The sequence below is a fragment of the Magnolia sinica genome, chromosome 14, assembly GCF_029962835.1.
Source record: "Magnolia sinica isolate HGM2019 chromosome 14, MsV1, whole genome shotgun sequence".
In the NCBI taxonomy this organism is placed as follows: Eukaryota; Viridiplantae; Streptophyta; class Magnoliopsida; order Magnoliales; family Magnoliaceae; genus Magnolia; species Magnolia sinica.
This window is the reverse complement of record NC_080586.1, coordinates 29,970,869-30,042,957: the sequence shown is the minus strand read 5'-3', so window position 1 is coordinate 30,042,957 and position 72,089 is coordinate 29,970,869. Positions and strand designations below refer to the sequence as shown.

At 38.1% G+C, this 72,089-nt stretch overlaps 2 protein-coding genes and 1 non-coding gene across 4 annotated transcripts; all 3 read right to left on the bottom strand.

Annotated features, from left to right (window-relative positions):
- Window positions 1–9,244: 9,244 nt before the first annotated feature.
- LOC131226516 (small nucleolar RNA R71) lies at window positions 9,245–9,350 on the bottom strand. The gene has a single exon (XR_009161892.1). It is a non-coding gene; the product is annotated as a small nucleolar RNA R71 (small nucleolar RNA).
- Window positions 9,351–13,945: 4,595 nt separating this feature from the next.
- LOC131224930 (uncharacterized) lies at window positions 13,946–14,344 on the bottom strand. The gene has a single exon (XM_058220368.1). The coding sequence runs from the start codon at window positions 14,342–14,344 to the stop codon at window positions 13,946–13,948; it is 399 nt and encodes a 132-aa protein (XP_058076351.1).
- Window positions 14,345–16,793: 2,449 nt separating this feature from the next.
- On the bottom strand, window positions 16,794–61,405 carry LOC131224793 (RNA-binding protein BRN1). 2 transcript variants are annotated; one of them, XR_009161181.1, is made up of 12 exons: window positions 61,068–61,405; window positions 60,860–60,942; window positions 42,562–42,613; window positions 42,200–42,325; window positions 41,938–42,017; window positions 39,335–39,517; window positions 37,948–38,293; window positions 37,701–37,844; window positions 37,322–37,609; window positions 36,406–36,457; window positions 35,836–35,903; window positions 16,794–17,757 (listed from the first exon to the last, which is right to left on the bottom strand). XR_009161181.1 is itself a non-coding variant. In XM_058220181.1 (9 exons), exons 1-9 carry the CDS (start codon window positions 61,252–61,254, stop codon window positions 37,482–37,484), a joined length of 1,329 nt encoding a protein of 442 aa, XP_058076164.1. In that variant the 5' UTR covers window positions 61,255–61,405; the 3' UTR covers window positions 37,179–37,481. The 2 variants fall into 2 exon arrangements, 1 of the variants encoding a protein (XP_058076164.1); XM_058220181.1 differs by lacking the exons at window positions 16,794–17,757; window positions 35,836–35,903; window positions 36,406–36,457 and having other exon boundaries at window positions 37,179–37,609.
- Between the last annotated feature and the right edge of the window lie 10,684 nt (window positions 61,406–72,089).

Genomic DNA, 72,089 nt, shown 5'->3' with positions numbered 1-72,089 from the left:
TAGGACCGCTTCTTCCTTGGGCCTTTATGACCCTCTTAGCTTGTGGGTTACCCTAAAGTATTGGGCCCCCACTAGAGGACTTCTCCTTAGAGTACATGTCTATGTATCTAGACCTTATCCCTCTTTGGGAAGGAGGAATATGTTCTACGTCATCATCGCCGAATAGCGCACTCACACCATTATGACCCATGTGCATCATCTGCATGAATGGATTGCATTGTATGTAGTCATTGAGTTGATATGATAGAGGGATGGAGTTTCTCCTCTTGTGCACATCGAGTGCTTGAAGATAGTGCATGATCTGTATGCGTGACTCATGCATTTGGCATCGCATTTCATGATGATACCGCCCTTGCTTCATCAGGGCCTTGCCTCCACAGGGACATTCATGGATAGCCGTATGTGGACACCGAAAATGTTACTTGAGCATATAGGGCGCATAGGATGCCCATGGGTGAAATTCTTAAAACTTCCATGGTACCAAGGATTTGCCCTAATACCGTAACCGAGTGGAAACTATGAGCGCACGAGGGCCTTATACCGTTAGGCCGTGACTCCCACTGTCGTGTAGTCAGTTGGGTAGGGGTGTAGCCTTACCCGCCTGGTGTGAGAAGGTATTGCTAGGCTGAGTTTGACCAGCTCGTAAATGGGTTCACTGCCGTCGAGCCTTGTTGGTGATTGACTGTCCACAGGCAGGTAGTGAGGTCTCTTACTCTCATTTAACTGTGCGGGTCTGAAGACCGGCAGTCATCCAGCAGTGTACTTGACCCCGGTGATTTCCTTATAATGGAAATATATTTGATATGCGGATTAGACATGAGGACTGGCATCACTTCACATCATATTCACATCAGCTATATAAGCCCCTTTATGCATCACCTTGGTATGGTGCCCAGTACTCATTACATTGTATTCATGACAAGCCTCGGTAAGGCTAGTGATATTGTCATTAATCATGTTTCCCCTCTTGTATCTCTTATTATTCTTCTATGCATCATTGTCACATACTTTCATCACCCTTTAAGCTTCTATAAGCTTATGCACGATCGATGCGTGCAGGAGATCCTAGGTCGGCGTCGTAGTAGCTGAGCTTGGATAGGTGTTGAGCCGAGGACCCCAGTGTTGCAGATCTTCTTCCTTCTTTTTTCATTATCAAATGTATTTCTTTTCAGCTATGTACTTGTAAAAGTTTAAATTTATAGTGGATTTTGTAATGTGTCCCTTTGTTATTTTCGAGATTTACTTGTTGTGATCTTGGGTATGCTCGTACTTGGAATGAATATACAGTTATGAAAATCCTCCTTGTAGGATCCCAGGATCGAAACCTGCCTCAGGAGCCGAGAATGGGGTACTACGGAGGCTGTTGCGGCCAGAACCGTCTATCGGGTTCCATGTGAGTCCGGTTATTGAGTCTGGGGCATGACACCTTATCACCTGTCATGTGTCTCGAACATCCACTATCTAGGTACCATATTGAATGGCTACTTACTTTGAAAGCTGAGTGGATAATAAGACACTTAACCTTTGGAACCCATTTCATTACAGTTATAGGTTTATTAGAGTCTCTTACTTTTCAATGTGTTTGAGAGTAAGGGTTTCTCATGTTTTTATATACTCCATCCTTACCAGAGTTGGATTTCAATAGCTCTTTAAGAAAGTCCACAATTTTATCAGCTAAAGGAGGATTTCTATTATTAATCCTCTGAAATTTATGGTAGTTGGCACTATTTTTTATATTAGAGACTTGAAAGGGTTTTGAATTTTTGAAGTTATTATATATATATATATATATATAAAATTTAACTCTTTTAAAGTTTCTGCTTTAGAGTTCTGAGGACTCTCCTTTTACAGAAGTAGGAACAAAATCCTTCAACTTCAAAGAGTTATTTTTAATATATCCCAGTCTAGACTTGTCACCACATTGCCGAGATGAGGTTAATAGTTTTTCAAGTTTCTGGTCACCTTAAGTATATTTTCAAGTGTCTTTTGAACTCTAAAGGGAGGAAACTTCAAGTTTTAATTTCTTATTTTCAGATTTAAGCTTTTGTAATTTAGAAAGTTTTAAACTTAAATCTAACTTACTTTTTTCAAAACAATCTGCAAATGAGATTTTTCTAAAACAACCTTTTCAAGTTTAAATTGAAGTTTAGCGTAATTCTCCTTTTGAATTTTCAATTTAGCCGCAATCTTACAACTTTTTATGTATAGGGCATCATATGCATCTTGAAGATCTTCTTCGTTTTCAGAGCTACTTCTTCAAGTTTCATAATCACACATTTTATAGTCATCTGAAGAAGTGCTTTTGGCTATAGTCATAAAGGCTTTTAATTCCATTTGCATTTTCCTGATCTGATTCATCAATTTCTGAATTAGTTTCAAATTCTGATGATTCATCCCAAGTAGCTATCATGCCTTTTCTTTTAGATTTATCCTTTTTATGACATTTAGAAGCAAGATACCCATATTCAGAATACTTGAAGCATTGGGTATCTTTTATTTTAGTTTTTCAATAGATTGAATTTCCTTTTCTTTTATCAAACAGTTTTTAAAAATCTATTATTTACTTATTTTTGAAAATTCTATAGAATTTCTTTGCTAACATATCCATATCATCTTCATTTTCTTCAATATTAGAATTTACATTAGAATCATTTAAATTAGATTTAGAAGATTTAAGAGCAACGGACTTAATCTTAGGATCGTTGAAATTCAACTCGTATGTTTGAAGAGAACCAACTAACTCCTCAACCTTTATAGTGACGGTGTCCCTCAATTCCTATATAACAGTAACTTTCAAATTAAACCTTTCAGGAAGTGATCGCAATAGTTTTGCACAAACCTTGCTTTCAAGGATTCTATCTCCAAGACCCCACATTGAATTAACTATGTCATTCAGTTTCGTATGGAAGTCCATAAAAGACTCACTTTCTTCCATACAAATTTCCTCAAATTTGGTTGCGAGGATTTGGATCTTAGATTTTTTTGACAATGTTAATTCCTTAATGTGTCATTTCAAGAATATCTCATGCTTATTTATCTGTATCACACGAAATGATTCTTTTTAATTCATCTAGCGATAGAGCACAAGTTATTACATTTAAGGCCTTTCCAATAGCACTGCTTTCACTTTTCTTAACAGTTGTCCAGAAAGTATATGCGGTTTATTTCATGGATGTGAATCCATCTTCAGCTACTACTTCCATCATAGGAGGGATCCACTTATTCACAGTGGCTTGTCACACACTTTCATCAATAAATTTGAGGAAGATCCTCATCCTAGCTTTCCAATATGACTTGTTTGAACCATCAAAGGGAGGTGGCCTGGTAATGGATAAACTTTTGAAATTTGGTATCTTATAGCTTTGGATCTATATCTAGGAGGTAAATCCCAAAAAAAAAAAAAAAAATAGAGCAACCTCGCTCTGATACCACTTGAAAAGTCAAGCAATTAATGTCCTAGAAGGGGGGTGAATAGGACAATGTCAAATAATCGAAATAAAAGTGAAATATATAATGAATACAAAATCTCAATCGCTTAAGTATTGAAAACTTGATTCCAAAGAATTCGTAAGACAACCTTCACCTAAAATATTAGGCAAGACAACATTATTTCACGAATGTCTTTAAAATCAATCTTTTAAACTAGCAAGAGAAGAAAAAATAATTACAACATTCACCACAAAAATTAAATAAATAACATTCACCACTAAAAAGAATAAAACATTCACCACAAGGCTCAAGGGATTATAGTGGTTCGATGCTTTAAAAAACCTTACCTACTTCACTCCCAAAATTACTACCCTCATAATTTTAGCTTTCACTATAACAAGGTTTTCACAAGTTCACCTTAACAATCTTATACAGTTCTTTGTAATTTTCATGGGCTTACCACAATAAAATCCCTTTTGTGATTTTCACGGGCTATCACAAACAAAAACCCACTTTGTGATTTTCACGGTTGTCACAAATCAACCCACAGAGATTTTCACATGCTATCTCAGAAAAAACCCAAAATGAAATGAAATAAATGATGTACTTATCTTCGAACATAGATTCGAAGATGCGGTAGAAGCTTGTAGTAGAGATCTTCTTTCTTGAATATAGATAATGTAGTATTCGCTCAACAGAAAGAGTATAGGGTTCTAAAGTATTTTAGGCAAAAAAAAAAACTTAAATGTTATTGATTCAATTCTCTTAGATCTCAAGAGGAGTATAGATTACTCTTTAAAATAAGATTGAAATGATCTTGAGAAAGGGAATTGAATAAGCTTAAAAGGAATTATAAATACCACACAATTAGCTTATCGAGGACCTGAGCTTCTCTCTCACTTGCAGAAGGTTTAAAGTGAATTTTTGTTATTAATTAGAATGAGAGAAGGCCTCTATTTATAGTCAAATATATTGGAAATTTGGCTAGCTTAAGAATAGGTTTGGCTGGCCGAATTCCACGGAATTCGTTCCAACGGCTATTGGATTGCGCGGGATAAGATTTATCCAAAATTTAGTTGGCCTGAGATAAAATTCAACTGTTCGAATTTCACAATTCGGCTGGCTAAATTTTCCAATTGGCTTACCGAATTCTTGCAATTTCCAAAGGAATGCATTGCTGGAATTTAACCCGAACTTCACTCTGGCTGGCCGAATTTCAAGCTTAGGCTGGCCGAACCAAAAGTTAGGATAGCCGAACTCCAGAACAAATACACTATGGATAACCCAAAATGAATGAATTTTTGAAAGAGCCTAGCTTAAGGTCTTTCTAGGGTTATCCACCTGTTGTTTAGCAAATACATAGTTCAACTAAACTTGAAACCGAGCGTCGTCTTCTTGAGATGATAAGCCGATCATGAGCTGATCTTCAAACGTGTAGAGTAGTTGCAATCTAGCAATTCTTGCGATCTGTCTGGTATCACTTTTGTCTTACGACATTGACAACTTTAAGTGTTTTAAACATATAAGCACTTACAATTTTATGCGATATCAATTTGCAATGGTTAGTTAACGACTCTGTCGATATGATCAGTATGGCCTTCAATGGGATCGAAAGTCCTTCGATAGGATTGAACCCTCTGTCGATCCCATTGAGAAATTTCAGATATATCTTTATTGGTTATTGACTCATTATTCGACATATCGAGTAGACCTTCGATTGGATCGAGTCCCATCGATAGCCTGTCAATAGGATCGATGTCCACTTGAAAATTGTTGTTTTAGGCATATAATTTCACAACAACTTAGCACCTCCACAAGCCTTATTATATTCCAATTAAGCTTACAAGGTTAAGGGATGATCAACAATGTTTTCCTATAAGGTTAGGATCATTTAGAGGTTCAATAGGTTGTTTTGGGTCAAGAGAAGGGTCACCAAGGCACCTCACTTACCTATTCTTTACTCATTGATGCTCATATCCACTTGTGTCTTCGATCTTCAGCTTCCAATGGCTCAACCAATTACATGACACACGAACTCACATGATTGACAAATAAGGTGCATAAATCAGTACATTGAGAATCTCCCCTTTTGTTAATTATGTGACAAAACCCTAACCTAAACAATGTCATGGTCCATGTGTTGAGAGTAAAATACTGTATATTTCTCCCTTATTATGCTTTAGTTTTATGAACATGGATGTAATTAATTTATCTAATTATACATGTTTTCTCTAACGAGGTGATTTTAAGAGCTAAGGAGGAAAATGATGCTTAAAGTATGGATTTAATGCTCAAAGAATTACCAAGTGAAGGATTGGACCTATGAAAGTCAAGATTGAAGAATTCAAGAGTCGAAGATCTAAGAAAACTAAGTAAGGAAGGAAGAAAATTGAGGAGTTAAAGTGCAGAAAATCGGAAGTGCAGAAATTGGCTTTTCGATGACACCTTTGATGTTATCGAAGTATCGATGCCATCGAAGCCACTTCGATCTCATCACTAAAATTCAGAAAATCCAATTTTGTTGTTGGACATATTTGTGCATTCTTCAATGCCATCGAAGCCAAATTCAATCCCATCGAAGGAAGTTCGATGTCATTGAGAAAATACGCAATTTTAAAAGTACATGATGGACAATTTCCTGATTTCACTCAGACTCTTTGATGGGAGCTCAATGCCATTAAAGGTGCCATTGAAGCTGCGATAGCTGCGTAAAATCAAGTCGATTATAAAGTCAGTGCGAATCAAGCCTATATAAAGAGATGTTGTAGGAGTTTCTAAACACGAATTAGGGTAAGAGTAGAGCAAGGAGTTATGGAGCTTCAAGGAGTCCTCCCCCCTCTTCAATCCTTCCATTCTAATTAGTTTTTATATTTTTCTATTTGAGTTTTAGTTCAATCATGTCTATGGTTGGCTAATCTCTTAGATAGAGTTAAGAAGTGAAGGTTGTAGTTCTTTTTAATGTTTATTTTACTTTGATTCAAGTTATTTAGTTTTCATATTAAACAATTCATTGATTTTTTGTATGAATGAAGAAGTATTTTCAGTTTACGTTGATCCCTTGTCGACTCTAGGCACATTGGTTGCTTAGGAAGACTATAAATATTCTCTTACATGTTTTGCAATCATTTGGTCTGTAAAATTCATTGATTTATCATTAACTCTGGGCATGATAGATGTTTTAAATTCCTTACGATCAATACGTTGATGCTTTATGAGGGAACCAATTTAGTGAAAGTTCAAATCTGTTTTGAAGTATATGAATAATTATTTAATTACTCCATTATCCGGCTGGATAAGATAGGACTTCGATTCCAGTTGTGTTGAATGAAGTAAATTAACAATAAGGAAGATATAAGTGGATTCTTGGCACTCTAGTATTATATTCCTGATTTTTTTCTTCCACAATCATTCTTTTTTACCAGAATTTTTTAGTTAGTTTTGATTCTAGTTCTAATTTTAATGTACTCTAGAAATTGCAGAATAGCAAGTCCATGTGGGTACGACTTCAGTCTCATCGAGTTATTACTACATCATGTTGAAAGTGAAATATTGTATATTTTCCTCTTAATATACATTAGTTTTATGAACATGGACGTACTTAATTGAACTAATTACATGTTTTCTCTTACAAAGTGATTTTAAGAGCTAAGGAGAAAAGTATGCTTAAAGCATGGATTTAATACTCAAAGAATTACCAAATGAAGGATTGAATCTATGGATGTCAAGATTGAAGAATTCAAGAGTCCAAGATCCAAGGAAACTAAGCGAGGAATGAAGAAAATTGAGGAATTAAAATGCAGAAAATTGGAAATGCAAAAATCGACAATTCGATGCCATCGATGACACCTTCGACAATGTTATAGTAAGTGTCGATGTCATCGAAGTCACTTTGATCTTATCGTAAAAATCATGAAAATTTTGATTTTCTTACTAGACATATTGGAGCATTCTTTGATGCCATCGAGGACATGTTTGATGTTATCGAAACCAAGTTCGATCCCATCGAAGGAGGTTCAATGACATCGAGAAAATAAGTAATTTCGAAAGTTTGTTGTTAGATAGTTTTCTAATTTCACTCGAACTCCTCGATAGGAGCTCGATGCCATCGAAGCTGCAATAGGAGCGTAAAATTAAGTCAATTTTGAAATCGGTGCAAATCAAGTCTATATAAATGGATGTTTTGGGAGTTTCTAATGACGAGTTAGGGTAGAAAGAGTAGATCAAGGAGTTGTGGTGCTTCAAGGAGTCCTTCCCCCTCTTCAATCCTTCGGTTCTAGTTAGTTTTTATATTTTTCTTTGAAAGTTTTAGTTCAATCATGTTTATGGTTGGTCAATCTCTTAGCTAGAGTTAAGAGGTGCAGCTTGTAGTTCTTCTTAATATTTATTTTACTCTGATTCAAGTTATTTGGTTTTCATGTTGAACAATTCATTAATTTTTTGTTTGAATGCAGTAGTATTTTCAGTTTACTTTGATTCATTGTAGACTCTGGACACTTTAGATGCTTAGGAACACTATTGTTATTCTCTTACATATTTTGCGATCATTTAGTGTGTAAAATTCATTGATTTATCATTGACTGCGGGTATGATAGATGCTTTGAATTCCCTGCGATCAATACTTTGATGCTTTATGAGGGAACTAATTTAATGAAAGTTCAAATCTTTTTTTAAATTTATGAATGATGGTTTAATTGCTCCATTATATGACTGGATAGGATATGACTTCGATTCCAATTATATGATCCAATTGAATCAAGTAAAGTAACATTAAAGAAGCTATAAGTGGATCATTAACACTCTAGTATTTCATCTCTAATAGTTTCTTTCACAATTACTCTTTTAATCCAGATTCTTGTAGTTAGTTTAGATTCTAGTTCTAGTTCTAGTTTTAACATATTCTATAAATCGCACAAAAACAAATCCCTGTGGGTACGACCTCGGTCTCACCGAGTTATTAGTACATCACAGCCCTGCTTGGGGTTGTCATAACAAGTTTTTTGTGCCATTGCTAGAGACTTCAGTTGTGTTTCTCTGAAATATATTAATATTATAATTAGGTTAAGATTAGGTTTAATTTTTCTATATTTTCTAGATTAGGCTTTTTTAATTTACTAGATACTCACCTTGTTTTCTTTTTATAGAAACTGAAATATAATCATCGATTCGATAATATCCTTCCAACTCTTCCTACTGTAGTGATTTCAAATTTCTAATTTTTTTTTGTAATTTTCTTTTTAGGTTTTAGTTTAGACTTAGGGATTGAGAGTGTCTCATACCCAAGTGGGTACGTGACAACACTCTATGTCTCTTAAGTAAATGACTAGTCGAAGGTTTTCCTATCCATCACCGAATTAGACACACCTTGATATCCTCTTAGTTAGTAGAAAACATAGCTACAAATCAACCCTACCATCCCACTGAAGAGCAACAAAATGAGAGCAATGTGCAAATCATTCCTCCGCCTAGAACACTGCGTGATCACTTACAACCAACAAGGGCGAATACTCCTTCATGCATGGTGTTTCCACAATGCAGGAAACGTGGATTTCAAGTCGGTAGTGATCCAACTACTTCCGAATTTTCATAGACTTAACTCTGAAAGTCCATATTTACATCTGAAAGAATTCGATGAGATTGTAACAACCCTACAATTTAATAACGTCTCTGATGACACTTTAAGTCTGAAATATTTCCTTTCTCTTTGAAAGAGAAGGTCAAGTCTTGGCTTCATTCCTTGAGACCAATATCTATCGAGACATGTGCTAAGATGACTTGGGAGTTCTTTAAAAAGTTCTTTCCTGTTCATAAGACAAATACCCTAAGGAGGGCAATCATGAATTTCTCTCAAAAAGAGGAAGAGACATTCTTCTAATGTTGGGAGAGATTCAAGGATCTATTGAATTCTTGTCCACATCATGGCTATGAAACTTGGCGGGTAATAAGTTTTTTCTACGATGGATTAACTTCGCCCATGCGCTAATTCACCCATGTGCAATGGGATCCCGATGACGCATGGGATTATTTCGATGTACTTGCTGAAAAAGCGCAATCATGGGATACCTATTGTAAGCCCACTAATTTTAGGCCAACTCAATCTAGGGAAAAGGGATGAATGTATGTCTTAAGAGAGGAAGATGATGTGAATACTATGGTTGCTAATCTCACAAGAAAAGTTGAGGCCATGAAACTTAAAATAGTAGAAATGGTCAAACCCAATGAGACCGCTGAAATTGTTTGTGATATAAGTGCTAGTAACATATACTTGACACATGATTGCCCCACGATTCCTGCGTTCCAAGAGTTGTTACACAAGTAATCAAAAGGTTCAAGTATTCTAGGTTTGGATTAGTTAGGAATTAGGTTAAGGCTTTGGGATTGGGGATTTATGAACTTGGGGTTAAAAGTTAAGAAAAGAAGAGAAAAGAGGAATGGAAGTGAGAAGACCACTCTTCACGACATTATTCACAGGCGAGAGAAAAAGGTGTTGGTTTAGGTTAGGGTTTGATGTGGTCTGGATTGGGTTTTAATGTGATTTGGATTGGATTTTGATAAAGATGAGAGTTGTGAATGAATATTATGAAAATTAATTAAGAAAAGTGAAAAATATAAGGGAAAATTGAAAGAAATAGAGATAGAGAACAAAACTTATCTGAATTAAGATTAATTGCTTCACACCATTCCAATCACAGGAAATTGTAACGAGAAAATCATAGTAGAGAAATCTCATTTATAATAATCATAGCCTCTTCAAATTAAGGTTCTCATAACCCTTAAATAGTCTCAACTTGGGGCTTTTGCGGACAGACGCCTCTCAGTAAGGAAAAGTCCTAAGTGCCTTGTACTTTTAAGCCAAAATAAGACATAATCTCTAACTCTCTAACAAATATAAAATAACCCCTAGTTAAGGAGAAAAACGTGTCTCAACATGTAAAATGTTTCTCCATGTTCCCAATAAGCAGTCTACATCATATCCCCAATGTAGGGTCTTCAATGATGCACCAAATATGCATGTGGAGTCTTCCACATACTTGCGATCTAGACTCAGGCCCCACGTAAAGATCATCTAGCCATAGAGAAACTGGGGCATGGGCCACAGCTCGGTCTCCTCCTCTGATATACTCGATATGGAGCTTGGATACCCTCATCATCATGCCTAATAACCTTCTTGCTGTGAACGAATAGTTGTTCGCAATTATCATCTCGCTAGAAATAAAATGACGTTAGTCATCCTTTTTATGTTTATATTTTTTATCATTTACTTTTCTAATTGACTATAGCTAAATCTTTTTTATTTATTTGATTGGCTTCGATTTAGTTTTATTATTTTAATATTGAGCAGTGTAAACTATCACACGCTAGATTAAAAGTCCTTTCTCCATTTTATTTGAAGGACGAACCTTTCCATTCGCAAATTGCTTGATTTGGTACAATTATGATAGGATAGTCAATCAATCTTTTCAGATCCGGTCTTAATCTGTCTATTTTGATGCCTGGTTCACAGAGCGTCACCCGACACATGTACATATTAGACATATAACCCAATTCAACACAAAGAATAAGTATATTTAATTTACTACTTACTACTAAATAACTGGAGCTCTTCCACTGATCCATCCTTGCGGAGACATGACACTTTGGTGCCTCTAAGTCGGGTACCAAACATCTGGCATATGTGCATTGATGATTTGAACCAACCATCACGTACTGGACTCTCTTGTTGATTGGTTGCAACCAAATTTCACTTTTGTTAGGCTTATCCATATAATAAATAGACCCTTTTTTTAAGAACAACGAGTAAATACAATGACCACCCTTAAGCACTAGATTGCTGGAGGCTATATGATTTTTCCCACAAACCGTAAATCAGAACCCCTTTCGAATCTTTAATGTATTTGTTGCTTGGTTTTTGTGAGTTTGTGCAATTTTCACCTCCATGGCAGCCTAACATATAGAGCTATGGCAGCAAAGGTCGTTTAGGATTTTGCCCATTGCCGTTTGGAGAAACCTTCAAATGTGGTGACACACAACCGGATATCTCTCTCTCTCTCTCTCTCGTTACAAGCAGAGGACTCCAAAAGGACCATGTGCCTACACATGTATAATCAATTTTATCAGAAACTTGTTAACTGCTGACTGCTGAGCACTTTTATCTGTGGGGCATTCATACTACACTGAAAAAAACTTAATTTTTGTTGGATTTATCAAACAATCGAAATGGGGGAAAATCACTAAATATGGTCCATTTCAATTATAAGTGCTAAAAATAAGTTTTGCCAAACAGGCCCTAAGTAGAGAATATTACGACTCTTATAGAGTGAGTACCTAATGAGATATCTGCTATTTATGGGCGTAGGAAATCTTTATTCTTTATAATCATACATTAATGGCTTGATGGTGCCATGTGGAATTCATCCAGTACTCAGGGATCTTTTAAAAATACTTTTAGACAAGCTTCACAAGTGTGGCTACAAGACTCACCCAAAGGCCCGTTTGGACACCGCCAAATAAGTTACTTTTTCTACTTATAGCAGTAAATAAGTAACTTATTCGAGATCAGCAAGTTTGGTTTAAGATCAATTCTACGTAAGGTTTTTACTTAAAAGTACATGATTACTTCAGCTTAATACGTAAAAACCAAGTTAAGCTATTTAAGGCATAAGTAACGTACGATCCAAACGCTCCCAAGAGACTCTAAAACATTTCGAGATCTTTATACAACCCTGCATGACTCTAGCTAATTTTAGATGTTACTATGCACTAAGTACGGCATCATATGTTTAATGTGAGTAAAAAACATGACTAATTATATGGAAGAGCTTCCAGACCAATATCAAATTGCAGTCATTTTTTAGTTTCTCAGGAGGCACAACTTTTGGGTTCCCAGTGGTATTTGGATGGTAAGTTTCTTAAGCTACTTATGCCTTAAGTAGCTTATCTTGATTTCTATTTATTAAACTGAGGTGATTAAGTAACTTTAAATAAATAAATAAATAAACTACTTATAATTGATCATAAACCAAACTTACTTATCTCAAAAAAGTTACATGTTATAAGTAGAAAAAGTAACCATTCAAGCATATATGGACAAGATAAGGAACCATTCATTTGGTATTTTCTACATTTAACAATGTGTGGACCATCCTAACCATTTAATTAGTGCCATAAAGATAAAAATAAAAAGATAAGGATTAGAAATTTTTGGTTAGGATCAATCCTTATTTTTAGTTCCTCTAAGAATGAAGTGGGCCTCCATGGGCCCATCAATTTGAATGGGTAGAGCCCTTGCTCGCGAGAAATGTGGGACAAAGTATTAGGAAGACAACAATGAGAGGACAACCAACATTTCTTGGAATGATCAAGACCATCGATGGGTAGGGCTGTGGCTAGGCAAAATCAAACTTTTGAATGGGGGCGGTTAGACACGCCCATCTCGATGAGGGATCCACTAGCTGCATGAGCCAATTAGAGAGGATGTGGTGACACAAGTATCAATATAACCCACATGTATCCTAGTTTTTGACCGTCCAATTTCAAAAAATGTAAAGCGATTTCCAAGCCTGAGAAATGTGAAGTGCACTCACGTCAGATGTGAAAATAACGGACATGCATGAGTGTGAAAGATCGGAGCCGCTGATCAACTGTAGATTCCATGTCCAAAAACTGAGACGGATCCGATTATTAAGTGGGCCACAAATGGATATAGGATTTGAATCTCTGGTCCATTTCTCTTAACCATTCATTTATTTTACACATTAAGGGCCGCACTATAATCGTATGAGAGTTGTACACGAGTCAAACCGAGTCGAGCTTGGCATAGCTCGGCTCAGCTCGGCTAGTAGCTAACCCCAGCTGATCTCGGCTCAGATCAATCCTCGAGCTTGTCTGGCCAGCTCAGCTTGGTTTGGTCAGCAGATCAGGCCAGATCGAGCCGAGTTCGAGCCTTTGTAGCATTTTCTCAAACACATTGAATGCTTCTTCAATTTCTCAAAGAATGCAAAACAGTAGTAACATTTTTACAGGTATTTCATCAAACACCTGGAGAGTAGCATCAAAATCAAACACCCCGGGTATCCATTCCTTCCTTACTAACACTTTGTTGAGTCATTTCATCAAACACTAGGCGAGCAGCATCCGTATCAAAATAACCGAGTCACCGAGTTGATTCGATCTGAGTCGGTTCGAGTTGAGGTTCAATCGGAATCGAGTCGAGCTTGGGCAAGATCAAATGCTCGAAAACTTTTCGAGTTCCAAAAACGACCTCGGAATCGGAATCGAGTCGAGCTTGGGCAAGAGCTCTCTCTCTCTCTCTCTCTCTCTCTCTCTCTCTCTCTCTCTCTCTCTCTCTCTCTCTCTCTCTCTCTCTCTCTCTCTCTCTCTCTCTCTCTCTCTCTCTGTTATCATACCTTGTAAGAAGACAATGAAAGAAGTAAGAAGTAGTGATAGTATCACATACAATTATTTCAAATGCAATCTGTTGCAGCTGAAGGTGTTAATGAGAAAAGGCTGAAAGGAGTGATCATGGATATCCCATTGCCAAACATGCCTCCCAAAACAGCTTATCCTCCATTTCATTCAGTGGGACCCTTCTCCCACTATCAACCACACCTTCCTCTTCTTGACCCACCTCCACAGCCCCACCTCCGAAACCCATTTCCCGATTAGTCCACTGATCATCACCACCATCGTAATCATCATCACCTTCATGATCACCTTCATCACCGTTGCCGTCGTCATTGACTTGGTACTCGCAGATATCCGATGAGTCACTAGTGCATGACTCAGCATCATCAGCGGCTACAATGCCCACATAGGATATGTTGTGTTCAGTTGCAGTGATCAGGTCATGCCCACCCTCGGAATCCCCACTTGCTTCAAAAATGGAGAGAGATGATACGTCCACGTGGCCCCAATCCATTAGAGCTCGAAGTGGGCCTCAATTCATCATAGATTTCTCATAAGGCGAGAGAAGGGCTTCTTCTACTCTTATCCCATATGCTTTTATGTATGGTGGTGGTGTTGTTGTTGTTGTTGTTGTTGTTTGACGACGTTGTCCGATGCTGCTTTCTTTGAAACTGTGTCGGTTGGTATTGACTATGACCTAATGACTAGGAATCAAACGGTCTAGATTCATCATCCTTACACACCAAGGGCCTGTTTGGCCGGCTGGATTAGATGGGCTTTGGTGGGATGGAATTGCATCTGGTCCTGTGCCAATTCCACTCCATGTTTGAGGAGAGTGGAAAAGCTTGGAAGTAGGCTGGATGGAATCGTATGGGGTCCCGAGCTAATATCACTCAATGTTAGCAAGTTGTGTAGGTCACACCATGATATGTGGGCTATATCCACACCGTCCACCCATTTTTTGAGATCATTTTAGAGCATGGACCAAAAAATCAGGTAGATCTAAAGTTCAACTGGACCCCACCATAAAAAGCAATGGAGATTGAATACTTACTGTTGAAAAATTCTTTGGGCCACATAAGTTTTGGATCTACCTCATTTTTAGGCCCATGCCATAAAATGAGGTTACAAAACAAATGAACGGTTTAGATATATCACATGTGTGTTATTGTCAATAGTTTCAAATGATGGTGGGTATATCCTTTTAATGTACCACCGTATTACAAACAAAAAAGGAAATTAAGCTTATCCCATGGTAACATGGAACAGTACCTGCCATGGGTAATAATGATGCTTTTTAAAACCCATACCCCCTAATACCGTGGGATCGGTCCGGCCAAACAGGCCCCGGCCCCAAGTCTATAAAGTGGGGCCCATGAGCTGCGAATGGAAAAGCGTCTCCCATATTTGAAGATCTTAACCCTTTGATCACTGGCTAAGTTTGGGACATTCACAATCCAGTGTGGGACCATCAGATCAATGGTCTGGATAACTGAACCATGGGGGCCACTTGTGGGAACCGTTACAGTCTCTTTGAAGGACTTGTTCACATTGATTTTTTTTTGGAAAATAGAATTTTTCACATTGATTCGAGAAGAATAGTAAAAGGAAGGCACATGCACGATCTTCTAGAAGGAACCTTCACGAGGGAAACTCCACTTATTGGGCCCAAATAACTCTGCACTGGGCCGATCGTCAAGACCATCTACTGAGCCCAATGAACTCCACATGTTGGGCCGATCGTCCGGTGATCCAAATCATTCATTTGGTGCACCCCAGGCTTAAAAATATCCCCTTCGACAATCCTACCATCTGGTTGGCGCCTTCATCACTGTAGTCATCCATTTTATTTAACGGCTAGGATACACAAGTATATGAGGCAGACCAAATCAAAGGCTTAGGTTACCGACTGTGGGGTCCCCCTTTCCCAGCATTGGGTCGAGCAAAATAACTCATACAACACCACAATACAATATTGTAGTCGCTCCGATCTCCACCAAATACAATTGCCCGTTGTGATGATTTTCCAGGCGGTCCACCAGAGATTGGCCACGGAATGAGAAATTCATGAACTGGGTCAATCCCAAGCGTCCAATAGATAGTCCATGATTGGAAATAAAGAAAGAGGCTAATGTTTCAATGTGGAAAAGTGGAAGATTCACATAGAGAAGGGTGGAGGCCACCCAAAATGAAGATACCGTAGAGGCTACAAAACAGACAGATTCTAAGATTGAATTTTAGGGGTCGGGAGTAGACTTCGCCGTAGCAAGTGTGTCATAACAAGCTGATGACCTCCTTAGGATGGATTCGCAATGCTCTCTCCAGTCATGATCTTGCCAACAGTACATGTGGTGGGAATATGTTCAGCCCAATCAGTACCGTCTAAATTGTAAGCCCACTTTTATAGATGGGCAATAACTGGAAATAAAAAGTACTCTAATGAGAAAATCGTTGCCATCCAACCAATAATTTTTAAGCTGATACAATGACCCATTGCTCATTTGAGACCAGCCAAATGAGCGGTTACTCTAGACAACCAATGGGAACATCATGGTCAGGCATTTGGTGAGGGACCTAGACTGATGAACCAACACCACTTGCACGGTTGGATGATCATCCTTTTTAATACCTCCTTTGTGTTACTTGTAGAGCTTTGTCTAAAGTCAGAATTTTTTGTTCATAGAAAGAAAATCCAATTCATGGTATCCAAAAAAGTTGGAATAGAGTATCTTAACCATTCACCAAGGGGACCTGACTATGATTGGCCCACAACCCAATATATCCGACTGACCCATCATATCATCCTAACCCAGATCTGTAGACCGACAGCTAAAAGTAAAAGCGAGAAGTCCACATTCAACTTTAAAAACCCTCATTCCGCTGTTTCAGGTACATGGTAGGGCCCACTAGACGAAAATGTCTTCATAGTTAGTTTCTGTTAGTGATAGATGTGGACAAGAAGATTAAATACCACGAATCTAAGAGCTGTATAGGGCCCACGAGTCGGGGGTTAGGAGATGGTCAAATCAAAGCATGTTACAATAACATCATTTGTCCAAACACTAAAATAATAATTTCGTCATCCATATGGTACTGAAATTGCTTACAAACATTATCTAATATGGTAACATAAATTAGGGATATCCACAAAGAATGCATATAAATATTATATAAATTGGGATCCATGTGAAGTTTCACATGCGGAGGCACCTTCCTATGACCATCTGATCTCCGATCAACATCTCTCTCAAAGCTTCACCAAACATCACCCAATTTCTTTAATGTGGATTCCACAAGGCCTTTGAACTAAAATCCACTGAAATTGGACCAGAAGAGACCCTTTTCATGTCAGTTGGGTGGTGCGCCGGAAGCTGTATGTTCGAACTTTGGGCATGTTTGGTTGTATGGCGGTGCTTCTGCTGCTACATAGTTTTGTTTTTGAGTCTGTTGAAACCTCTTTTTTGCCTGTTTTATGAATTAAATTTTCTGATCGGTATTGATTTTGGCCATTTCTCTTGAATTGGATTTCTTTCGTTTCTAAAGAAGCCCAAGCATACACATCGGTACCTATCTGATTTAGTGGTAAAAAATTATCTCTGCCATCACTGTCCTCTGCCAGGCCCATGCACTTCAAGGAGGTGGAGACAAACATGTATTTCAATAGAATCAATGACTCTGATGGAATGTTTCTTTCACTGCACAGGGAATTTTATTCAGAACTCATCTGTTGATCTGCAAAAGAGAGAAGGAAATCAGGAAAAGAATTGATGATGATCGTAAAAACAGTGAACGAAATTGAGAATATGAAGCATTTCTCAAAAGAGGATTAGAAGAATGCATGTGAGCCTACACCACGGTTGGGTTTTGGTGCATCAGTATGGCATCAATCGGCTCCTGACTGGCATTGAAACTGGAAAATTATGTCCTCTGCAGTTCAAAACGGAAGCAAAGCACTAAAATAGAAGAAAAGAAGGTTAACATAAACAGAAAGGAAAATCTAGGGCAAGGACTTGGGGTGCATTTGATTGCACCAAAGATCATGAAATTTCATGATGTTTGGTGCAACCAAATGCACCTTTAACAAAATTTCTCTTTTGAATTCTCTAATCATATTTGAGTAGTTGGTTAAATGAAAACATATTGTACATGTGCCTAATTAGAGCCAAGGAAATGAAAAAATAGAAACCAATAATGGACAGATTTTGATTTGAGAGATTTTTAAGGTTTTCTGCATTCAGTAAGTTTCTAATAATATCCAAGAATGAAAGAAACAAAAGGAAAAAAGACTTAGAAGGAAACTGGATGGACTGGTTCCAAGTTTTTCGGATGAAGGACCAGGTGGATGGTATTCACATTTTCGAAGTGGTTCTTTTCAAATGGAAAAGGAAAGAGAATCAGGACTAATAGAAATAAAATAATTAAGAGAACCAACAAATCAATTCAAATTCATGCATTAGTACAATATAAATGAGAATAATTTGGAAAGACAAATAACCTTATCAGAAATATGAAATTGGCTAAACTATAATATTGCATGACATGATAAATAAACATTGATTAAAAACAAAAAAACAAAAAAGACACTGGGGGTTCTTTGATACTTTTAACTATCAAAAAGCCACTTCAATAAGGTTCCCTTTGAAAAGGGTTGAAAAAAGAAATTGGTGTACCCACTGCGCAACACTGGTGATACCTGAACCCTTAAGAAAACCTGGTGTAGCTGACCCCGAAGCTCAAACATGCAGATAATGGGTCCTCAACCTCCAGACTTACCCGGGTTCAATTCAAGACATATTAAATGTTTAGAATTTAGAGCCATTCTTTCCAACTGGGCTAAAGTCATACTTTGTCATATTGTTGGGGAGATATCTTAACATGACTACACATGAATTGAACAAAATGCCTGGCTTTGCTGTATCCTGAGATAACCATACTTCGAAAACATAGCGCATCACACAAGTTCTGAAATACAAACAACAGAACAACAACCCATGTTTTGATATATATATATATATATATATAGACACACACACACACACACACACACTCTTTCACGCCCAAAATTCGGGACCTAGGCCTTACTACATTCCAAGTCCCGAACTCAGGTTGCAACAACTTCCTCGCCACTTACCAAACTTGGCGAACGGGTTAACGAACTTCCCAAATACCAAATCCAGTTCATAGCAAAGAGATTCTTTTTTTTTTTAAAAAGGTTAATCTAGTTATGCGAGCTACAACTACAGAGACGAAGAATCTAAAAAGGAACATCATCACATACAATATCAATGAGAACAATCAAGAGGCGGACCTGTTCCTTCCATGCAAAGGTCGCCCAATATAACCGCATACATCATCCACATCATATATAAAATATGTCTCATGACAAAAGAGGAAAAGGTGACAATCTCCAACAGCTCCTACATGCACCCTGCGACTGAACATATCCTGAAAAAATTGTGGGAATTTTGATATGAGATGGGTGTGTGTGTGTGTGTGTGCGCGCGCGCATGCGCGCGTGTGCAATAGAACCAAGGGCAAGCATTTTGTTCAATTCATAAGCATAGTCATGTTAAGAGATCTCCCCTACAATATGACAAAGTACGAGTTTAGCCCAGTTGGTGTCAATGGCTCTAAATTATAAACATTTAGAGCCTGTTTGGGCAAGCTGTATTAAGTGGGATTAAGGTGGATGGAATTGCAAAAGTTGCAATAAATGCATGTGTAAGGTATTGTCTGTGGATTGGTTTTATCCCATATTTCTTCCCCATTCTCTGCTTGGATGATTGCCACTTGTGTGAATTCTATTGCTGTGGGTCCCATGTGTGCTCGAATAGGATCGTTTAAGGATTCTATTCCTTTTAGTTTCACTTATCGATGCTTAGGATAGATAGACTTTAGCGGGCCTTATAAATAAGGGGGTGCTTGTTATCGAGTTTATGGCGCCGCCCACAATCCAAAAAGTCAAAGATGGCGTCGGCATTTACTTGTTATGCTCTCTCCTAAAAGTGGTGTATTCCCCCTTCCCTTGGTATTCTGGTTGGGCTATGGTACCTGTAATCCCACCATTTTTAGTAGTCCATGTTTGGTGCACAATAGTCGAGATTGTAAAAGGCACAAACCTCACCCGATCCATGTTTGGGATGTAACATGTTGTCATGATAGTCGGTGGATCACCAAGGATTCCATGTTTGGAAACGGAATACTCGGACGGACGCGGATTAGCTGTAACGGCTTCAGTAGCTATCATTACTGAAGTTACATGAGCAACGTGTGTAGGCCCCACCATGTCCTTGTGTTGAATCCACACCATCCATCCATTTGTAGACATTAGTTAATGTCTACGCCCAAATCAAGAGAAGATCCGAAGCTGAATTGTTCCCATTTTGTCCATGTCTAGGTGAACTCATGAACAAGTTGGTTCTCGAAACATCATGCTTGGACGTTGGAAGGTTTCAACGGAGGGCATCAATCCCTACTTTTCGCTAAGCCATGGTCCATTTGAGTTTTAGATCTGCCACATTCTATTAATCAAGCCCTAATATAATCTCTCCAAATGGATGGACAATGTGGCTAGGGGGATTTAACCCAATATGAGTATTCACGTCCACCATTTGTTTGCACGTGTGCTTGATCTGGGCCATTCATTTCGTAGTATCCTTGGTGACAATGACCATGAACCAGATGTCAGGGCCATACACTCATCAAGGCCAACACCTGTATACATACAACAAATATAACGAAAATATTGTTGGCATAGGTAAAGAAACCGTCAAGGCCAAGATCGATTCAAAAGTCCGTGTGAATGTAAAGCCCAAGTGAAATTTCAAAACAAGAAAAATAAAGTCCCTAGAGTTTTATCACGACATACAATGCAAAAATAAAAAACTAAAAAAAAAAAAAAAAAAATAGCAATTGTCGTCTCGAAGGTCGGATCTAAGTCCTTAGTCAATGTACCTTTAAAACCATTGTCAGTGTGCCAAATGTCGGATTCAAGTTCCCCGTCGATGTACTCCGTGAAATCATTGTTGTTATCTGACGCTCAACGTGGGTTGAGAAGGACGAGGTGGGAGTCAGATTTTCCTCATAAGATTGTATGTGGCCATGGGGAGACGTCGCCACCATTTGTTGCAGCCCCGATTCTGATATTGTAGGACCGCTCCAAAATTTCTCACATTCCTCCATTACATCCTTCAAACGCGTGAAGGATCGACATTTTTTATTTATTTTTTTTTTTTTTTACACACACACACATATAACCCCCCCTACCACCGGAGCAAGAGTAAGGATTCGCGTAAGGACCGATGATTACTGCTTGTTTGCTACTAAATCCATCGGCCTACAGCCATGCCTCCTCCCATGAAGTATATATGTTGGGCTTGCAGCCAACTAATACAACATAATACTATTATTTCGGCATCTGCATAAACAATTAAAGAGGACAATATTGCAAATAGAAGGATACTCGCATTGGGGTTACCAACAACTATACGGTTAATTTAAGTAAACAGATAGTTAAAATATGGAGTAAATTATGGAGTCTATAAGTCTTAAGTGTCACATGCACCACATACAAAAGTAACATTAATACAAGTCCACCTATGTTAAGTCCATTTCGGCATAGCATAATAACATATTACCAAATCCAAAATAAGTCATCCACTCAAATACAGCTACTAATACTATTAGAATAAGATTGTCTTCAAAGATAGCGAGAAAAGGGAGCATGAAGGTCCAACGGACATGGTGTGGAGACCGTCTCATGGATTATTTCCACCAGGAGTGCCCCATACATCCTGAACAACTTTTTTTCAGCTAATCAATTCGATGTTGTCCTCGTAGGTTAACGAACCCAGCTGCAAGCTGCTCATCCCTAGAGAGTAATTTCTCGACATTGAAAATGTCAGTTTGTGTCAGTCCCTCTACCTCTCCAAGGCACTCAGCACTCTAGCCATTCGGTTCACCTCAATACCATCACTCATGCGGATGCCAAATTCACGTATTGCATTGGCGACATTATCTATAGATGCACTGAGTACCTCACAGGGACGAGCGAGTTCCGTCCTTTTCTTCGACGTGCTACCACTACGAGTGTTATCAGAATCTGAGGCTAGGGTTGGAGTGTTGCAAAAGGATCGATTTAAATTATAATAGTGACTTTCAGTTGGAAAACGTAAATCCAGTCCTAAATTGCCTAAATTCTCCGAAGATAGATCAATAGTGTCATCATGTCATCTGTGTCCGACCACACGTCGTTCAAATCCCGTTGTACACAGGATGAGAAGGCACCCAAGTTCCTACTTCCCTTAGCACAACGTCCTGTCACTTGATTATACCCGACGATTACAACTAAATCGTCCATTCGTGATATTCTCTTGCCCCGCAATCGTTCCACACGTGGACGGGACTATAGCAAAGAACAATGGGAAAATTGTTAGGAAAACATATGATCATGCATGTAAGCTAAAACTAGTATTCACGTTATGCAATGTGTGGTGAATGCGATGTTACCATGAGCCATCCTTCCCAAACATCATCTAGGACCGTCACAACCATTCGCTCATTATCCCATCCAAAACTGCTTGCTGCAAGCATTTCTTTCACATCACTGTATTCTCTTTTGTGATACCTCAACCGATTGGAGATATTCACCCTCGTGACTCTTAACTTTTGTTTGTTTCGTAATTTCTATAACTACAACTTCGTATGCCGACTTCTTGAAGCCATTATCAGCCTTGCATCCTAGAGCTATTTGCACTAATAAAGTGAAAAATAACACTTCATCCATTTCATTTGTCCACTTAACCTTTGTTGCTCTAGATGAAGGCTCGGCTAGAGACTTTTGAGGCATATTCAACGGTGAGCAACGGGTGGGCATTGGTGAATTTTTAGCAGGTGACTGCGAAGGTGTATTCTGATGGGTTGTCCACATTTCCGACATCTCACCTACGAAACGCATACACACATATCAACTAAGCTTTCATTAAAAGTGGAACAACACATCAAAAACTTGCATTATGGGACACCATACATTTTGATCTAAAAAGGCATATATAGAGTAGCAAAGGAAATTAACAAGCCCAATTACATATTATAACCATTGCATCCAATTCAAAAATTCGCAGACAAAGGCCTATATATTCTTACTATTGTGTTATGAGTCCGCCCACATCCGATCAATTTCTTCACGTGCTCTCGCGCTGGGTTACTCGGACCAACCACTGCCTCTCATCATTCATTGAAACCTCAAACGACGTCAGGTTATTTCCATATCTCTTTCAAATATCCCAGCACCCGGAAGACTTTGATGATCATCGTGCAAACATATAAAATTATGTAGTATGGTGCAAGCCACCACAATTTTCACTTGTTTCGAAAGAATATTGCACAACCGTCTTCAATATTGGAAAACACGCTTTCATAATCCCAAAACAACGCTCAATTGTGTTTAGAAGTTGTGCGTGACGATAGTTAAACAATTCCTTTTCGTCCATGGGAGCTCTTCCAGTCCGATACTCTTATAGGTGATAACGAACTCCATGGGAAGGGGTCATAAAACCTGGCGTGTGTGCATATCTGGTGTCGACCACATGATATTTTCCTACAATTTTCATCATATGGACATGCTCAAGTGTCGTTTAAGAAGAAAGGCATTATAGAGATTGTTATTGATTTTTTGTTTACATAATTGTTACTGTGTGGAACCCTTAAAAGGATCATTAGTACTTGTCAGAACATTGTGGAGAGAACCCTTGCATCTGAAGTTGAACCCTCCCAACCAGCCAACACATAAAACTTGCACACTAAATGAACAAGCAGCCAGTACATTTTGGGACATAAACCCTCATGAAGCTCGCATTGCTGAAGGCTAGTACGTGGGCAGGAATGTGCATCCCATTCATTGCACCAATGCACTCCTATGTGGAGATTATCGATGTTACACATTAAGGTGTTAAAAATTTTAATTGACGTATCCTTGTTTTGAATGATAAAGAAGTGAAAGTATGTTGCCCAAAAGGGATTAGAAGCTATCTCATGAGGTGTTTTTACTCCAGCTTGCTTAACATACTCAAGGTAGAGAAAGTATTGCATCTAGTAAGCGATAGAAGTGACGACTCACCGTTTCACCAGAACGTATGAATCAATGTCCTAGAACCCAATTACATACACTATATCCAATAGTGTGTACGAAAAGGATTAGCTGCTCTTCCAGACTTACATTTCTACTGTCACACAAATGTGTCTTATCCCATAACGCTTAAGCAGGTCAAAAAAAAGCTCCGCGACTCATCCAAAATTGATTAAGACAGTCTGTGTCATTGGTATGCACAATGGAGTCGATGAACCTGGTTCGTTCATCAGTGCCCTAGCATGATAGTTGTCTAGATATGTAAACATGGTTGTATTCACCAACTGCAGCTATGCAAGCTCCCGCAACAAGAATAAATAAGCACGCGGCCACATCTTCCTCATCCATGTTATCCATTAGTTATTTATCACCTACACCTCATCATGTTATCCATTAGCTATCTATCCATTAGTTATCTATCACCAACACCTCCTGTCATTGAATTGAAGATATTTAACAAAAGTCGTCTTTAAGTAGAATTCAAATCTTAACTACCATTACTGGTAACCACAATACATATTCAAGTCAAAATGAGCACAACCATCCATAAACATTCCCATAAGTCATAGATCATTTTCATTTCCTGAGCAGTTAAGAGGTAAGCAATCATCTCAAAAAATAATAATAATAATAAATAAATAAAATAAGTCTCTGTTAAAAAGAGACCAATTTAGTTCTTCTTTTTTTTTCTTTTTTTTTTCTTTTTTTTTTTTTTGAAAGATAAGAGAACAATTGAGAACAAATGGCTATTTTTGAATTGTTACTGTCAATATACTTGAAATGCTGAGTGAGAGAAAAACAATTGTAAATATACTTGAACAAGAAGCAGAATGGTAAGCTGTATAAGTAAATAACAGGGCTTAGCTGAGAACAGTTGACTATTTCTGATTACATATTTTTCTATACAATTCCACAACTCATACAAATACTCCATTGGGAACACAACGAGTCAGATTGGTGAACCCCATTGAAAGAAGCATAGTACTTGTTCTAAATCTATCTATAGAACCAGAATCAACCAGAGATGATAGAAAAATTGTACAATAATGCCCATATTCAAGCCATACTAGCAAATTGCACAAGAGAACAAGGCCATAGCATCTGTTCGAAAGAGACCAATCTGGTTCTTTATTTTTATTTTTTTTATTTTTTTTATTTTTGAAAGATGAGAGAACAGTTGAACAAAAATGCACAAGATAGTATGACAACTCTTCCTTTAGAGATAAGGAAGAATAGAAAGATTACAACAGAAGGACATAATCCCACCCCTGCATTTTACAACAGAGTAGAAAGATTACAACAGAATAATATCTTTTTACGACCTCACCCTCCTTAATAGAGAGGGGAAAAAAAAACGAAATGGATTCCTTGCATTTGCATGGGCCAAAAAATGAAATCACATTTAGGAAAGTTTGTGTAACCCTGAGTGATTGCTAAAGTTATAAAAATACCTTTTATATTCATGGCAGTTATGTGGCCAGCATAAGAAAAAACCATTAGATCATCTACAAAGAGGAGATGGGTGATAGCTACCTCTGTCTTGGTAAATGGCACACCAAATAAACCCATTGTCATGGTATTTAGAAAGCAAGTCTGTGAACATTTCCATGACAATGGAGGAGAAAAAGGGTTAAAAGTCTATTTAAGTAAAGGTGACTATTAGTTTTTGTAATTTCCCTATCAAATTTAAGTGCCCTTAAAAAGAAATAGACTTGACCGAGCATTAGGGCTGTACACGAGTCGAACTAGCTCGAAAAGCTCACTCAACTCAGCTCGATTCAGCTCGGATTGCTCGACTTGAAGGGCCGACTTGGGGCAAATCAAGCTCACTTTTTAAAACTCAAGTTGAAATCGAGCCAAGTTCGAGCATGGTGCAGATCAACTCGACTCAACTCAAACTTGAAGCTCGAGCCAAGTATTATATATTAATATTACATTAATATTAATATTAATATTATATTATATTATATTATATTATATATATATATATAACTTTTAAAAAAACAAAAACAAAAAAAACAAAACCCTACCCGACGTTGACCCTACCCGACCCTCTCTTTCCCCCTCTCTTTTGCTTACCCAGCCCGCCGGTCGCCATCCCACTCTCGCATGAGCTGAGTTTTCTCTCTCTCTCTCTCTCTCTCTCTCTCTCTCTCTCTCTCTGCGCCCAACCTGACTCGTCTCAGCCTACTCGACGACTACTCTCCCGCCCATTTGGCCACCACAAAGGTATGAATAATGATTTATATATATATATATATATATATATATATATATATATATATATATATATATATATATCATGGATGTGTATGTTTTCAGTTCCATTGATTTTTTTATTTTTTATTTGGGTTGGGTTCTGGGTCGGGTTGGGCGCTGGGTTGAGTCGGGTGTGGGTTTGGGTCGGGGTGGGGGTGGGGGCTGGGTTGGGTTGGGTTAGGTTGGGCACTGGGTTAAGTCGGGTGCGGGTTTGGGTCAGGGTGGGGGCTGGGTTGGGTCGAGTTTGGCGCTGGGTTGAGTCAGGTGCGGGTTTGGGTCGGGTTGGGCGCTGGGTTGACATATGAACAAGCTCGACTCGACTCGAACCACTAGCTCCATTCGAGATCAACTCGAAAGCTTTGGCAAACAAGCCAAGCTTCAATGTTAAGCTCGAGAGTGATCTCGAGCTCGAGCTCGAACTCGAGTATAGCACGGACGAGTCAAGATGAGTTTGGCCCAGCTCGACTCGGCTCGGCTCGATGTACAGCCCTACCGAACATGGGATAAGTTGATTGGCGAACTTAGCATTAAGGGAAATGGTATTATTTCAAGCTATAATAATCTTGTAATAAGAGAAATAGCCAAGATTAGAAATATATAGCCAAGAGCTATGAAAAATAAAGTTACAAATGGCATAAAGATCAGCTTTATAAATAAGAAACTCTAAAAATGCAAATGAGAGAGATATTAAGATTACCAATGCCATCCTTGACTTTTTTCTTTTTCTTTTTTTTTTTCTTTTTTTTTCCTTTTTTTTTCCATGGAGGCTCTATTTAGGTTCATCACATTCCAAAGAAGGTATTTCATTTTAATACATTTGTATGCCAAGGTAAGAGAAAGGGCAAGAACGAAGGACTCTGATTTGCCAATCCAACAACTTCATTTACCTCAACTAGAAACAGAGCCCTCAACTACGGTTCACCAAAGTCCACAATTCCATAACAATTACTCGCTTTTGTGATTAAACAAGACATCACATAAAAGGGAGTAGAAATGACTGTTGTTTCAAGGAAAAGGATATCCATGCTCTAGATTTGTGTGTATGCATTCGGACCAGTATTTTATATATCGACGATATTGGCTGATATATCCCACGATATATCTTGTATCCCACCAATGCGATATAAAACGCACAAGTAGTGTGATACATCCCACATATTCAATCTGGTGAGCATTTTCAAATTTCAATCCTTTTATTTTCTGTAAATCATGTTAAATTAGTGTCAAATTGTTACAAATAAAGCATGAAAAACTATGGATTGAGAGCTTCAATTTCGAGATTTGGAGATGGGTCGAGTTGCAGAAAATTGAAAAAAATAAAAAATTTCTAATTTCTCATAAATCATTTGCAATCTTTGTGTCCAAACATCAAATCAAACATGTATGTAACCTAATCTAGTGATTCTTTTTTTTTTTTTTTGAATGTATTGCTTGTGATTCCACGCGTCTTTTTACATTTATAAATTATATGAATAGATATTGAATATACTTGCATCAATTTAGTTAGATAACGCATAGATTAAGACCCCATACAAAGAAAACATATTATGTGTAATTGTTTTTTGTAATGTTTTGATTTATAAGTGTGTATTAATGTCTTTTTTAACTATCACCGAAGTTTCATTGAAAAATTCAACCAATTTCCCAATGTTTCCCCATGTATCCAACAACAGCGATACGTTACACGATACAACCGATATATCCCATGCAAGGTGTTCCGTAACGGTAACAGTGGCCGTAACGGCCACCACCATTACCTTTACAATACGGGCCATAACGGCCGTTACGGCCCCATAACGGCCGTTACGGTCTATCTTTTTTATTTTTATTTATTTATTGAAAAAACTCCCAAAAAACCTATATCTGCCCCATAATGTTGATTAAAAAGTATGAAAAACATGTATATGTCTCGTAATAGACCATTACGGGGCTATTATAGCCTTTTTAGGGGATGTAATGTGCCGTTAATGGCAATTACGGGTCAATTTTTGCCATAATAGCTGTTACAGCAGTTACGACCCTGTAACGTGTAACGGTTGCCACCGTTACCTTTACGTAACAGCCTTTACGGCACACCATGATCCCATCCGATAACCGAGACATATATGTATCCCAAGAATGCAATACGTAACGCGATACTGATATTTTGAACACTGATTCAAACACACCATTTCTAAATATCAAAACATAAATGTGGCAACAAATCATATTTTTAAGAACCCTTACCTGAAGAAAGGGAGGAAACAATCACAACTAACAACACGTAGCTATTGAGCTATCTCACAATCTTTTGTTCCTATTACCCAGAAAATCTCCCATATAGAAGAAGTTGCATTAGCAACGATCCAGCCGATCTGGAAACATTATCGAAATAGGAATGAAATTGTAGGGTTTAAAACGGATAGCAAAGCTTCATTACTACCCTGCAATGAACAGTCATTTTAGGGCTTTCCACGTTCGGTCGTTCGCCCTTCATCCCCCGTTCCAAACCCTCTGAAATCTAAGAGAAGCTATAAATCTTACACAGGACCGACAATGTTCTACCCTTGCCAAATGTGGAAGACAACTTTATAATCACCGCCATCGCCTTCGAACAACTTGTATGGTCAGGAGAAGATCTGCAATCAGATTTGGATTTCATCGGCTTTTGCTACGAATCAGCTTCTGGAGCAACACAATCCAGTGAGGGATGGAGATGTCCATCACGAGCATCAATCGAAGCTTCTCGGGCAGGTCCTCGAGATTTCTCTCGAATCCCTAGGATGAGAGAGGTCGATAGACAGAACAATCTCCGTACGAAGAGGGTTTTGAGAAATCCCGCCTCTTGCACCCAAAGATTTCGCACGAGACTTAAGGTGGTTTTCGTCCCATCACGCCATCTATGCAAACACGTTCGGTGGATTAAAAACGTGGGATAGTTAATACCATCCAACCTAATCCCACGTAATACACCCGGCCCAACAGGTCCTTATTCCAAGAATGGCGTCAAGCGAGGGCACCGCTATGCCCCGCTGCTCTGCTGCGGGCCTGCGGCGGACCCTCGGATTATGCAAAAGAATCGAGGCTGAGAGGCTCCTAAATCCATCACGAGCCTTTTCTTCCATTGTATGTCTTAATCAAACTTGGGTAGGTCTGGAGGTCAAGGACCCGTTATTTGAGTATCCGAGTCAAGGCAATCTGTAATAAAATTTTCAAAGAACTCTAATTCAACATCATCATCATCCAAGCCTTATCTCAACTAATTGGGGTGGGTCAGATGAATTTCTATTCCGCCATCCCACTCTATCAAAGAACAATTGACCTCAATTAAGCCATAAGTCAACAACTATGATTTAGATATCCCTGATTAAAAGTGTGTGTGTGTGTGTGTGTGTGCGGCGGGGGGGGATCACGATAGAGTTTTAATTGGGGAAGAAAAACATAATACACAGGCAATGATTTATTAATGGGAAAAAATAATGTTACTAGAAAAAGGCCAGGATGGTCCTACCAAGCATTCCAATCGTTGCCTATAGTATCAGTATCGCCAAGGTGGCGACACAAAAAATGCTGGAAAACCGAAAGTATTGGCTATATATCACCGAAATATTGCCTATATCGTCAAAATATTGTTATTACCAATACTACTCCCACAATCCTAATACATATATTCCCAAGTATTGGCAAGATAGCTAATACAAGTGGGTTTGGAGAAAATCGTGCAGAAGTAGAAGAAAATTCAGAAAAATAGAAAAATGTTTTTTATGTGAAATTTTTTGGGGGGTCTTTGGTTATGAAGTAGACTCCGAACACTTTTCTTTGCTTTTGGTGAATCAAATATTTGATTTGGGGGAAAAATCGACGCTTTAATGCAGAAGTGGACCGGAACTCAAAAGGTGATCAAACTTCGAAATAAACATTTTTATTCTTAGATCTTGGCATGGATTTTACTGAAAATCTATGTTTATGAATGTTAATATTATTGCCACAATCCCAGTACATATATTCCCAGGTATTGGTGAGATCAATAATATTATAGCCAATACAAGTGGGTATAGAGAAAATCGTGCAGAAGCAAGGTGTTCCATAACGGTAATGGTGGTCGTAACGGCCACCACCGTTACCCCTACGAGACGGGGCATAACAGTTATTACGATCTTTTTTTATTATTATTGAAAAAAAAAACCTCGAAAAACATGTATCTGCCCCGTAATATTGATTAAAAAGTATGAAAAACTTGTATCTGTCCAGTAATAGACCATTACGGGGCTGTTATGGCCTTTATAGGGTACGTAACGTGCCGTTAACGGCAATTATGGATCTTTTTTTTCCATAATGGTTGTTTTGGCTATTACGACCCCGTAATGCATAATGGTTGCCACCGTTACCTTTACGTAACGGCCTTTACGGCACACCATGTGCAGAAGTAGAAGAAAAATTAGAAAATTGCTTTTTATGTGAAATTTTTTGGGAGGTCTTTGGTTATGAAGTAGATTCCGACCACTCTTCTTTGCTTTTGGTGAATCAAATATTTGATTTGGGGGGAAAATCGGCGCTTGAAAGCGGAAGTGGCCTGGAACTCAAAAAGGTCATAAAATTTCAAAATAAACCTTTTTTATTCTTTAGATCTTGGCATGGATTTCACTACGAATCTATGTTTATGCATGATTGGCATGCATTAACATGGAATTGAGTTGAGAATTTCAACATTTGGGAGGTGGAAATTAAGGAAAATTAGGGAAATCCTAATTTTCTCCATTTTCTCCCTTAAAATTGGCAATTAAAGAGTAAAATCTTTATATGTTGATGAGAGGTGGCCTATCTATTGATTCGTGAAAAGCTTTCCATATTTCGAAAAAAAAAAAATTTATTTAAAATTATGAAAATTCAATAATAAAAAAAACTATTTAATTTTTTTAAAATAATTATATTATTTCATTAAATACTTATTAAGTTTCTGTATGTATGGATGGATGTTGATGAGTGATGTGTTGCACTTTTTAATGGAAAAAAAAAAACTATTTTCAATGATTTGAAATTATGGAGAAAAAAAAATAGTTTACTTCTAAAAAATCATTATGTTATTTCCTAATTATGTATGCATGTCTGGATAGATATACAATATATGTATGTGGATGTGTGCATTGATGGATGAATGAATGGTTGTATTATGGATGGATAGATGGGTGTTATGCAAGTACAAAAGTATCACGTATGAATAAATTGATAGATGTCTATGAATGCTTGCAAGTATGTTTGTACATGAGCATGGATGGATGGATGTATAATTGTATAGATGGATGATGGATGATGCATCTATATATGTATGTCTACATGGATGGATGGATGGATCATGTATGTATGATGCATGCATGCATGCATTCATGGATGCATGTGTGTTTGTGTGCCTAGATGGAAACTTATTATATATGGTTGTTTTTTGTAGTACTTTGATTCCTAAACCTGTAAACATGTCTTTTAGCATCTCCTGAAGTTTCAATGAAACATTCCACCTTTTTCCATGTTTCCCCAATATTTCGCCCAGTAAGAGATAAATTTCCGGATATCAGCACCATTGATACGTGTTTACATAACCTCAATCATTGATACATGTAATGATATCACCAAACACTGGTCCTGCCATAGGGATCGTAAAAGGCAATGACTTATTTTCAGTTATACTATAGGTATGAATTCACGTATTACGTATTTTCTCATAGACTTAAATTGATAGTGTAACCACATGACTAATTTTCATAGGTCATACGGTACATGACCTGGAATGAAGATACAGACAAAGTGTTTTTAGATGACCTTGTGAAGAAAATTATTTACAGACTGTGAATAGGGATAAAAACACTTATGCAATAGCTAGAGTTGGACAGAAACCGAGCTAGCTGGGTTAACTCGCTCGACTCGGCTCGCCTTGAAAGTTGGGATCAGGGCAAGCCGAGCTCGACTCAACTCGACTCGAACTCAGCCCCAACTCGATTCGGTTTGGTTCGGCTCGGCTCAATTTATAACTTAATTATTTATATATATACGCCCACCCTATGAAAAAATGAAATAAAAGTCACTATCGAATCCGAGTCTCTGTCTCGGATTCCCACCACTTTTGTTTTTAACAATAATGATAATAATAATAAATCAAATAATGGCCAGCGCAGTTGACTGCACTGACTGAACCAGGGCCGGCACAAACCCAAGCCCTCTCTCCCTCCGTTTCAAACAGCGCATGCCCCAAACCCATCCGTCAGCAACCACCCATCAGGCTAGGACCTATCTTTCTTATCCGAACCGCCCATCAACCCGGAAACTCTATGAAACCTGTAACCCTAGTCGTTCTCAGCCCCGAATCTCCTATGCAGTCCAAAATAAACTTTGATCTACACCGTTTTTGAAATCTAGTTGCATCCAGACCCGTAGAACCCAATGGATGGTGTTGATTTCTCTTTAAACACTTCAGTGGGCCCCACCTAGCCTTGCCAAAAACCAGATATGGAGCCTATTTCCACACGAAACTGCGTTCTCCCGCATCTTATCCGCCAACCACCTTTCCGTTTCTTTCTAAAACAACTAGATTCATGCGTTGTGTAACCTTAAATCCAGGTGTTTGAAATGGCAAGAAAATCCTTCTATGAATCCTAGCCGCCGCACACTCTATAGATGACCAAAAACACCACGTTTCTTCCATTATTCTCAATTGTTTGCCGCATCAACTGAAATCTCCTCCATTCGAATCCACCAGCAAAATCAGCTCCAAGCTTTGTTGCTCATCCGCAAGCTTCAGAAGGCCCATCTAGACCATCCAGAGCAGACAGAACAGATAAAGATCGAACGGATCATAAATCACCATTATCACCCTCATCATAGAAACAAAGCTCGAACTTGGCTCAAGCTACTGACTGAACCAAGCTGAATTGCCCAGTACGGCTCGAGGACCAAGCCGAGCTGAATTCGAGCCAAGGTAAGCTGCTGGCCAAACCAAGCCGAGTTGTGCCAAGCTCAACTCAGTTTGGCTCGATCTCCAGCTTTAGCAATAGGTAGTTACTTATTCATGTCATTGAAGTGCATGAATCATCCGATATAGTAGTATGGCTTTCAATTATTGAATGACCAAATGATGCAGGACATGAAAATTAAATATGATATGCGAGATTTCAAGCTTAAGATCACGTTAGTTCAGAAACAATTACACAAATTCCATATCCCACATGAAAGTCCAAATATTCAATTAAGGGGAATCTATGCGGGTCCAAGCCTACATATGATAGGGCTGGATCAATAAAAATTATGAACCAAACGATACTCAAAGATAAGAAATAATCATCCACACATGCATAGTAATCAATCCCTAATCTAAGGGATTCACCAATTTCAAATCAAGGAACCCTAGGGTAAGAAAAGGGGCATAAAATTGGAGATTTGAGTAATTTAGGATTAGGTTTAGGGATTTTGGGTGAAAGTGGAGTGAAAGAGAGGAGAGAGACGAACCAGAGTAGTACTGCACGCGTGGACAACAACAATGGCCCAGACGCACATGCTTGTGATCTCGGTCACACGTGTGTGGGGCCCACTATTCAAAAAAAAGCCACCTTGGCCCTGGTCGGCCAGGGATGGACTCCAAAACCCCCAAATGTCAGCTCGATCCGATGTACGGTTTGTGCGTGGTGCTCTGCCGAAGTTTCAGCCCTTCTGTAGGGCCAGATTCTGAAATTCTGCTATGGGGAGGAGAATTGCTGCAATAGATGATTGATTCGAAGTGTAGATGATGGGGTGAGATGAGAAGAAGGGATGGTAGAAGATAGGTAGTAGAGATGACGATGGATGGGATTGAATCGGGATAAATGTGGCTTCGCACCACGGTAGTTAACCCTTCGATGAAAGGAGGGCTTCGCACCCAATTAGGCTTCACAACTCAGAGAGTAGCAAAATGCAGAATTTTTATTAATCTTTAATTAATTAAAAACAGCTACAAGGGGTGCCTATTTATAAGAAAATCCTATACCCCAAAAACTCGCACCATGTGCGCAACCTATTACTTGGCGATGAAGTAAACTAAAATAAAAACCAAACAGAGAAATCTAAAGCGTTCACGATGTTCTAAATAATAAGAATAAGCAAAACCTAAAATATGAGATCAATCCGACGAGTGGGCCACGATCATGAGATCCCATGATGGGCTTTTCTTGACTATCGAGCCCACTTTTTTTGAACCAAAACTTGTCTTCTAGCTAGGAGGCCCTCCATGGACGTCGTCATCGAGCCAGATCGATGGTGGGGTCCTCCTGCGTATGTACGTGCATAGGGGTGGTGGTGTGAGTGTGCGTGTGTGCGTGATGTCCCCATCACCAAATGTTGGGCAGTCATAGTGGGTGTAGATAGTGGCTCCCTGAAAACATATTAAACATGTAGGTATATCCATTCGTTCCAGAAATATTGCATTACTTTAGGTGTTGAACAAAATTTCATGAGATCTTGAACCAAATCAGACTGATTAATGATGAAATCTCATGATATTTGATGCAACCAAACACAACCTTAAAGATCTATATCAGTCATTTGTCATATACTAAGCAGATGGTTGAATCTACATAATATACTAGAAAAGAAAAGTGTCAAAAATACTTATATTAGTTTAAATATTTACATCAATGTATTATTACACACAGACAAAAACAGGCAATCTTCATGTGCTTCCAACCTTGGGAACTACTGCCCCAGCACTGCCAATCCCATTTGCCAAAGGTCAACATAGAAAACACTGCTAGATGTGAAGTATAGTTAAGGTAAACTTATTAAAGTACATCAGAAGACAGTAAAGCTGTAAAATGGAAGTGGCAACAGCAACAATTGCGCATAGAGATTTGACAATTAAATGCTCATGCCAATACTAATCAATATAAGTATAGCTCCATTTTGTGCTATAGATTTTCAGAAGATTATTTTCCTTCTGAGAAAGAAGAACAATGTTTAGGACAAAATACAAACCCAAACTGTGAATTGAACAATCTTTCAGTACACTTTTATTGCTACTTCCAGGTGAATAGACAGGATACAAGTTTGAATATTGAGGATACAAGTTAACTCTCAAAACAAAACCTTTAAAAAATAATAATAATAAATAAATAAAATTAAAAAAATGAGGATACAAGTTCCTTCATAATAAGCAAGCTTGTGTATTCCAAAGTTATATCCTATAGATTTAAAGCTTGGTCATATATGTTTATGTAGCCCCCCAAATTGTAATATACTTTCCTTCAATGAATGAATTTTTTCCCTTCATAATAAGATATTCCAAGTTCCATTTCATATTCGAGAACAATCAATATTCTAACCCTGCAAAACCATACTCACAAAACTCAACTATTTAATTTCAAATGGGTATTTTGTAATCTCATTACTAATTATATCCCCGATAAACCTTTGGCTTCACTGCAAAAGATACACAAAATATGTTTTACCATGTGTTCAATTTGAACTGAGACAACTGAAGTCTCATCTACTAACTTCAGTCATATTTTTTTAACTGTCTATCTCGTAATCTTACTACTTCTAACATCCAGAAACCTTCAGCTTTCACAGAAAAAAGACACAGAAAACTTATTTGCTCATTGACCTCCACTTCACACTAAGATTACCTATGATTTCTTGCAGATTGAAGCAATGCCACACTTCCAAACCAAACAAATGTTACAGCAACACCATTCTGCACCTTTAAAAAACTCAAATCCAACAACAATTACGGTGAGAAGATGATTTGTTGCAAATACATAATACTTCTCTTGGGGCCTGTCTGGATTGTGAGAAAAGAAAAGGAGAAGGGAAAGAAAACTCAAGAATTTTCCATTGTTTGCACCTTTTCTGCCATTTGGATAGCAAAGGAAATGGTGAGATTAGAAATAGCAATCATTAGCCTTTTCCATACTCAAATTCTTATGCAACAGATTCAAGATGAAATTTGTGAGAGGAATATGAGATTTCCACTTGCTATCAAGACCCCTAAAAATGAAATCCATCGGAATCTAAGTTTCAGTAGTGCTTATGGAATCCATAGGAATCCATCATTGGATAATGATTACACTTTTCTTTTCTTTTCTTTTCCCACAATCCAAACAGGACCTTATGAATTATTTTATTTTTTTCAAAGATAGCAAATGTATAACACTAACAAATTAAGAGGCTGCACCAAATATTTCCATCAACAGTACCATTGATTCTTTAGACCAGATGTAGTACGAAAATAAGGCACCTTCGAGCATCCTGCAATAGTCAACAGAGAGAGAATAAGACCAGTTTGCAGTATATTGCTAAACAATAATAAACATGCTTAGCTGTCAAATTCCATCCATCAGAGTGTAAGGTCCATGGACAATGAAACAAGACTGCAGCTAACACATTGCACACTTGCAAAACACTGTCCTGGACTCTCATACCAAACCTTGGGGCACACCCGAGCAACCAAAACAGAAAAAGGTACAAAAATCACAGAAAGAATGACAAGACATCAACATGCACAAAGGATCATGATACCTGAATGAGTCACTTCACACTGAAATGTGTCTTCAACAGAAACAACATCATGAAAAAAGCACTTCACATAATGTTGGACTTTGGAACACCCATCTAAGGACATTGCTTGGACAGGAACACCTGTGTCTACCCAACATCTTCAACAATTTTGCAGATACAGCGACAGAATGCAGGGAAACAGGGCATACATCAACGGATAACAGGGAAGAACGATGATAAGGGGGAGCACTGTGAACTAACACAACACGAGCACAGTAAAAGACAGACTTCCAAATAGATACTGTTGTCACAACCGTGTCCCCACACAGTTAAAACCTATTGTTGGTCAGTAAACTGCACAAATAATACGAATTTTTCAAAACACTCAAAAAAAAAAAAAAAAAAAAAAAGAACACAAGAATCATGTCAAAATGTGAACATTGGCCCCTGCATGCTAGCACATTGAGATGCATTTGACAGAAAAATCGATAAATTAATATTCAATGTCTAAAAGAACCTTCACAGTACATAAATTACAAATTACACTGGTACAAAGGCACCAACAATGACAAGTTTCAAGGATTTCAATCTGGCAAAGCAACTACCAGTTCCCACCTTTAAGACACAATGGGATGGAGTATATATATAACCAACAATTATCTTCCATCCACCCCATACCACGGCTGATGCTGCAGTGAATTCCAACTAGTGCGGTCACATAGGCCAATGTTCGGCAGAGAATGCTGCTTGCTCCCATAAAACATCTATTCAGATGTCAATAAGGTTTACTCTGTTTGTTGTCTCTCTTAAGTTGTACCTTCAACTTCTTGCCACCTAATTGACACCCATTCATCATATTGATAGCAGCTTGGGCAGATGCAGGTGAGTCATAGCTGACAAAACCTATGAATAAGAAAAGTCTCCAATTAAGAAACCAAAAATAAAAATAACCTAAAATCTTGAACGAAGACAAAAATCAAGAGACTTTGTTTACCAAAGCATTTGCTGACACCAGTGGCTTTGTCGACAAAGACCTTAGCACTTAATACCCTACCAAATGCCTGAAAAGCATTCGAAAGCTCCACATCACCAAATTCTTGAGGTATATGATAGATAAATAGATTAGCTCCGGGAGGACCTATGTTAACAGCAGTGAACACGAGCAGTTAATGGTGTAATAGCCATCAAGAATGTGCCTTTGACTGTTAAAAACATACCCAGATAAAATTCTTTTCACCAACCTTCCATCTGAGCCCCAGAACTTGTACTGATGCTTGAAGATGTTGCCAAGCTACTATTTGCCATTGCAAGTTGGGTCAAACCATGGGAACCAACCAAAGGCCTGTGGTTCATCATGCTACCAGGGTAGGCCACAGGATACTGAAGACCAGGCACAGCAGGATATGCCGAACCTAAATAGTTGGATTGCACTGTACTGAAATTTCTGGGTGCCATAGTTGGGGTAAGATCAGGTGTGATTCCACGCAATGCATTTCCCTGATTAACAGGTGGAATCATATTGTGGAATCCAGGTTGATTTTGCATTGAAGTTAAGGGATACTGCATAAGTCCATAAGTGCCAGGTGCCTACAAACATAACAACAACGAGCAACATGGATTAACAGGTATCCCTTGTCATGGGAACCGGTTGTCCTAAATGTGAATGCTTAAAAATTGGATGTATGACATCATTACCCACTTAGATATATCTTACACAGACCTCTCTAATCATGAAGTATTCCATAGATCATGGAAATCTATTGTATGGATTTCTTCTAAGTTTGAATGGATGCTAAAAAAAATGACAATACATGAAACTGTTCACAGCATTGGGATGTCCCTAAAGCCTCCTAGTCATTCTGTTGGTACTTGATTGAACCTACCAAAAATAGCACTGTAGACATTTCTAAAATTGATGATGAAGGGCCCTTGTGACAAGCACTCCAATTCCTAAAATTCTACGTGGTGGACATGCCATAACATGTATTTGACACATTCATACAACTGTTTGGAAAAACCTTCAATTTACCTTTTTATTGTGTCTTCGATACTTTGTATGCTAATTATACAGTATCACACCAAAACCCTGGTTCTTTCTTTATCTGGACCCTCAGTAAGGGTGGTTCCTCAAGGGTAGCGGTAATTGGTCTTGGAGATCTTGGGATTGTGACGAAGAACTGTTCCAGTCACAGGACTATAGAAGGTGAAAATTGTTATAGGATGCTTAAAGATCATTCAGAACCTTGGAAACTCTGTTTTGTACTCGATGGAATTCACCACGTCTCCCCGAGGCCAAATGTTTCATACACCCATGTGAGAAAGGAGGCGAATATCTTGGCTTTTGGTAAAAGGAGGTGCCCATCTATCGATCATCTTCTTTACGTAAGGGGATTTATCAACAAATAATCTTATGGGAAGAAGTTAACAGAAAAAATGAAAACCATCTATAGCAACCCACATGCATCAACTCATGAAATAAGTGAAAGTTGCCAAAGTGCAGTGTAAACCATGACATTCTCTGCTTCTCACCTTAAGGAGATCCTCACCATGAAAGACATAAGCAATATGCATGTGCTTGAGCATGATAACAATCATAAATGACAATAAAAATATGGTAATGACTCAGACCTGATAACCAAACCCATTATATGGAGCCATGTATCCCATTGGCAGAGCTCCAAATAATGACGACTGCTGTGATGAATCAGTGTTTGTCACATTAGAAGCTTGAGACTGAGCTTTCTGAGCTCTTCGAGCTTGCCTTTCTTTTTCTGTATCTGCCCACTTAACAACTAAAGGAACACTTGAACCCTGTGACAGCACACATAAAGAATGGATAAATTGGAGATCTCAGTCACAACAAAAGTGCCCCAACATCCCCCGTAATGCGGGAAGTATAAAGGGTTATAAATGTGAATGCATGGCTATTGCATTCTGGACAAAATATAAAATACGTACATCAAAAGGAAATTGAAATTTCAAGCAAAATTCTGTGATGAATGCAGCAAAGGCTTAACAGGATGAAGGATTCGAACTTTCTTTCTTTCTTTTTTCTTTAAAAAAAATAAAAAAAAAATAAAAAAAGAAGAAGAAGAAGAAGAACAAGCACTCACTCTCTCTTTGTATCATTTGAATACTCGAATTCAAACAAAGAAAGAGAGGCCCTTGTCTCCATCCAACCGAGGAATGGAATGACCGTGAATGAGGTGCGACCAACACTCATCAGATGGTTGGAATACATGAGTCTCACAATAAGAGATGAGTTACAGATTTGGACATAATTCTTATAAGCATGATAAATAAAATAGAAACATATCCTTCTTCCAATGCAAGCGCAAAGCATGTTAAAAGGAATTCATTTCAAGAATACACTGAGAAACTTAAGGCATATACTTCAGCATTTATAGGAATTACATGGCTTTCCAAGCTCATATATGCTCCTTCTAAAGGTTTTAGATCCAGAGGGATAAGATTACTAAGTGCCTTTTCCCTTATCTTAAATGGTGGCAATGGATATGCCAAGACATTGCTGACGCATATCAATCCACACCACTCAAACCATGGGCCCCACTGGAGACAAAGCATATCCTAATATTGCACGGAACTCACAATTTTAACCACTTGATATCAGCAAGTTGAACTTCAACCACCTCATAATATAGTCGATTAATGCAACAATATTGATGAATTTAGAGTGTGTTTTTAGATTTTTGTGGGAATTTGTGGTATTTTTTAATAGTTAGTGGTTAGGATTAAAGGTCAGCATTTTAATAGGAATAGGATCAATAATCAAGATTACAAGTTACAATTTCATTTAGCTTTGTTTATAAAACAAATGCAGGGAGAGAAGAAGACGGCTTCATTATTTACAAATAAAATTACTTTTCTTCCTGTGAGTGAAGTTTTGCACTGGTTTAGTTTCCCCTGTAGGAGGTGTTACTTAGTTTTCCATCCAAGAAACCTATGCTAGACGGTGATTGGGGTTTTTATCCTAAGTAAATCAACTACTATTTTCTTTATATGGCTGGAAACTTTTTTGTGTGTCAGTCTGGTATCAGAGGAAAGTGTTGTCAGGAATTGTGTGGCAATGAATTTTTCTTGCATCAGCTTGGCAATGAAATATGGGAATTATCAGATCCTGATTCATCAGAACATGAATAATATAGTCAAGTGCAACAAGATACAAGTGGGGTCCATGATCTGGGGATGCAGATTGTTGATCTAATGGACCTTACCTTGGACGTCTAAAATATCCACCAAATTAAATGATCCTAGTGTCATATCTTTGACTCTTTCCTGCACAGTTGCTGTTTTTTTCTTTTCTTTTCTTTTTTTTCTTTTTCTGACTGTCTGTTCATAGTCAATGGACAAAAGGGTTAGGATTTTCAATATATGAGATTATTTGCCATCAAGCATAGAGATGTTTCCAAACCATGAGCCACATCAATTAAAACTTAAAACTGATTGCATTAGGATACCATTCATGTCCGAAGCCCTGATAATTCCTCATGAGTCGTGAAACATACAGGAAACTAAGACTGAAATCGCATACTAATAAACAGTGTACTAAATTTTAGAAAAAATGTTCAAAAATTGACCTGGAAAATTCTTGTGACAAATTACATCTTAAATAAAATTTGCTTCAGAAGAAAATCGAACTAATGAAAGTGATGAGCATGATCTTTTCAAACAGAGAACCAGAAGACATCATTATAGCCACTTATTTATATCAACTACACCAAAATCAGTTTCAACATAAGCAATAAGAATGGTAGCAAAGTTGCAACAACTAATAAATTGAAACATTATCATCTGACCATAAGAGATTGGCTAATTGTACATTCGTACGGATCCCAACTCCTCTAGACAGCACTACAGGTGTCAACGTGGTACCAACTGTGCATGATCCAAGACATCCAGTAAGGCCTATCCTTTAATTTTCACTGGCCCCATAAATAGGCCAATTCACTCATCAGGTGGCCCGGAATGTACGAAGAAAATGGACGGTCAAGAAATAGTTGGCCAATTTACCACATTCAACATACACCTTCAATCCACATAATGAAAGAACCAGCCTGATTCTTGCCCCAAGGTGCACATTCTATGGACCCACCTCATGGACAGAACGGTTGTCATGCATGTATGCAACATTAAGATGTTTTGCTGCATGTAGCGGGGCTAGAATCTGTGCCAAATTTAGAATTAGCAACCTCGTGGCCATAAATACAGACCTCCATCTTGTACTTCCCATTGATTGCCTCCAGGGCTGCAAGAGCTTGATCTTTTGTCTCATACTTCAAAAAAGCACAACCTGCCGCATCAAATGAAGTGGAGAGGTTTGAGTATCTTTTTTCTTTTTCTTTTTCTTTTCTTTTTTTTAAGAAATGAGTATCTGGAGATCAAATCCAGTCACAAATCCTGAGTAGAACAGAAGTAACTCTCCTGCGCAAGTTAGGACTCCAAGAGAGCATGAGTTGAATGGGTAAAACATACCTTTGCTTGTTTGTTGAGAACCTCTTAGAATTTGTAAATCTTTGATATTTCCATATTTTGAAAATAAAGCAGAAACTTCAGCATCAGTAACATTCTTTGGAAGCATACCAACAAAAAGCTTGTGTTCTGGAGAGAGCAGATTGCAGAACAGTTGAGAAACTTTGTTACTATGCATTGAGATATAACAGCACATTCTAAAAGGGAATGAAAATGGAAACTGAAGGAATTAGAAACTGAACCATTCTGCATTAACCATACAAAGGATGAAAAGAAAAAAAAAAAAAAAGCAAACAGTATTGCAGTTGGCTAAAATCACAAAATAGAGGGAAAAGAGCATGGGACAGTACAACAAAATATCTCACCTAGTCTTTCCAACTCGCCATCTGCATACTTGACTTGCAACGGACTAGAAGCCTGTAATAAACCAAAAAGGTAGGATGCCATCCAATAAGAATGGAGAAACTTAGAATGTGAAAAATCAAGAACCATCGAGAGGACTCAGGCACCTGGTGAAATACAACATTGGGCCAGTATCAACCCTAAAAATGTGCCCATGAATCTCACAGTAAATAAATTTAAAACATAAAAGACACAAGCATCATAGTAGATGAAGGATTCTTATGCAGGAGGAGAAGCACATTGATTTTTTGTTTATATTCGTGTATAAACAATAAATTAAAAAAAAAAAATGTCACAAATACCAACCATGAATGCAGGAAAACAGACCTATCATAATTAACTAGACAATAAATAATCTGCCAGCAGGTAAGCAGAGAATTCTGAAAGAGATAGACAAATACAATTTCAAATTTTGCACGAGTGTACAGTGAAACATGTAAGACAGCTTTATAATACCTAAAACTATCAAAAGAATGGCTTGATCCTTAAAAAAATAAAAACAAATAAAAATCATGGCATGATATTCAGTTAAAGTCGTAAAAGATAAGAAAGGAACATAAAACTTAATTATGTAGCAATCAGAGCTACAGCGCATAATATCATTTTCAACAACACACATCATCATCATTGTCATAGCCTCTTCCAGTTGGGGTCAATTTATTTTTTTTGACAGCATGTAAGGGCCCAAAACGAAACTGACGCATTACAGCCCCAACTTTGCAAGGGATACAAATTGGAGAAGGGGAAGAAATTGCAACACTGTTTGCTTCTTTAGATTGTAGGCTTACATCAAGGGTTAGCAACAGGGTATTCAGTAACGGTAACGGTTAATGGCTATTGCCATTACGTTACTGTTATCAGCTCATTACAGATCATTATAGCCCCATAACATGTAACGGTCCCCACATTTACCATTATGTAACAGCCGTAATGGTTGTTATGTAATCATTTTTGCATACCTTTGTCAGCATTGAACCCTCATGTTTTCTCATTGGTTATAGACGAGTTAATGGGGTAGTTAGAAGATGAGGTCCTATGGTCTATTTTGCTTGTAGATGACATAGTTTTGATTGATGAGACAAGAGAGGGGCAAACACAAAGCTAGAACTATGGAGGAATGCTATAGACTCTAAAAGTTTTATAGTTGGACTAAAATAGAGTATATGGAATGCAATTTTAGTAAAAACATGAGTGGAAAGTGGATACAAGAACTAGTTAAGATTGCTAATTAATAAGTACCCAAAATAACCATTTTTTATATCCTAGTGTGGACTCAGAAAAATCGAGTCCGACTCGGTTCCAAAAGCGAATTCACACTAAAACAAGATTGAAACAGTGAAACAAACACCCTTGTTTGATTATTTGAATAGTTGGTTCAATTTGCTCAAGTTGGTGTGGTTGGTTTCACCCTTCCGGTCAATCCTACGCTAACCTTGTCCAACTACAACAATGGCCATACAATATAGAAAAAAAAAAAAATGAAACGAAAAAGGACATGTACAGGGCAAAGAAGGGAGATTAAAAGATTCAAGGGTCTTCTTCTCGGAGATATCTTCCTTGGCGAACAAGGTTTCACAAGCATATTCTCCTTGCAGTGTATTCCTCTCTTTCACCCTTGATTAGAGTTGAGCATTGAGTCGAGTAAGACTAGGTTAGGGTGACCCAACCTGGTTTTGAAATAGACATGACCCGAATTTGACCCGACTCATTACCGAGTCCAACATGCCTGACCCGTTCCAAATCCGGGTCTGGCTTGGACTAACCCGGACCCAGTCGGGTCGAGTTAACACCTGAGTCAAGACGAGCAGTTGCCTAGCTCGGGAGATGAGGGAGGGGGTGGGGAGAGAGAGAGAGAGAGAGAGGAAGGTGGCTTGGTGGCTGGTGGTGGTGGCCTAGTGGGTGGCTACTGGGCTTGGGAGAGGAGGGAGGGAGAGAGATCGAGTCATGTGCGGACGGACGGCGGGTAGGGTAGGTTAGATAAATAGGTATATAGGTTTTTTTTTTATATACTACCCAAAACCCAAACCCAAGTCGAGTCGAGTTTTAGATCGAGTTGAGTCTGAACAAGTCAGATTTTGGGTCAAGTCGAGTCGAGTTAGTGGGTGACTCGGACTCGACTTAGTTTGAGTTCAAATTGGCCGAAGTCTACTCAGTTCGGATCAACTCACCCACTCGATTCAGGTCGGTTCAAGTTTGAATGAGTCGGACGAGTTGAGTCTACCGAGTCGACTCATCCCGTGCCTAGCTCTACCCTTGATCTATATATCCTTCCTTAAAATTTCCATTTCCTTTAAGGGCCTGTTTGTTTCACAAATTATTTTTTGAAGATGATGGTACCAACTCTTCAAACCTTTGACTTAAGAGGTTAAGAAACCATCACATGGACTAGCCTTGCAATTTTCATTTCCATTAAGGGCCTGTTTGTCTCACCAATTATAACAGTAATGTAAAGGAAATGGGCAATGATTACAAATTATTCGTCTCCTGACATCAGTTGCATTTGATTGTAATGATAACAATTTTACATTGTTTGATTTATCCATAATAAAATTGTAATGATGACAACTTTACATTACTTCAATGTCAAATCATCTCCAAAATAAACCAATGCTGTTGTTTGGATCGAAGATTTTCTTGATAATACCATGAAAAAGTGCAATGAAAGCAAATTACTATACATGTCTCCTAAATACATCCTGATGGGAACATCAGAGGACCTACTCGAGTATACCAGAGGCGGAGGCGACCACTGACATCAGCGCAGCCCTCTCTGTGGATGAGAGACGAGTTTTAGATGGGGCCCGTCGGACCAATTTGAAGACCCCACATGCATTGGACGTGCATCACGAAGACCCCACATTGGGACGATGCATGTGGGCTACTTAGGAGAAATTTTTAATAATAGGTTTTTATTTTTGTGTCGATTCGACCGTTGGATTTTGTTGATCGGGCCACCAAATCTTCCAGATCTGAGCCCCTTAGACCCTAATCTTGCTTTATTTATTTATTTATTTTTATTATTATTTTTAGGATTTATTAGATGGTTGAGATTGCACTTGAGTGTTTTAGTGTGCTTATTTTGGATATGGACCATAACACCCAAGTGGATGGCAATTTTGTAATTTTTGATATTTTTATATATAAGCAAGAAAGGGGGGCCCCTCCTTCCAATTGGATTGTGGAAAGGTTAGAAGATTGCTTGGTAGTGGACTCCTCCAAAGTTCTCTTTTTCCTCTCTCTTCTCCAACAAGGTACACAACTCTTCACTTTTCTTCTTCGTCCTTTTTCTACAACTCCTCTAAAACCAAAGCCTTTCATCCCACATCCTTTTTTTTCCTTTCCCCATCAAACCTATCAAAACCCAACCATCCATCAAACCCACACACACGTCCGTACATGCATCTGTACAAACTAGCCTTACGAACAATCATACATCCATACGAACAGCCCTATCCCCTCCTCTTTTTACATATTCTTTCTCCTTACATCATCCTCTATACCCTTTTGCTAACCCTAGCATCAATCGTAAACCTAAAACCGTAATCCCCAACTTCCTAAAACCCTAAATCCTAGGTCCCTAATTCCCATAATCTCCAAACTTCGATTCCCGATTCCCAAAACCCCCTTTAAAAAAATCTGATTTTCAAACGAACCCATTTTCCCCAAATCTGATTTTTATAGTGCCATTGTTTCTTCATGTGAATGTTGCCCTACCTATGCTAGACTGGAAGTCCCAACTTCCAAGTGGGCCACTCTTGTGATATTTTATACTTTCATGCACTGTGTATGTGATAGCCTAGGTCCATTGAGTGGTTAATCTGAATTTTCATAACTTATAATGTGGATGTGCTTGATTTTACTTGTTGAACGCTTAAATTGATACGTAGTTTGATCTCACATCGTTCACCCTATGCCGGTTTCACTCATCGTACATCACATCCGCATTTGAGCAACGATTTGATGTTTGGTTTAGCCATGGTAAAATCATAATGATGACACATTTCCCTTATATTACTGGGGTACTTGGTGAAATAAATTAGCCCTGATATGGATTAGGATGGTTACTTGGATCACGGATTGCAAGCAATGATTGTTGTAACCAGTGTTTCAAATATTAGTAATATCATTGACAGTATCATCGATATTATTGGTATCACGAGGTCAGCAATACCAAACCCCGAGTAATATAGAAAATTCAAAGTATCGCCAATAATTTCAATATTATGGGCAATATTTGGCAATACCAGCAATATCTTGCTCTATTGATAGTATAAATGGAATAAAAGTTCATAGGTATCAACGATATGAGCGATACCCGCAACAATACCAAGGATACTTCCATTAAACACCAGAAATTCGCAAGAAAATAGGAAAAATCCCAAAAAAATAAATAAAAATCATCATTTTTGTGGTTTTTTTTTTTGGATTTTGTTCCTCAGGTGATTCATCTAATCCTTTTGGTTTCTGTTGAATTAAAGTTTAGAATTGGAGGAGAAACCTCGACTTGAAGCATAGACGAGCCAAAACTCAAAGTTGACAAAAAAAAATACATACTTTAGTTTTTTTTTCTTCAAATGTTAGCATGGATTGCAATGTCTATGCATGAGAATCATGCATTGATATGGATTTGTGGTGAATAAATCAACATTTGCGAAAATGAAGGTGATAAATTGGGAAAATTCTAATTTTCTTTATTTTTACCCCTCAAATTGAGAATATGTTTTATTACTTGCATTGTATGGTATTTGAGTGATGTAAACTCATTTTTCTCTATGTTTTATTACTTGCCTTTTGCGACAACACATGGTTTAGGCACTTATAAAATGGAAACTTGTTACTTAATAGTTCTTTTTTGCAATATTTTTTATTCCTAAATGTGTAAACATGTCTTTTAACATCTCCTAAAGTTTCACTAAAAAAATTCAATTGGCGATATTTTTTTGGTGGTTCATCATCAAAGTCCATATTTGTATGGGCCCATTACCTAACCCCTGTTCTCAACCTCTACCATCTGCACCATCCATACCTATGAGAAGAGAGGAGATGGAGGATATCTTAGATGAAGAAACGGTTTCCACACGACATGGCAGTTACCAGGAGTACCTTGTCAAATGGAAGGGTAGACCAAAATCAGACAGTAGATGGATCACAGAGGCAGCGCTTCAGCGACGAGACCCGGATCTCCTCGAGCATCACTGCAGCTTTATTTCGCCAAAGGCAAAATCTCCTTAGCCGAGGGGAATTAATGGGAACATCAGAGGACCTACTCAGATGTATCAGAGTCGGAGATGACCACCCATATCAGTGCAACTTTCTTTGTGGATGGGAAACGAGTTCCAGATGGGGCCCGCCAAGCCATTTTAAAGACCCCACATGCATTGGACGTGCATCAGGAAGACCCCACCTTGGGATAATGCATGTGGGCTACTTAGAAGATCATTTTAGTCATAGAATTTCTATTTTGTGTCGATTCGACCATTGGATCTTGTCGATCAGACCATCAGGCCACCAGATCTTTTAGATCTGGGCCCCTTGGACTCTGATCTTGCTTTCTTTGTGTTTTTGTTATTTTTAGGAGTTATTTGATGATTGAGATTGATAATATATATTTTGGTTTTCTTATTTTTTATGATGGGTCACTTTACTTAAGTGAGTGGCATAGTTGTAATTACGCTGAATTTTAATTCCGAATTTTTTAATTATAAAACCATAAGCAAAGTGGAGTTCCAACCCTACTGGAGATTTGAGAAGGAAAAAAAAAAAAAAAAACAGAGAGCTCTCTTGTGTGAAGGAATTTTCCTCATTGTTTTTTGAAAAAAAAAAAAACCCTCCCTTCCAATTAAATTGTGAAAGAGTAGAAACTTGTTTAGTGGTGGATTCCCCAAGGTACATCCTTCCTCTTCTTCTTTTTCGAAAGGTAGTCTTCTTCTTACATCTTTCCTCTCTCTTCTTCAAAAGGTATTCTTCTTCTTCTTCTTCTTCTCTTATCTTCCTCTTTTTCTTCCCATTACAACTTTCTAAACCCTAGATCTTTTAATTTCCTATTTTTTCCAATTTCTAAAAATCCTAATTCCAAAATCCCCAATTCCCATGAACCCTAATTTTCCTAATTTCATATTTTCCCTTTCCTAACCCTAATCATAAAACCTACAAATCTGTCCATTGAGTGTGGAATGTGCCTATGCTAAATTGGAAGTTTTATCCTTCCGTCGGTCCTAGTTTTAATTGATTTATATGATTTCTTAGCATGCAAGCATGTGATTTAGGTTAAATCAGATTTTATTTCCTATTGTTTACTCTTAATTACTTGGTGGATTAGCATATTTTGTTAATTGAATTACTTTGTGGACTCTTTCATAATCTCCACGTTGCATGCTAGCATTAAATCATGTGTCCTGCATCACTTACATTTCTTAATATCCGGCTTGCACACAACCCCGCTTCTCTTTTCCTTATACTTGGAATCGACATATTTGTGAGCAAGAAGAGCATTGTCTAATATTTGTCTTCCCGCAACAAAAGCCCCTTGATTTTCAGAGATAATTTTCGGAAGGACTTCCTTGAACCTAGCGGCAAGAATCTTGGCCAGGATTTTGTAAGGACCTCCTATAAAGCTATAGGCCTAAAATCTTTGAGATGATCCGCCCCCACTGTATTAGGAATGAAAATTATAAAAGAGGCCTCAAGCATTAGAAAGCTGACTACGATTAAAGAATTCTGATATATAATCCATCACATCTGATGAGGACATCAGACCCTTCAAAGTTTATCAAAGACAAAGGCGGCCGACGAATACATCTTTATGGCTCAATGATGGTTCGTGGCACAACCAATGAGGATTTTGAAGCCCTTACATGTGTCCGTGGATTAATTAAAGGCCCAACATTAGGAGGACACACGTGTAGGATGAGTTAGAAGACTGATCTGTTATGCAGGATTTTTTTATTTTTTTTAGAAAGCTTTATTTTGCGCGTTTTGTTTTCTTTTATTATAGTGGTAGTATAGTCATTTTATTTCAAATCTGAATTTTATAAATAAGGTGTTTTCTACCCTAAACCTAATAATGTTTTTTTTTTAATGAAAGCTTGGTGCCTCCTTCCCATTTCTCTATGTAGTAATTCCTTCTCTTTCCTTAATCTCCTCTTCTTCTAAATTCTATTTATAGCCCTCCAACCTTCTTCTTCTCTTTCTATGCCTAGTATTCTTTGATTGCTATTGACCCTGAAAATCTGAGAATTGATCCAAACCCTCTCAGACTTTCCAGCCATCCCTATTCCAGAAATCCTTTAATATCTTGGACTAGAGAAGCTGCATTGATTGTTAGATTGAAACCATGCAAGATCGGGAGGTCCCATCCCTCACCGGATCCAATCCACGCATGATTTGAATACGGTACCGCAAGATTGTGATGATGGTCTGCAACCATTGCATGTTTCCTTTGTTATTATCTTTACTATGATGTGGAATGCTAAATATTTCAATTGAGTTGCTTAGTTTATTTCGCTGCATAATTTTTGTGCTCACACATGCATTCTAGTTTAGACCGTCCTGCATCAACATCTGACCTCACCAATTGCCAAAACTTCTAATAAAACAAAATAAGAAACCCATCAGACCCCGGCACCTTATCCACACATATTGAACTCAAAGCAGCTTTAACCTCTTCTTCAAAAATCGGCACTTCCAAAGAAAGAGTGCCCACATTGGATAATTTAATAAAGTCTACATTATCCAACCGTAACCTCCCCCACTTCTCTCCTAACAACAGCTTCCTATAGAAATCAACCATAACATCACAAATCTGGCTCTTGTCCATAATCCTCGAAGCATCCACAACCAAGGAAGAAATTTTATTACTACGGGCACGAGCACTAGCTATGCTATGAAAGAACCTAGTATTTTTATCACCATGTTTGAGCCACACCGCCCTCAACCTCTAACGCCATTTAATTTCCTCTTCTTAGTTCGGTTGGCCAAACTTAAAGAAAATGCCACCTTTTTATCTCTCCCTTCTGTTGAAAGGCCATTGACCTCCTCTAAAAGGTCTAACTCATGGATTTCTTCCGTCATTCTGTCAAATTTAGCCTCACGAGCACCAAGAACTTTCTTCCACCAATTGATCTCAGCCTTCAATAACTTTAGTTTACTGCTTAATCTGAAACCAAGATAACCCTCAACCGAGAAGGAAGAGCACCAATCAATCACAAGCTGCTCAAAGCCATCAATTTACAACCAAGAGGCCTTAATAACTTTAGTTTATTGCTTAATCTGAAACCAAGATAACCCTCAACCGAGAAGAAGGACCACCAATCAATGGGAGTAAAAGTGCATGTAAATGAAATCAAATGTGGGTAAATGTGCATGTAAATGAAATCCTCTCTACGAGAGAGGATTTAGAAGTAAATGGGGTGAAATACCCTTTTGAGCTCCCTTCGAGAGTCACACATATAAACAAAGATGACGCTATGCACATGTCCGCCATACCCGTGTCATGTTAATAATACTTCGAAACAATCAAATGATCGGCTACATCATTAAAATCACACCAAAAGAATTATCTAAGCCGTCTAAAGGATGGCCATATAAATGGATAGTTCAAAAATATTGGGAAGTTGCCTGTTTATGATCCTTACATTTGTGGCCTACCCGAGGCTTGAGATTTCTTCATTTTTTGTTAAAGTATATATTCCAATGGGCTTATTACAATCATTCTATTAAATATCACATATACATTAAATTGGAATATTAAAGTTGATTTGGGATATCACATATATTCCTATGAATATATTGAAAAATTCAAATGCATTCCAATTCCTCCCATTTACTCCCATCCAAACAGAATATTTGGATTTCAAATGCATTTCATTTATCCAAACACAACTGTGTAAGTCATTTACCCCCAATTCATTTACCACCAATTCCGTTTCCCATTTACCTTCATTTACAAGCTCCCAGATGGCCCTAAAAGGTTTTGGGCCCCAATTTTCTTTTGACACTTACAATGTAATTGGCAATGATCCGAAAAAGTCCTCTACAAGCCACATTGATGAACCAAAGGAAACTTATCAATCCAAACAACTGACACCAAAAATCTATCTAGTTTTGAAAGAGAAGCCTTCTCTTGACCAGTCAACCGCGTTACCACCCCCCTGTGCGGATTTTTCATGAGAAACCTCACAACGTTATAGTCAACCCCAACGCTCCAAGGAGCCCCCTACCTCTGTCTGACTATGTCCAACTCAACCCAAAATTGATCTCTTATGTTGCGGGAATAGGGGCCCATAAATAGCAGTAAAGACCCATTGAAAACCAAAGGAGATGTCACAAAATAAAACAAATAAAGAGAAAGCACTAGATTAAAAATCAACTTTTCTCCAAAGATCTGATCTCCAGGCCACTATAATACCCCCGATAGTACCCATTGCATCGATTCCAACTGAATCTTTCTGCTTACATCCCCAGATAGAGTTAAGCATACCTCTATCTAAAGATTGAAGCTAGCATTCCTAGAGTGTTATTATGTCTGCCTTCGATTTGTTGTAAACAACTGATTCTCTGATTAAGGGGAAGGCTGCATGTGAATTCCCAGCGGCGAATTAACGACTTGTTGGGCCCTATCTATTCCATCTCTCGAGCCCCAAAGAAAACCCCCCTCCCCTTCGGTGGTCTAACCTTCGCCACTTCAAATGAGCACTTTGCCCCTATTTTTTTTTTAGAAAGAATGGGACAGGGGGATGAAAGACAGAAAGGGATCGGGGGCTTTATGCATTGGAGTGCCTTTTCTTCATCGCTTTCGTTAGACTTCCATTGAGAAGGTAAACAGCTGTAGCGACTGCTTCTGCTTTCCTGACTTGGGCCATCTTGAATTTACACCCTAAACCAAACATTCCAAGGCAAAATAATCATTGGGAACCTACTTTACCTATTCTTACCCTCTTATCGCTACTTGCTCTACCTAAGGAATCGTAGTTTATCGAGCACTTGAGACTCAGAAGCTCCCTCCAACTCCTTAGGGACCTCTTGGACTTCAGCGTCTAGAGATCCTGCAGGTGTTATGCTCCTTTGGCTTGAACAAACTCGAAGAATTCGTACATGTCCTCATCACGGATACCAAATGACATACCCCATTGAAATTGCTCATTTGTGATGTTTTCGTTCCCTCTTCCAGTGGCTTGATTTACGACTTAATCCTCATTATGGCTGTTCCGCTTTGACTTATTCCCTCCATCTTTTTTGCACATAAGGGCATGACCACCAAAACCTCTTTCATAAGGCCCTCTTCAGAAATCACAGTATCCAGAGCCATGGCTTCCACTTCCATACCTTTAGCCCCCTGAAAATCGTTGGTCATGATGTCTTGCCCAACTGTCTAAAATGGCTCACTGATTATTTGTGTAAAGGACCTCCTATCCTCTCCCCATAGCACCATCAGATTCCCTTGAAATCCTTCCCTACCTGAAATCAATCTATCCTCGTCTCCACTAACCGTTTCGAAGTCTTGGGCTTCAGCGTGCAAAAACTTCTCTTGGTCTAACCCCTACAAAGAAAGAGAGCTTTCATTCTAGCGAAGGATACAAGGGGCCCTTACTCTCATACGTGCAATCGTTAAGCACACAAGCCGGGATTAGTAAAGATTTCTCACGTGCAGGAGATAAAAGAACAATCATCTCATTCAAGGCATCTTTCACAATAGGGATGGATGTCGACCCTTCATGATCCAACGAGCTAGCATTGCTATGCCACATGTCACCACTCGACAACTCCTCACCGTCTGAGCATTCTACTTCATCGACCTCCCTTAAATGAGTTAACAAAAAGTTTGAAATGTGTACCCTCTTGCAATGATGTGTGTCTTGAACCTCAACCTCCCTCCAATCCTGTTGCATGAAACAAGTCCAAACCAAGCTCGAGATTCGAACCACGTCCCTTTTCTAGGCTCGAGGAGCTGGACACAGTCGATGATGCTCCTGAAATACACCACAAGCCAAGCGTCGTCGCTACAGGGGCTCTCCCCTCACCTACCTCGTTTTCTCCAATAGGAGCCTCACACTCCTCCCTTCCTGAAAGTGGTGATCTGCCTAAGGAAGCAGCAAAAGATGCTCCGGGGAGAGCTCAACAATTGCCATTGTTGGGCAGCTCAGCTTCTCACTCCCGTATCTTCCAAAGTCCCCCCAGCACAGCGAAGGGGCCCCCGATTCTTCACTCTGCACCCTCACCTCCAAGTTTTCATCGCCAAAAACTGGATATAATGCCAATGGAACTCCTAATGCCTTCTTCTTTCTCACGCGAACCCTGACAACCTCTAGCGCTTATCTACTCTCGGTGTCAAGATTGATCTCGATAACTTCTCCCGAGCAGGATGCAATCGCAACGAAAAATAAAAATAAAAATCGCGGAAAAAAAATTCCAGCCAAATTCCCCAAGTCATGAACCACAAATCCCCCAACCCAAAGCAGGAAAAATCTTCCCATCTATGGATTGTCTTACCCGCAGTGCTTTAACCCAGCAGCCATCAGCTAATCCAGATTATTCTCCAGGCAAAGGCTAATCGAGACCTCCAAGTAACCAATTGGATTTAGCATATGGTCTTCTAGGTCTAGACCACCATGTTCAGCTAGCCACATCCTAATTTGAGAGAGGGAAGCATTTTCTTTCGTCTCCACCGATAACAATAATTTCAGGTTGTCTCACGCCTGGCTCATCACCTTCAAACCAAACCATGGAGATCTCGTTATACGATTCTAGCGATACCCATTTCGCTTCCTCATTTTAAGCCCCCTCTAACGTTTCGATTGCCCTTTCTACCCCTTTGTCCATCTCTCCTCTGTTAAAGCTTGCATACCCCTCTTCCCCAAAACTATATCTCTATACGACTTGCTACTTTCCCCCTCAAGCCTCATACATGTGCTCCTCACAAGTCCCTGCAGTCTCTCCATTTCTAATCTCCCAACCGGAACACCTTACACTGCCTTCGCAAGTTTACGCGACACCTCTCTGTTCTCGAGCTCCGGCCCTCTGGACCAATAGCTTCTTGTCGTTGAAGCTTTCACCATGCAGGAGTTTAACCACTAAGTTACTCCTCCAAGCTCATGAGAACAAAGGAGAATCCTTGGTAGACTATAGTAATCCAATCTCTGGGTAGAACTTCTATAACCGCACCCGCCCTTCCAAAAACCCAAGAGAAATTAACTAAAGCCACCCCCTCCGAGTAGCCCATAAAATAAAGCATCGGATATTCATCGAGCTTCCTCTTTCCTCCATTCTTCTCCAGTGACGACTTTTTCCTACTCACCATTGTTCATATCGATAATATGAACAATGGTTGTAATTATTGATGATGACATCGAAAATGGTGGTGATGACAGCGAAAATGGTGGCAAAAATAGTCATCAATACATAAAATAATACCAATATTCTAAACGTTGGTTGTAACCAATGTTATAAGAATCGTATGATTCATGTCATATCGTATGGGTGTACAATTTGAATCGTACACCCAAATCGTAAATATTAATTAGGCATACGATAATCATATGAACTATCAAATAGTACAATAACCGTATCGAACCGTACGATAATTGTAGATTGCATAAATGGGCCCAAATTTTACTTAAAAATCATTTTTTTTTTCTATTTTTCTTCTTCCTTTGTACCCTTTTTCTCATAAAACATAAAAAAAATAAAAAAAAATAAAATAAAGGCACTCCCCTATTAAATATATCCTCATTTTTTTTTCTATTTAGAGAATATTCAAAAAACCAAAACAAAGAAATCAAGATACTATTCACAATGGAATTGAATGCCATTTTTTCCAACATTACTCTAAACTCAAGAAAGGTATGGAAAAAAAAAAAGCAAAATTATTAAAGGACTATGGTATGCTTTTTAAGGTAAATGTTTTGAAAGACAACAAAGGAAAACAAAGGAAAAAAGATGAGCATCCTTTACTATCATGATAATGATGATATGTATGTAATATACACTTCTCAATTGATAATATCATGATATGTATTACTTTTTTGGTACATATTGATGGGGAAATGAATGATTAATGAGTTTTTAATCCTTTCTAATTTAATTACATTTTTTCATGTGTTTTTTATATTTTTTTAATGAGAAAAAATCTTACAATTTGCGATTCGATACAATTCAACCCCTTTCATGATTTGCAATACGATAACGATTTTGACAACATTGGTTGTAACAACTGATGACGGCATCGGTAATGGTGATCATGACGGGAAAATGGTGGCGAACATAGGCACATTCTTCCCAACCCCTCAAAGAAGATGATGGCACATCTTCGTTGCGTTAACCCCATCAAACTGGGTCGTAGCACGGTTGCGGCTATCTATAATTCTAGAAACAATCAACTTGCACCCACGGTCACCAGGACCAAACAACCTTGGGGTTTCATGAAATTAGTTTGTTGGAAAGCTAATCAAATTACCTTTCAAACAAGCCCAAGGTCATGTGATTTGGACTCCAAATGAGAGAATTATGCCCATTTGAGTGAAGGGGAGTGAAGGGCTGTCAAGTTGATTGCTAGAAGTGAGAATGGCAGTCACATTGCGATCACTTTTTCAGGTACCAATGATATCTCATCTTCATGAAACTAGGCTCGTTTGAAAGTTTATCAAATTATCTTTCCAAAATGTCCAAGATCATACCATTCAGGCATTGGATGAGAAAGATAGAACCTATTGAATGAGAAGGTGTCAAGTTGGCTTTGCAGCAGTGGTTGCAAGTTCTGCTAGGCTAGGAGGCAGGTTGCATGAATGATGGATGCACAGCCAGCTGATACTATCGACTTCGCATATGGCTAATACAATATACAAGGAAGCTATTAAATTTCCTTATATTGCACAAAATATCAGAATTTATTGCCAGTATATCGCAATATAAATCAATGCATTGCAATATTTTGCCAAAAACTCTTCATAAAACTCCCTTGTATCATCAATACATGCAATAAATTGATACATTACAATATGTATCTGCAATACATACCCCAACAGCCCCACCAGAAATTCAGATTTAAAATAAATAAATAAAACTCTTAAAAAACTGTTCCCCCAAGTTTGTCTAGGGGGAATCCATTCTCATACTTCTATTGGATGATTCATGAATTATAAGAATGCATTTTTTATATGATTGGATGACTTTCATTAGACAACAAATAGTTTAGGACCGTATAAAAGGGAAACATGTCGTGCATACTTTTTTTGGTGATATTTTGACCTCTAAGTTTGTAATCATATCTCTTTCAACATATCCCTAAGTTTTATTGAACAATTCCATTTCTCAATGTTTCGCCAAACAGCCATACATTCCCCAATACATGCGATAGTTCCCATGCAATACTGATATGTTTCTGTATCCCAAGGGTGCAATATGTGCATCATATCAATATTTAAATCAGTGCTCCTAGGCTCTAGAATAGACATTTCCAGAGATTAGTTCCCATCACAAGAAACCAAAGAAGAAACATAGGCTTTCTTATCAATCGAATATGTTTGTCTCCCACTAGGTAGATGAGCTGGTAGAGAATGGAGTGTGTGTGAGTGATCCAGGGTTCAATCCCCGGTAGTGTTACCTTTTAAAAATAAAATCAATCGAATATGTCTGTTTTGTTTCATACGCGTGGCTTTGTTGGAGATGTGACCCTGCAAGACCTGTTCCCTTGCTAAAACATAGAAAACTAAAACCTTCATGTGATAAGGATGCGCAATGCGATTAATGGCCAAATCACTTAGCGTGATACTTACATGGGCAAGATGACAGTTTTATAATTTTGATCTGGAGACAATGGCCATTTTTCAAATGGTAGGTAATTTTAAGTAAAACAATGGGCATTTTTACAACTTTATTATGGCATATGTGAAACTTTTGAAACTTTACAGTGCATGTATTTATATGATATGCCAAGTGTTAGAAATCTTGCTATCTTGTATGGAACTCGAACAAGTCTAATTTTTTTAGCATGTCTCTTCTTTTCTTTACTTCTTTGACACCTGTAACATAGTTGATAAACGCCTTTAGGGGAATTGATGGCTCTTTCATGAGGAAGCAAGGAAAATATTTGGAATTTACATGAGAATTAGGGTGTTCTCTTGTAAGGCAAATGGTTGATCGAACATATCAAACCAGAATACTGTTGGAGTTGGCATTCACCATGCTCAAACGCTCATCTTCAGCCACTGGAGGAAGATTGAAGCAGGTCTGATCCTAAATAAATTGATGGCAATGTATTCACTAATGGCCTTTACCATTACAATACAGGCGGTAACGGCCGCTATTGCTTTTTTTTCTTCTTTTTTTCAAAAAAAAAAAAAAAAATGTATAAAACCTTAACAATCGTTACGTGCCATTTTTTCCACAATAGTCGTTACAACCCCATAACACGTAACAATTCCCACTGTCAAGAGTATTACATGACGGCCGTAATGACTATTACCATAACCATTTTTTAAAACCTTCATTGATGGTGATATCAACAATAATATGAAGCATCTCATCCTCCAAATCTAAAGGGTGATTTCTGATTGCTTCATTTTTTGGAATATTATAAAGAAATTCAGCAAACCCAGCTTTGAACCTTGTGTTACTCGAAAGTTCAAGTTCTTCGTATTCATTTCCTCAAACCGGCTATGTATATATAGCCTTTCGTATACTAGAAAATCAAAATCAGAATTAATTTTTGCTAATACCTTATACCTCTACTTAAAACCTCAATGTGTCGACTTGAAACTTGACCAAGTCAACTCAACTCGATGTGATTTCGAGTAGACTCGAGAGAAACTCATTTCCATCGAGTTTCCTTCAATTTTTTCCAAGTTTTTTTTTTCTAGATTTTCTCCTCATCATTTAGGTTGTGTTTGGATAGGGGAGACTAAAACGTGGATGTGGGAAGTAACTTGGAATCCTTAGGAAATGGAAAATAATGGATTTGATTTTCCTTCTGTTGTTTGTTTGGACTGCAACTTTACATGGATTATAGGTACGATCACCTCATGCCACTCTTGAACCTCATAAATTGATTTAACATCTTTATACTGAAATGGATGTCCACAAAATTTTTTTAGGAAAGCTAGAAAACGAAATTCAGTTTCCAAGGCTCTTTTTTCCTCAAATGGAGGAAAACTAGGTTTTCCATGTGCTCCAATTTCTTTTCCATAGTTTTCCATGTTCCCAAACACCATCTTAGATTCTTTGGGTTTCCTCAATTTTCCAGGTTTTCCTAGGTTTCTCAATTCTTTCTCCTTATCTTAGACATTTATAATATATTTTTGTGTTCAAAAATATTATTAACTTTTGAGTTTTCATAATAAAGTTATACTAAGTTTTTTACCAAGCTTTCAACCATACTCAATTTGACAAACTTTTGAGTCAAGTTGATTTTTTGGTTTTCTGAGCTTATGGCTAATACTAATATTGACTGTAACAAGGCCCTTAGTGGAGATGTTGCTGCCAAAAGGTATTGGCTACTTCTATTAACAAAAGTATATGAACTGGTTTGATCGCCACCGGCCTACATCTTTATCCCTGATTGGATTTCAATATGCTTTGATAGAACATGATTGAGATAGGACTGGAACACATAAACCTTAATTATCATGGTGCGTGACAGGAGTGTCAATTTGAAAACGCAATCCATGCCATATATATCTGGGATAGGTTACTTCTGCAGTTGCATCAGCTACATCTTTATATTCAACTTCAGCACTTAACCTGGCAACAGGTAATGGGTTTTTTTTCTGCTCCATGAGATTAGGTTCATTCTGAGGAAATCACAGCGACTTAGATTTTATGATCCCTGACACCAGGAAGAATCAATGCCATTTATATCTCAAACTATCACCAATCATCAATAATATATATTAGTATGATTTCACATCTTCCTAGCAAGATGTCTAAGGTCAATGGCTCGATGCATGGATTGACATGCTTAGATTTACTCCAAACGTGATGTCTGGCCCACAGGAGATCAAATATTGTATTCCATAAGTTCAGGAACCAAGCCCCTTCTTAGTCACATAACTGCTTACTCATTGCTCTAAAGGTGACCACTGGCTTATGATTTTCAAATGTCATTTCCTTCAACAAGTTGAGAGCATATCTATATTGGTTAAGTCCCACTTATCTATATCCACTTCTATGCAAATGAAGTGTTTTAGGATTTCCAACTCTTTCATTTCAAACTTCTTAAAGGACTTCCTTTACAGTTTTGATTATGAAATCAAAGTTACCCTTGGTGAACATAATGTCAAAGGAGAAAGGTGGTATTGACTCCAACATGGTTTGATAAAGAGTCGAACCATGTCCATAAAGCTTGCTGAGTCCACACATTTATTCATTTAACAGGCACATGTGATCTGGATTTTCCAGGACTTGGGTACCCAAGTGGCAGCTCACCAACTCAACTTTTCTTCAAGCCCTTCATACAAGAAAGTATTCCAACATCCAAGAGACAACCCATTTTCCCAGGCAACAGTAAGGATTTCTAATAGTCGAACATCAAGTAGCCATATGAATGCTTTTGTTTGGAGTTTCTACTAAATTCCTTCATCTAATGGCATAGATGTCTATGTTCATCCATCAGTTCAGAATTTTTACATTTTCGAAAGAAACAACTTAAAATAACCAACATTACGCATCTCTTGACTCGTTGACTAAAGCATCACAAATTCACCACTTGAATCAATGCTTTAACATCCAAAACTGCTCGAGATATACCTGGACGAATGAAGATTCAAAACCAATTATAAGGTCTGGTTAACTGAAATCATTTAGCTAACTGGATCCAGGTCCCATACTAGTTGTGCCAATTGCATCACCAAGCTCCTCCAACCAGATCAATTCACCATACAATCTATCAAACAAGATTTCAAGCCCAATTTAGCACCATCAGCTTCCTACCCTAACTCAAACTCTCCCAAGTTCCATTTCACTTGCCCTTTTCTCACAGCAATCCATTCCAAACCTTTTCAATTCCCCAAACAGTGTCAAACCACATTGTGAACGTAACATCACGACGGAAAACAAACAAGAGAAAATGAGCCAAAACAACATAATTCACCAACAAAACCCCATACGCCACACATTTACCCGCACGGATTTCACACAACACAATTTCACACAATGAGATCTAAGTCTCTATGGAAACAGTAATTTGATTCAATTTCAAAATCGTAACTTGAAATTCAAATGAAATGCAAAGAAATGAAGAAAGTGCAAAAAGATCAAGTGAAGTGGACTCACCCCTGGAAGCGTCCGCTTATTATGGCATGCATTGACTGCCTTATCTGCTTCCTGCCTCGACGGGCAAATCAAAAAGCAGCATCCTGCACAGAATAAATCAAAATTAGGTTTTTCAAGTGCCGAATTCGTCAAATTGCGACAGAACATAACACATCGAAGGCCCGCCACATCGTGCATTTGCTGAATAAGGGGAGGAATGAGGACAGACCTCTGGAAGTTCTGGTGGCCTTGTCTTTGATGATGTTGACTTCCTCGACAAGAGCGACTTCCTTGAACATCGCGAGGAGCTGAGACTCCGTCATGTGCTTCGGCACCTGGCCTACGAACAGCTTCACGCTCTCGCCGCTGCCGGCGTTGTCGCTGCTTGACGCCAAGGGATTTTGACCTTCCGCCATGAATGCAGTCTCTCTCTCTCTCTCTCTCTCTCTCTCTCTCTCTCTCTCTCGCTGTTTTCTTCTTCTTCTTCTTCTCTTGTGAAGTCTGGAGTCTGAGTCCGCTACTTCTCTCTCCGAAGCCTTTTTCTTAAGAGATATGAATGGGGGTTTGAGGGGTAAGGTTGAAGTTTTAGGTAGTATTAAAATAGGGAAGTTACAGAAATGACCTTGGTTTTGTGGGGAAATTACGGGGTTGGACGTGAGATGGGAGCAAGTCGGGTAGCGTACTTACCTAACTCCGAAGTGCCAACGACGAGAGCCGAGTTAGGAAGAAACGCGCCGTAGAATCGAAAAGTACCTGTTGTCTGAGTCGCAGCTTAGAAACACGCGGCTGTCGCCAGCCACTGGAGACAACATGCCGAGTGTTACAATGATCGTAACCGTCCATTTTTCAGACTATGTGTACTAAGAGGAACACAGTAAGACTTTCTCTGAAAGACTGAATTTATATTAACGTATAGAAATTTTTCAATGGATGTCATTCTACTCCAAATATCAAAGGTGATAATCATCATTGAAGTGCATTTGTTAGCAAATAGCTTATTTATGGTAGTAAAGAGAATTTGTATGGTTTAAATCACTGGAACATCTCAGCATGCTGGCCCATGTGCGACGACAGACTCTTGATTCTAAGTCGCGACATAGCCAATGCGAAATCTAGAAGGAAAATGGGAGTTGGTGGGGAATGGAAAGATGACACGTGGCGTTGGTTAGTATCTCCGCGTTGGTCTTTTTCAAGGACCGTTTTGGTGGTACGATGGACGATTTTAACTCGTGGTCTGAGAGATTCCCCACTCTGCAGGTGGCCCATAAGTGGGGATCGGAACCATTCATCTAGTGTAAGACGTTATGGATAGGCAATGAAAAGAGAATTGCAAGTAATGGATGGTCCTAGAAATCCATACTAAAGGACTTCTTCTTCTTATTTTTAGGTTCTGTTTTAATCTGTTTTTAGGACAAATTGGGAGAATGTACCATCTCCATCCAAAATGAGGCCATATTATCAGTGGCGTGATTCATAGAGGCTGTATCCTGTGTACGGAGAGGATGATGACTACATTTTTGGGTGCACCCGCAACTATCAATCATTTTCTCTTTTTGGCCTTTTCAGGAAATTGAATATCCATGTTGGAGCCGCCAAAGCTGGACGCGGATTGCGTCCTTCCCCGGAACAGACGGAAATCGGTCCGGGCAGGGGCTATGTGGAGCGCCCACCGTGATGTATTGATTTTATCTACACTGTTCATCCATTTTTTCATATCATTTTATGGTATTATCCCAAAAAATAAGATATATTCAAGGGTCGAGCGGACCACGCCAGAGGAGGCAGTGGTAATAATGACACCGACCATGATGTTTATTTGTAATCCAACGTATTCGTAAGGCCACGCAAAACCTTGACGAAGGAAAACACAAACGTAAGCTTGATCCAAAACTTCTGTGACCCCGGTAAGTTTTCAACGGTGGGCGCCCAATCCTCACTTTGTGGTTCACCTGAGCCTTGATCCGCTCATTTTTCCGGGTGAATCCCTGACTGTAGGGCCCACCATGATGTATGCACCTTACATCCACACTGTCCATCCATTTTGACAGCTCATTCTAAGACATGATCCCAAAATTGAAGCATGTTCAAATTTCAGGTGGACAACCCCACAAGAAACGGTGTTGATTGAATACCCAACGTTAAAAAGTTCCCGTGGGCTGTTGGAATATTTACCATCCAACCTGCTGATAACAAAGACCTGGATGAAAAGACCACACAAAGATCAGCTTGATCTGGGACTTTTGTAACCCACGAGAAGTTTTTAACTGTCAATCACCATTGTTTCCTTTGTTGTCCACCTGAGACTTAATCTGCTTCATCATTTTCCATCATACCTTGAAAGGAGCTACTAAAATTGACTGGGCATATGCATCATGATGGCCCCACAATAAGGGATCCACTTTCATTTTTTGGGATCATATCCTAGGATGTTATTGGCAAAAAGAATTTACAAAGGATATAAAACCCATACATCACGGTGGGCCCCACGGAGCCCCTGCAGGGACCGATTCCGTCCAGGCGGGGTTATGACACAATCCGCTTCCGCCAAGGCTATGTAGATGGGTGACATAAATTTCATGAACACAGGTGGATGTACTAAAATTCACATCAATCGGACCATGTTCTTATCATGTAATCAATGGAATCTTGGCCGTTGAATTTGGACCGCTTCTCGTGTGGTTTCCGGTTTATAACCGTCCACTGTCATGGTCTTTTCCTTTGATCAGCGTGATATTCATTAGTTGTAGGCCGTCCATGACCAGTCCAGATTACTGCCACGTGGACTCAACTATTTTTGGTTTCTCGCATATGATTGAAAAGGGGGGAGTCTATGACACTCCGACATTGTACGACGCTTGATACGCGGGCACTTTTGTAAACGCGGATTCAAATTAAACGGACTAAATTGAGTTACTGTCCCATAATCCGATTGGTTGAACAATCCTAACCACTGACTGGGTAAATAATTATTTGATGAAATGGGACCGTTGAATATTTTTCATTTTTAACCATCCAAGACATGCCATGTATCTGACAATCAGATGATGAAAGCAGATCAATTTCTGGTTCGTGATACATGTATGCTAGGACCCACAATTTTGAACTGTTTAAATATGCTACGTGAGCAATTTATAATTAAATTCTAAGTTTCTGCTTATCATCCATCACACTCTGCCAAAGTATCAAAATCTTCTCCCATAGAAGAGTAGTCTAACAACATGCATTGTGGGTTTCTTTGTTGATGAGACAGTTTATATAGATCATGGTCTAGAACAAAAGAAGAAACTTCTGGCTTGCTTCTGGATCAAATCAAACCGTCCAATTTATTTGCTCCACTTTATATGAATTATAATTCAAACATTAATTCATGTCCTAATCGGATTAGTTGGTGGACATCCGGTGAAGGGTCAAAACAAAAACTATCAACCATCCAAGTTCAAAGAGCTACTGTTCATTAATATGAGATTAGGAAGTTAGGATTGCCCAATAAATTTTATTAGGAAGTTAGAATTGCGCAATAAATTCCATCTTACAAATACAAACTTCAAAGAGTTATATATTTTCAAAATTAATATGTTTTGGATGGTTTTGTAAAAAAATGAGGGCCTATTTTTCAAATTTGAAAGGGAAAAAAAAAAAATTCCTTTACTTTTTCATTTCCCTCTAACATTCCATTTTCAAAAGTAACTTTTTTTTATCTTTTTGAAAGTGCATTTCTCCCCCAAAAGATAGTAATATAAAGATGACTAAGTGAGATTATTTTGCGGCTCAAGACTAGGGTCCAAAATTCCATAAGCACTGGCCTTATATATGTGTTACAACATGAACATGGATGTTATTGTTGCTTGTTTTTTGCAGTTGAAATGTGGGCTTGCTAGAATTGAATTTGCGGCTCAATTCAAACCTTACAACTATGACCCCAAGTATCGAGATAGGCAGACATAGTGTATAACCGAGATCTGATAAGATCAGCCACATATTCAACCACTCACTGAATGTGTAAACAAGATCAAGCCATATTTAGAGAGTAGAGTCATCTAATGATGAGTTGCACCTTTGTCTTCCATACGAAAAGAATTTTCGTTATGGATAAAGTGAAATGAAAAAGGGATTCTTAGAGTTGATCCTAAAGAACAATTGTAAAACACATTTTCTGATGTATAACTGAATCTAGTGTTTGAGCGTAGACTCAAATTACAGCTAAGATTATCAGCTACTTGATTAACACTATGGATTACACTACAAAATGTAAACAACAAGCTGAAAGTAAAGGATTACACTAAGAAATGTAATTGACTTGGCGAAAAAGGTAAAGAATTATACTAAGAAATGTAATTGACTGGTAATTGAAACATAATGTTCTATTTGATTGGATTGGTATGAGATGAGATTTTCCTGCTGAATCTCTTTGTTATTTATAACCTTAATCAGACTATTTGCTTCCCATGTTCCGACGACTACTATAACCGTTCAGCACTACTTGCTTTCTTTTGTTTTTTCTTTTGTTATTTGTTTTATAACCGCTCCTTCACAATCGTTCTTCTACCAACCGTTTAAACAATGACGTGGCATTACTCGATACATTTCAATTGTGTTACCAAGAAATCATCTCAGCATATCTCTGCAGATCTTCAAAAACACCACGTGAATCCATCCAAATCACACGTTACTTACTCTGACTGGTTCTCATGAGGAATGACAACTAAATGGATGAACATTGCCCCCATGACGCTTTGCTTTTGGAAAAAAGTGAAAGCGACGTGCGACCCCTCATTAATGCAGCATTAATTAACTACACGTGTCGACGCCCCGATAACCCTCTTCAGCCGACTCATTGCAACACGTCAGCAACAACAACCCTTTTATTGAAAGAAGAGTCGAACCCCATTTCAACAAGTGTTCTTACATCGTTTCCAATAAAATCACAATGATGTCTTAATAAATGCACCATCGCCTCAGCTGATATAAGCCTCGTTTTAGTATCCTTCCATCCTTACGCTTTCATTTTTCCTTTTGAGTATCCATATCCTAACTTCAATCCCATCTTCGATCAATGGCTACCTCATCGTCTTCCTCTCCCTCATTCCATTAAGACGATCTTGTAATAAAGATGAACGCCCTTCTTAAAACATATCTCAATAAAACAATCTTCAAATCACCTATTGGAGATTATTACTGCATGGGTGTGGCATTTTCTGCAACAACCGATATCGATGATGTTAGCATGATGGATTCCATGCTTCCATCTGCCCTAGTGAAACTCTATTGATTCAATTTGAATCTGTCCCTGAGCCTACTAATGCTCTAAAGAATCCTCGGACATGATCAAAGCCACTACTAGAATGGAATGTTTGGTTCACTTGTGTTTCCTCTCAATACAAGGCAACATAGAGAATTTTGGGCATTTGCCAATGCATCAAGTTATCCATCAGATTTCTCCCTTCTTACCACAACTTCGATATTCTGATGCTCTTCTACCAACACACTCTTCTTCGATTGTGGCCCTATGAGTCCAACTATATTGGACGTGATGGCCTTGACTCATCTTCTTCCCTTCGGTGAAGTTGTTTACCCTAGTTTTGCATAAGAAGGGACCAAATGTTTCACGAATAAAGTCAATAAAGCTTATTCTCACTTTATGCAAGCTTACCGTAAACGCAGTGGACCAGTTGATTTTGAAGAGCATACAACTTTTCTATTGCTCTGGATTTGTGTTTGTTTGCCTCCCAATGCAGAGGTTCATAAGTAGTATCCTGTGAATACAGGGTCGATCCCACAGAGAAATGGTTTAAGAGAATGAAAAAATAAAATGCAAAACTAAGTAATGGAAACTAAACAGATGTAATGATTTTGAAAGTTTTGAAGGTATGACTTTTAAATGGAATTCAATTAAATTAAAAACAATACCCAAGCTTCAAAGTTCCACACATAGGTTAATAATTTATAAATCATGATGACTTTGAGAACACAATTAGGATCCAAGCACTATGATTGGCCTAATCGAGAAATAAAACAATTCAAATATTTTTAGTAAATGATATAAGAGATTAGAGAATCATAGATTAGTACCATTAACATATATTCTTAAGCGCCAGTGATTTTAAGCATTCAATATACATGAGATAATAAATCAAACAATGTAGCAGGTTGATAATATCTCCCATCTAAGAAATCTTGATCCAGGTTAAGCTTAAGCATCCACCATATGGATCTCACATGATGGATCAAAAACCTAAACCTAGATGAGAACATGCATACACCATTCATCTCATCATTAAAAAAAAAATCAATTATCATAACTTAAAGAATCATTAAACCCATGTGCTTCCCTTCTAGCTTGGGCTAGAGGGAACTAGAAAAACATAACTAAATGGCAAATAAAAAGCAATAAGAGAGCAAGAAAAAAATAATAAAAATCTAAAAACTTGTAAAGAAAAATAATTTCTGAAACTATGAAACTTGAGAACTCTCTAAAAAAAAACCTAGATATCCCCAAAAGTCTTAAGCAACCCATATTTATAGGTTATTTTCCGCAAATCGCAAAACTGCCTCGAATTTATGCAGTCCGTGCAGAATTTGTGTAACCTTAGGCTATCCTAAGCAAAGCTTCGGCTAGCCAACTGACACTCGGGCTAGCCAAACTCTCACAAATTTCAAAAGAACATGTTGCTGGATTTTCATAACTTTCTCGGGTTGGCCAAATTCTTGGGCTAGTCGAACCAACACTCGGGCTAGCCGACCAACACTTCAAATCTTGGATTCTCTTCATTCCTCACTTGGTTTCCTTGTATCTTTAGTATGTAACTTCTTCAATCTTGGTCTCCAAAGGTCCATTCTTTACCTTGGTGATTCTTAAGCATCAAATCCATGCTTTTAACATTCTTTTCAATATAAGTTCTTAAACTCACCTTACAACACAAACATGTATAAAATATACCATTAAACATTATCATATTCATAAAACTAAGATATAAATGAGGAAAAATATGTAATATTTGAGTCTCAACACATCCCCCAACCAGCATTTTGCTAGTCCCGAGCAAAATAAGCGAAGAAAAATTTCAAATAAAAATAAAAATAAAAACTAATTCTAAAAACAAAATTAAAACGAAAATAAAAATTCTAACTATACCACTTTCGCAGGTAATCTCGATTGTATTTAGCATATACAATAAGCCTTTAAACCCCTAAGTTTCCCCTAGTGGATGAGTTATAGTCTCATGAGGGTTTCTGGAAATGTTACCCACAAACATTGAAAACATGAAAAATAGTTCAAAACTCAGAAATTTATACAATTATGCCTTTATTCATCATATGAATTCCACAACAAAGCAACACTTGTCCTAAGCCTAAAGTTAGTTAGAATCTCAATTTCCTAATCCATTATATCCTTCAGTTCAGAGACCTAATCAAAATTTAAAATAGTTATGATCCAATATACTTAGATGCTCAGTGACACTAATCTAACTTTGAGAAATATGCATATTCCCTATCTTAACTCCTTCAATAATCCCAAGAATATGAAATCTCTAGTTATCTCATTTCCTTCATGCCCTTTCTTCTTTTATCATCATATCCTCATTATTATAGACTACCCTTAGATGAAGATTCTCACCGGGTTTACTTCATAACCTAAGGTATCGTAATTGTAACGGTAACAACACTGGATACTTAGGTATCCTTACTTCGGATTACTGACACGATTGTTATGGTCATTACATTCATGCTCTATAATAAATTTTTTCTATCACTTTTTTTCTTTGATATTCTCTATTTTAAGCATATGTCAATGGTACTAGTTCATTTAACCTTGTTTGAATCAAAATTTGTTATTCTAGTTCACATATCATATTCATCACTTAGTCAGCTAGGGTATATTGTGAATTCAAGTAATCAAATTACAATTCGCTCTAAACTAGTGATTAAATAATCGAACTCAAGTCTATAATTTTCAGTTATCAGAATTCTGATTACTATCAACTTATACTAAGTATTAACTTTGCCTTTGGAATTTGCATAATATCATGTTCATATTCTTACATTAAAAAAAAATAATTTTGAAAATTTTGAAAAAATTTCCCATAAACCAAAAAATAATAATAATAATTCAAAAGTAGACTCTATTACTCCTAAAATATATCCTCACATGGATGACTATCCACACCCCCAACCTAAAATATACATTGTCCCCAATGTAATGATACGTGTAATGCAGAAAATATGAGAACAATAAAAATAAAAGAAATGATGGATAATACCTGTCATGGAGAACTCACCAGCAAGGTGACATAAAAAAAATGAATATTATACAAAACTTACATAAATGCTCCATCAGACTAGGAGCATCAATCCAAATATTCTAGCTCATGAAGAGGGAAAGACTCCTCTCCCAAATGAAAGTTTTTCATATAAGGCTTAAATCTTTGACTATTAACCTTGTACACATTGTCATTACATCGATTCTTAATTTCAACAGCCCTATGAGTATATACATTCTTTACAATAAAGGGGCTTGTCTATTTTGATCTTAACTTTTTCGAAAAGAACTAGAGACGAGAATTGTACAATAAGACATTTTGGTGAGGTTCAAAATTCTTCCTCAGGATATTTTTGTCATGGAAAACTTTGGTCCTCTCTTTGTAGATTTTAGAGTTTTCATAAGAGTCTCTCCTCGGCTCCTCTAATTCATTCAACTCTAATTTCCTTTGTCTACTTGCTTGGTCCATGTCAAATTTTAACTTCTTTATTGTTCAGTATGCTATATGTTCCAATTCCACTGGCAAGTGGTAAGCCTTTCTATACACCAATCTATATGGGGACATTCCAACCAGGGTCTTATAAGCAGTCCTATAAGCCCATAAAGCGTTGGATAATCTGAGGGACTAATCCTTCTTATCTGGCCGTATAGTTTTCTCCAAAATGTGTTTGATTTCCTGATTAGAAATCTTAACTTACCCACTCGTTTGTGGGTGGTATGGGGTGCTCACTTTATGCTTGATGCCATATTTCTTCATCAAAGTCTCAAATGTCTTATTACAAAAGTGAGACCCACCATCACTAATGATGGCTTTGGAGTTCCGAATCTAGAAAAAGTATTTTCCTTGAGGAATCGTATGATCACTTTGTTGTCATTGGTCCTACTTGAAATTGCTTTAACCCACTTGGAAACATAGTCTACACTAACCAATATATAAAGAAATCTAAAAGAAGATATAAATGGGCTCATAAAATCAATACCCTAACAATAAAAAATCTCCAATGGTAAAATAAGGGTAAAGGCATCATGTCGCGCCAGGACACTCTTCCCAATCTTTGACATCTATCACAAGAAATACAGAAAGTGTGGGTGTCTTTAAACATGGTGGGCCAGTAAAACCCACACTGCAGGATTTTTGTAGTGGTTTTCTTAGTAAAAAATATCCATCACATGCTTCCATGTAGCAAAAGAAAATAACACTCTGAACTTCATTCTCTAGGACACAACGTCTAAAAATTTGATTAGTCCCATATTTATATAAATACAGGCCATCCCATAAGAAGTTCTTAACATTGGTTTTAAAATGCCATGAATGCTGGGAAATCGGTGCCCATGCTGGTTTGGTGTTTATTGGTGGGTGATTGGGCTGATTTGGATTGAAGGTGCAAATAGACTTGGAATCGCTACTAGCCACTTAACTCAAAATCCCGCAGTCGGCTAGAACTTGCAGAATATATAAGCCAGAGAATCCAAGGACTCTCTCGCTTTAAGCTGACTCTTGATCTACGATTCTAAGATTTTGAGTAGGGACCTCGGTTACAAAGAGGGGAGGTGTTAGGCACCTTCTCTACCCGTACGAATGTACGGTCTCTACCTCGTGTGGTAAAATACCCTTAAGGGACAAGATGATAAGATTAAAATGGGACCCGACAGACTTGGATTTTTGATGTGGTAAAGTCTGGAATCCCGGCAAGCCGCAGAGCATACGTCCAGGGAATGTTTAGAGGAATTTTTGAACATATGTGATAATATTAAACTATCATTAAAAGGAAGACTAGGTTATTATGAGTTTCTGATGTAACATGATCCGCTGTTTCGGCAGGTCACAGAGCATACATTCAATGGTAACTTAAAGAAGCAGGGGAGTTGAGAAAGGAAGTAGTAAATGCTAATGATGATAGCGTGATCTTTGGCTTGCACTTGAAGTGTCTTGGATGTTTGGATACACTATAGTTGAAAATGATTGACCCAAGAAGGATTATAAAAGTTGAGGATGGCTGGAGGAGGCTAGAGGGGACTGAAAATATAGGAGCTTGATAACTCAAGCACTCCCTCTCACTCTCACTTACTTACTTTCTCTCACTCTCACTCTCCTTTTTGTTGGTGATTGTTGGTAATGGGTTATTACTTATTGATGATGCCTTGAAATAAGAAGAGGTGGAGGCTATTTATAGCCTTTTGGAATGACATTTTGGTAATTCTAAGGTTTATGGAGGGTAAATACTGACATGATAGCTTGTGATTGGTTGAGGGAAGAGTAATGTCACATCGCACTTCCTTATTGGCCTTTAAGTTTTGGTTGGATGGTAAATATGGTGAATTTTAGGGGTAATTCTATGGGAGAGTTGACTTTTAGAGGAGGAACAGCTGTGTGCTCAGAGGGCACATTTCTCGAGAGAGGGTGGTAATCGGATTACCACTGGTGGTAGTCCGACTACCACCGGCTCCCATTGACTTTAAAACTCCAGTTTGTGGGCTTCTGGGCTTTTGGGCTTTTGAATTTTCTAGGCTTTTAGGCTTTCTGGGTTTTGAGCATTCTGGACTTTGGGTTTTCTGGGTTTTTGGGCTTTTGAATTTTGAATTTTCTGGGTTTTTGCGTTCCCTAGGTTTGGCTGAGGTTTGGGGTAGGATGCGGATTTTAGGTTTAGTTTCTAAGAATCATTCATGCCTTATCAAGTTGCTAGCCTAGGTGGGGTGTCTACAAATGCTTCCTATCTTGTGACTTCCAATAATATGACATTTTTTTCATCACAAGATAGTTCACTATATTCGCATACCAAGGTAATTTGGAGATCGCAAATAATTATTTATTGGGGAAAATGTCCTAGATATACATCTCCTCAGTGGAATCATCTAACACCAATATGGAAAGGTGATCGGCCACTACGTTCTCTACTCATTTCTTATCTTTTATCTCTAAGTCAAATTCCTTGAGTAGGAGGATCCATCTCAAAAATCTCAGCTTTGCATCCTTCTTAGATAGTAAATATTTCA

What these genes read in the sequence shown, in the direction of transcription:
- LOC131224930 (XM_058220368.1), bottom strand. Translation starts at nt 14,344, where the DNA reads ATGGATTGGGGCCACGTGGACGTATCATCTCTCTCCATTTTTGAAGCA.
- LOC131224793 (XM_058220181.1), bottom strand. Translation starts at nt 61,254, where the DNA reads ATGGCGGAAGGTCAAAATCCCTTGGCGTCAAGCAGCGACAACGCCGGC. An exon ending in TTCTCAACAAACAAGCAAAG is followed by an intron (nt 42,018 to 42,199) that starts GTATGTTTTACC and finishes TTGATGCGGCAG; the next exon opens with GTTGTGCTTTTTTGAAGTAT. An exon ending in ATGGGAAGTACAAGATGGAG is followed by an intron (nt 39,518 to 41,937) that starts GTCTGTATTTAT and finishes GTGCTGTCACAG; the next exon opens with GGTTCAAGTGTTCCTTTAGT.